Raw genomic sequence first — 72,089 nt, 5'->3', positions numbered from 1 at the left:
GAATATTTAGGATAGAAACAACATTTGGTTTTGGTGCTTAAAAAGAATTCACATCATCTTGAATGCATTAAGGGATAATGAACATGTATGCCTAGGCTAGATCACATTTGGAATTGGTGCTTAAAATGGACATGTATGCCTAGGCTAAATCACATTTGGAATTAGTACTTAAAATGGACATGTATACCTAGGCTAGATCACATTTGGATTTGGTGCTTAAAATGAAGTCATACACTCTTGAATGCCCTAAAATAAATTGAATTTATTTTTTGCATTTTGCTTTCATGTACTCGCTTTACTTTCTTGTTGACGAATTCACATTTTTATTTATGTTGGCGCTATTTCAAGTTGGAAAAAACCTTGCATGTTTTAATCACGAGTGTCTTCAAGTAGATAGAAAACTTAAAGCTTCATTGGGAAAGAATAAGTGTCTTTTGAATCTCAAAACCACTTACGTATTCTCTCCTCTCGCGCCTTCGGGTGATCTTGGGTGCACAAGAAATAAGTCATTTTGTTTTTCTTTTTTTGAGGAGGCCTACTTAGGGATTTCATCACCCTTTGGGATGACCTCAACTCCAATGTTTTGACGGAGTATAAAAATCAGGAGGTGAAACGAAAGACACTTCTCTTGGAAGTGGAATATTGTCACTCTTGGCTAAGCCCCAAAGAAATTTATACCTTTGAAAAGTGAAGGAGGAGATTTGGGTTACCGTTTCCCCCCGGCTGTTTGGTAGTATTTCCTTTCATCTACAGATTTGGGCCTCACATACCTTGTGTATATCGAAGATGCCCTTTAGATAAGCCTTGTTCATTCTAGTGATAGCCTTATTAGGGTTGTTGACATGTTTAACATGCTTGTTCAAATATTCAAAACCAAAGCCAAAACATCAAACAAGTTCTAAAACAAGTGAAATTGTGAGGTAACCTTTTATTGAGTGAGATAGGTTAAGTGAGGTCTTCTTGACTCACAGTTACTTTTGGTAGTTTGCATTGAAATTGGTTGAGTCCAGTCACATCTTATTGCAAAGTTTTTGGTGCTTGAAACTTGGGTCTTGTTTTGTTCCTTCCATGACCAATAAAGTCAATCAAGTCAAGCATAAGAAAGTGAAATTATCTAAACCACCCGTCTACAAGGAAAGGAAGAACCTAACACATGGTGACAAACAATTTCGATACGCTATCAAAGACATCCAAAAGGAAGAAGCTAGACAAGATTGCTATGATAGAATTGAATACAATGAAAAACTTTGAAACTAGTCTGCTTTCCTAGGAGTGAACTCAAGGTTTTTGTTTCCAGTGAATGAGGATTGAGTTACCCGCATAAGTGACCACAACACTTTCATCTTTTCATATCCACCTCCACTCTCCAAATTCTTAGTCTTCCATTTTCAATTTTTTTCTAGAGAGCTTAAACCTTAAAACATCTTTTGGCATTGCAACATTAGACCTTTCATCCATAAGCTAACATTTATCCTAATCACACTTACTTATTTGGGATCACAAGTCCATCTCAAGATAGTGAGCAATCAACTTGGTGTCCTATCTTGCCTAAATATCACTTGACTATCTTTGGTAGGAGAAAGATACTATTATCCTCTAATCACACTTTGTTTGCCAAACCAAGGTCTTTTTGTTTGCACTTGAGTAATTGACCCTTTAATCACATAAAGTTAATAGCTCTCATCTTCATTTTCCTTTTCTTCCATAATCTTCCACCCATCGGTTGGTCACTATTGCATGGTACACACATGATTAGGAAGGTTCACATTTAGTCCCATGTCACATTTGTGGGAATCATTGAGGCAATAAGAGATGGAGAATCCATTTCCTCCACTCACAACTTCATTAGGGAGCACAATTCCCTCTAGTTCAAACCTTGGTATGCCTAATTCAACATTTGCGCAAGAACTAGAAGATCCCTTCCGTAACACAACTTTGGGGGGTAATGACGAAGAAGTATACCAAGATGAAGATCCTATTGACCCCAACGATGTACCTAGTGATGTTAGAACATTCCTTGCAGATCCCTACAATGTGGAAATGATGGAAAAATCCATTAGCGCAAAAAAAACTGAGATATTCCTAAATTTGGTCAAGGATGGTGTTAATGTTCCCCTAAGCTTTGATGAGAAAACTTTGTTTAGACAAATTACAAAAGGTGGTGCTCCTATATTGCCCACTTCAAACGCTGCTCCGACTTCTAGCAAAGGAAAAGAGACCATGGTAACAACTAGTGCTATGCCTACATCTAGCACTTCAACACAACCCACATTTCAATTGAGTGCAGAACATATTCAACAAATCATTAGTGCCATGCCCAATGTCACCACACATGCTAGTATTCCACAATCTACTTTGACAACCTCAACTGTGGGATGCTTAGGCATTGGACAAGTGCCTACTCAACCAATGGCAATTCTGACACAACCTATGCATTCCTCTTATTTACAAGTGCCAACCACTATGGTAAAGAGATCCGTGCCAATTCCCACAATTGCATATCAATACATTGGCCAAAGTGGAGTACTTCCACCACCTCACACTACATTTGGGACTCCCTACAATTTAGGAGGTGGATTTATGAACTCTCAACAATCACAAGTGCAACCTAATCAATATTTGGCTCAACAACTCCAAGAATTACGAAATTTGGTCCTTAACATGAACAAAAAAGGGATGAAGGATGTCTCTTTTGAGAAAATTTTTCCTTTTCCATTTGATAAATCCATCAATATGGTACCATTCCCACCCGATTTCAAAATTCCTAAATTTGACAAGTATACGAGAGAGACATGCCCCATCTCCCATCTCAAGGAATTTTCTATTTTGTGCCAAGAAGTAGATTACAGTGATGACTATCTTAAGAGGCTCTTTGCACAAAGTCTCGGAGGCCCTACACTTGAGTGGTTAATGAATTTACCTAAGGGCTCTTTTACTTCTTTCAATGATTTGACAAGCAAGTTTATAGCACAATACTCTTACAACATTGAACATCATGCCTCATTGAGTGACTTATGCAACACAAAACAATGAAATGGAGAAACTTTTGCAAACTTCCTACAAAGGTGGAGACATCTTGCTAATCGTATGCCATATAAAATTGAAGATTCCCACCTCATGGATATATTCATTAAGAACTTAATACCCGAAATGTCTTTCCACATGAAAATGGCTAGCCCCAAAGACTTTGCCACTTTAGTCAAGAAGGGAAAGAATATTGAAAATGGACTTTTGGAAACAGGTACCATTAAACATTATAGTTCGTCATCCTTGCACAATGAGTCAAACAACAATAGAAAACCCAAATTCTGGTCCAAGAATAAGGGTGTTACACATGATGGTGTTACTGATGTCAAAAATCTTCAAAGAGGGAACAACAACAACTACCACAATCAAAACAACAACCATTCAAATCATGACAATCAAGGCAATCAACAATCCCATAATCAAACATAATTTTTTCCACGCAACAATTACAACCGTGACTATGATCGCAATAGAAAGTTCACTAACTTTCGTGAACCTTTGGAGGCCATCTTTCAAAAATTAGTGGATCACAACTTGATGGTATTTCCTAACACACGTCCTTTTGATGAAAATCAACCAAAGTCAAAGTGGTATAGGGAAAATGAATATTGTAAATACCACCGTATCAAAGGACATGACACCAAAAAATTTATCAAGCTCAAAGTTTTTATCCAAAATCTTGTTGATGATGGGGAAATTGAATTAGAAGGAGGTCCAACCTCTAAAAATGCTAAGTTGAAGATATTCCAAAAACCATTTCCTGATCACAACAATGATAACAACAATACCGACAATGCGAATCAAGCTTCCACATCAAATGCATTACCTTATGATTATTCTACTAACCACATATCAGGATTTGACTCCTTGTGTGGTAAGATAGAAACCATAGATATATGTGGATTTGACTCCTTGTGTGGTTACATTGAAGAGGTAGACACTCATGTGAATACCGTTGTCTTACAATCAGCTAATAGTGATGCAACCACTTGACGGGGAAGACTCACTTTGCAAGCTGCCACTCCCAATAATACTAATCCATCAATGCCACATGCACCTGCTATGCCATACACCTCACAAAGGCCCACTTCTCGCTACGATGCATTGTCCCAACTAGGTAAGACTCCTACACAAATATCCATTCTTGATCTTCTTACCACATCACCCATCCATAAAGAGATCTTGGAAAAGGATCTCCTAGAGTCTCGTGTTCCTGAAAATATTAATGCATCCCAATTCACCGCTATGATTGGAAACCTTGCCACCCAACAACACCTTGTCTTCACAGACAAAGATTTCCAAGGCCCTAATCCACACCATAATATGTCGCTCCACATTGAAGTCTTCATACAATGACATAAAATAAAAAGAGTCCTTATAGACAATGGATCTAGTTTCAACCTTTGTACATTAAAAATAATTTGTTTCTTGGGACTTCCAGAAGACCTCCTAGATGTCAATAAAAGGATCACAATAGAAGCATATGATGAAAGGGAAAGAGAATCAAAAGGAGTCATCATTCTACCTCTCAAGGTTGGACCAGTTGTCAGAAATACCGAATGCCATGTCCTAGATTTGGATTTGCCATATAACATCTTGCTTGGTAGACCATGGATACACACACTCAAAGTGGCACCATCCACATATCATCAATGCTTAAAATTTCCTCACCAAGGAAGAGAGGTCACAATCCCAGGGGATCCCACTCCTTTTGCATTTTGTAAAAGATTGGAAGGTGCACTAGTAAATTTTGGTCCAATCAGTGAGTTTGAGAAAGTTATACCTAAGTCTTTCACCATAATGGAATCATCTTCCACAACAGTGTCAAAATTAGCTATTGATGATTCCAATTCATGCAAAGGAAAAGAGAAGGTGGGAGATACTAAGATCAATACTACAGGGAAGAAGGTTACTTTTATTGATTTAGGAATGAGAGAGTATAAGTTTGAAAATGCCTTGTGTGTTGGACAACTACCACTCTCCCCTCATTCCTTTGGAAAACCTTCACAATTGCCACCTCATGCCAACAAAGAGATTGTGCATATTAACAAGACAACATTTGAGCATTGGGGTTCACTTAGTGGTGAGCACATGGAAGATAATATTCTATATTGGCTATATTATGATGGAAAAGATGAACTTGTGGAGTTCCCCAAAGATAAGTATGTTAAGGCCCCTCCTATTATAAAAAACATGGGATATCATGGTACCATCCTTGGACCTAAAGAAGATGGAATGAGACAACTCTTAGAAGGTAATAGCTATCCTAAAGGATGTGGATTGGGCTCCATTAAACCTAAGGTACCCTTTGCTGACAACTATTGTACGGTTGAACCTGATTTTGAGACTAAAGAGGAGGAATTCTTCGAAGTGCCTTTCTAATACATTGAGGATGACCTAGATAACTATGTCCACACCATTACCGTAGATGACCTTTCATCCATTAACCTACCTCTCACTAAACTCGACATGATAGAATGGGACCTTCAAGATACACCACAAGCTCTCGATATCTGTAAGTCTGATGAAGCAATGATGGCAATTTTTGGCCTTAAGAATCTTTGAGATTACGAACATGAGATCTAGTACAATAAAGAAGCCTACTTTGGTAGCCAAGTCAACTCTCTTAGTCACAAAAGTGAAAAAGAAAGTAAAAATGGAAAAATAAAAGAAACATCCTCTAGTGAAAACTCTTCTAGGGAAATTTTGGATGAAGGAAAATATAAAATAAGGGATGCATCTTCTGGTGAAAACCTCTTAGAGCTGCCAAAAGAGGGAGAGCTTGACTTGCCATTTAGATCCTTGCCACTAGAAAAGTCACCTATTTTGAATGAGGACACAATTCCAGTCAATTTGGGAATAAAGGATAATGCAAAAATTACCTACATTGTTGCTACCTTAAGTCTTGAGGAACAAAAAGCCATGACTGAATTCTTGAAAAAGGGAAAAATCAATTTTGCATGGACATACAAAGACATGCCTGGCTTAGACATACACTTGGTTGTGCATCATTTGACAGTTGATCCCAAGATTAATCCAGTGAAGCAAAAGTTGTGCAAAATGCACCCAAAGGTAGCACTCCTAGTCAAAGTAGAGTTGCAGAAAATGTTAGAGGAAAAGTTCATCCATCCTATTGACTATCTTGAGTGGGTCTCCAACATTGTTCCTGTAGGGAAAGCATCTGGGGGCATCCGTGTTTGTTCAGATTTTCAAGGTTTAAATCTCGAATGTCCTAAGGATGATTTTCCACTTCCTAACATAGACATCATAGTGGATTTGACTACTGGACATGAGATGTTATCTTTGATGGATGGATTTTTCAATTATAACCAAATTAGAATTGCAGAAGAAGATCAACATAAGATGGCATTTACCACCCCATGGGGAACCTTTTGTTATCAAGTCATGCCTTTTGGCTTGAAAAATATCGGCGCCACTTATCAACGCGCAATGACTACCATATTTCATGATCTTCTACACATCATAATGGAGGACTATGTTGATGATATCCTAGGAAAATCCAAGATAAGAAAATCCCACATTAAAGTCCTTACCACTATTTTTGATAGGTTGGAGAAATACAAAGTGTGCCTTAATCCTAAGTGCATATTTGGGGTCAAATCAGGCAAATTGTTAGGCTACATTGTGTCAAGAAGAGGTATCGAGGTAGATCCAACAAAAGTGAAATCCATCATGGATATGCCTCCACCTACCACATTGAAACAACTCTCTAGTTTTCAAGGAAAGTTAAAATCTATTAGGAGATTTGTGTCACAACTAGCAGATAAAGTCCATCCACTTTAGCATTTGCTTCGCAAGGGAAACAAGTTTTAATGGGATTGTTTATGCCAAAAAGAATTTGAACAAATTAAGACATATTTGGCTAATCCTGCATTTTTAGTACCTAGTTGTAGGACGACCATTGATTCTATACATTTCAACTACTTTAGTTGCCCTAGGAGCACTTTTGGCACAATTAGATGACAATGGGAATGAGCAAGCCATATATTACCTCAGTTGAACACTAGTTGGCTATGAGTTAAACTACACTGCTATTAAGAGAGGATGTTTGGCTGTAGTCTTTTGTATGCAGAAGCTACATCATTATATGCTTAATCATACTACATACCTCATTGTCAAGATAGATCCACTCAAATATTTTTTTATCAAAAGTCACCCTCATTGGTCGAGCAACAAAATGGGTCTTAATTTTAAGTGAATTTGACATTGTTTATAAGGATCGTAAGGCCATTAAAGGACAAGTAATTACAGATCAGCTTGAAGAAGATCCTCTTCAAGGTGACCATCCCATTGTAGTCGATTTTTCAGATGACACAATTATGATGCTAGCACCTACTACACCATGGAAATTATTTTTTGATGGATCATTTACACAAAAGGGATCGAGGGTAGGAATTTTGTTTGTGACACCACAAGGGGATCTCATTCCTAAGTCTTATAAAATCTCATTTGCTTGCACAAACAATATAGCTGAGTATGAAGGTTTAGTTATAGGACTACATCAAGCTATCAAATGGAATATCAAAAATCTTCTTGTCTTTAGAGACTCACAATTGGTCATTAAACAAGTCACAGATGAATACCACACCAAGGATGAGAAATTGTTGCCCTACTATAGAATAGTTGAGGATCTTAAGCAGCATTTTACAGAGATTGTTTTTAGCAGATTCCAAGGGCTAATAATAAAGCAATAGATGCCATGGCTACTATTGCCTCTATGATTGCCATGCCAGAATATAGTCCTAAATGTGAGTTTCTTGTTGAGAATCTTTTTACTACTGCTTATGAGTAAACTGATTCAAAGTTGGTGTGTGAGATTGTCGGTCCTGAGTCTCCATGGTACACCAACATCTTTACCTATTTACGTCACAAAACCATTCCCATAACCCTCACCCCAAACCAAAGCAAAACCCTCATTCGCCGAACTTCTCAATATACCATCTTAAGTGACACACTTTTTTGAAAATACTTTGATGGAACCCTCCTCCGATGTCTCAATTCAAATGAAGCTAGAACGGCATTAGAAAAGGTTCACCAAGGGATTTGTGGTACTCACTCTAGTGGCCTTACGTTAGCGAAAAAGCTTCTTAGGACAGGTTACTATTGGCCCACTATGGAAGTAGATGCATATCATTTTGTGAAGAGATGTATTCTTTGTTAGCAGCACGGTGATTTGATACACACTCCTACCCAAGACCTTTAGCCCACCATCACCCCATGGCCCTTTTCCCATTGGGGATTTGATCTTTTTTGTCAAGTATACCCAAATTCCTCAAATGGTCACAAGTAAATTATTGTTGCCACTGAGTATTTCACATAGTGGGTCAAAGCCATCCCCTTAACCTACATAACCGGCAAATAGATTTCCAAGTTCATCTTGAACTACATTATTTGTCATTTTAGTATACCTCAAGATATTATTATTGATAATGGAACCCCCTTCAAAAATCAAGAGGTTGCCACACTATGTAGGAAATTTGGAATCACCCAGCATTTTTCCACTAGATACTACCCCCAAGGCAATGGCCAAGCTGAAGCTACCAATAAAACCATTTTTAAAATCCTAAAGAAAACCATTGATGCAGCTGGCCATGATTGGCACATCCAAATTGCTCCCACCCTTTGGGCCTATCGCACCTCCATCCGTACCCCCATAGGGGCCACCCCATTTTCCCTTGTTTATGGTTCTAAAGCCATCTTACCCATCAAAATTGAGCTCCCTTCCCTCAGAGTCTCTCTCAAGAATTTGATATCCGAAGAAGAATACCAAGTTTCTCGCTTGCAAGAGCTAGCACTCCTCGATGAGAGATGACTCAATGCCCTAAACCACCTTCATGTGTATCAAAATTGCCTTCAGCTTCAATATCACAAGAAAGTCAAGCCATAGGAGTTTGAAGTGGGTGACTTAGTTTTGCAGCATAATTTGAGGAACCTCCAGAACCATGAAAAGAAAGAAAAATTTGAGGCAAATTGGCTAGGTCCATTTATTATTACAACCAAGTATGGTTCTGGGGCATATCAGATTGCTTCTCCAGAGGGAGATGTGCTCCCTTAGCTTGTAAATATTCAGCATCTCAAGCGGTTCTATTCTTGAGCCTTTGTAGATTCTTGTACAGTGTTTATAGTACCACAAAAATCCAAAAAAATCATAAAATCCAAAAATCCAAAAAATTCATAAAATGTTCCTAAAAAAAAGCCCTAAAAAGAAGAAATATGTTCCTGAAAAAGTATGGTTTGATCCATTATCTATAAGGCTCATTTTGCTTCACTCCATTCCACCATTCTATTTCGCTTGTGCAAAGTCTTATTTGGCTTTATGCGTTTCATACATCCAATACAAGACCTCTTGTCTGCGAGGCTTCACTTCACCTCCATCTTTTGCAAGACCTTTGGTCCACGAGGCATTTTTTTTCTGTCAAGTGATTGTCATTCCCATTACAATGAGCTTTTTCACAATAGTGACCACACTTGGACTTACACAAAATCACCATTCAAGACTTAATGATTCAAGAAACTTGTTCGCTTCACAACCCTTGCCGAAAATGTATGATTTTATGATCATTGACATTTTGACTTGACACGCTTTTATAGGATGAATCCTTCCTATAGGCGACATTGCAACATTCACTTCTAGACCTAAGGTTCTTGGCAGGAACTGTGGATTGAATGACTACTTGGTCATGAGGTCTCTTTTTGGTTGATTTTTTTTTTTTGTGTTAGTGAAAGCCTTTTATGGTGCACCTTGATCTTCCATATTTTGGTCATACCTGAATGGCTCTCACTGACTACAAGTGTTTTTGTGGTATGATTTGTTTTTCAGACTTTATTTCATATGTTTTAGTTTCAGGTTATGTTAATGCATTGCGTAATGGGGGCAACGGGTTAGCACACGTACCACCAAAGATCCCTAAAAGACTTTGGGTGTGCCCAGACCTCTCCATGGCGTATATGACATTTGATCCATCATGACTATGAAAACTACACCTATTGTCCTAAAGTCTCTATGGTTTTGTGCATCTAGTCCATGCAAAAGAGTCATGTCATTTGTGCTTCTATAGCATATAATGCATAAACTCATTTTCAAAATCAACTTAAGGTGTACTCTCCATATGAACACAATGGAATCTCTTAATATCATGTAGTTAGGATGCATGTAGTATAGGGTTTCATTCAAGTCATGCTTGAGACAAGGTTCTATTTATTCCCCCCCTCCTATGCTATGCTATTGGGTTTTTATGAGTGACAGTTTTGATAGATATTCATTCATTAGTTCATTTCCATTAGGTTGCATTAACTTCTCATTATTGCATTCATTCATTTTTCGTCACATTAGTGTTCATTTGATTCATCTCATGTAGTGTTCATTAGAAAATTTTAGTTCATTTTATTAGATTGCATTAGATCATTCCATTAGTTACATACATTCATTTTAGTCATCACATCTAGGGGCATATATATCATAATCACATCTCACATATATATATAGTACATCCATGTACAATAAAACAATGCATACATCTCATAATCCCCCACTAATCTGCATCACACACATGTTAGGCATCATGTACATATGCATACATCATAGGACACATCACATAGCTTCACATCCTGCATCACAAGCATCGGTATCCACATCATAAACATCATAGGCATCACATAAATCCATACGTATGCATCACATACATCCATAGACACATAGAGTCATTGAATCATGTCATGTATATATCTCAAAAAATAGTGTCTGTACAGTCCATATACAAATCATATAGAATCATGTAGTATAGATGCATCATCAAAAACTTGCTGCATCTACACATATCCGTCAAAATATGATCACTCTACAAAATTTGGAAGCCATGCTATGAGGACCCTGCCCCCCTTGTATCCCCCCCTCAAGGAGGTCTCTGCTGTCCTACGAACTGCTCTTATCTAGCTCTGCCGCCTGAGACCCATGAGCTGGCTCTCCTCTCAAAATTTGGCTATCACTGATTAGTAGGCACAACCTCAATATAAAGTGACCTATAATAGGTTGCCTCTCATATGTCCCATGCCTCTGCTTGGCTAGCTGTGATGGCCTCTTGCATCACTAAGACGGCTACCCTAGGCTGTACCATCTATCTGGCTATGTCCCTCTGGTTGCAATATCCATCTAGCTACACCTCATGGGTGGCTCGCTCAGCATGTAATGTGGCTACCTCCCCTCAAAGTCTCTCTAGCTCTGCCTGCTCCTCCGCCCCTGTATGGATGCCCATCCCTAAAAACTCCCCGCCATCCACCCATGTCTGTAGGGCTGCTAAGGCCTCCTGTGCACTATCTCCCCTGGCCCTCTACACTTGTAGCTCTGCCTGTATAGCCCCTATGGCCTACTCTAAGTTGTCTGCTCATGCTTATTTCACTTGTGCTATCCCCTATAGCTAGGCTACCTCTGCATAGATGCTATCTTGCTCTGCCCTCACCATATTCGGGTCCTCTACTGACCCCTATCTCTGTCTCCCTATTGGCACCTGTACTTGTACCTGTGGCTATGGTGGTGCCTGTACCTTTGCTTGGGGCCCTATCTATGGTGGTCCTTGTATGGGTGCTAGCCTTGGACCCCTCCTCGCACTAGCTTTGCACCCACTAGGTCCCTACTGTGCACCTTGTGCTAGAGGAAGCATCATGGCTCCCTATCCCCCATCCCCTGCACTGTCTCCATCACCCCGTGCCGGCTTTGCTGGTGGAGGTGTCCCTAGCACTATAAGCCTAACTCGTTGGTGGGTTGCCCACGACTGTGCATGTTGGAAATGATTGCAAAGATCATAAGGAAAGTTGTTGGAATGATATATGAAACTGGTAAAGAATCTTCTCAATCATTGTTTTGTCATTGATGTCAAACTTTCTACTCACAGGAATGACAATTTTTTTAGTGATCCAAATACTATCAATTAGTTGATTGTCAAGGAGGAGGAAATCAATAAGATGTAACTAGAACACCTAGAGAAAGGTTGAAGTTATGATGTTATAATGAAGTACAAGGATCAGCTAAACCATTGATGAAAAAGTGTGTTGATGACATACTATAAGACACAAAAAATGGGCACATTGAAACATATCAGAGATATAAGGTTTTAGCTAAGACATCTGTAAAGCCTAACTAAAAGTTCACTAGAGAGAAGGAGTCGAGCAAGCTAGTAAGTGCCGAACAGATTCCTAGTTGAAGCCGAGTAAACTTCAGATGGCGAGTGACATCAAGTGCTGAGTAAACTTTAGATGCCGAGTGATATCAAGTGTCGAGTAAACTTTAGATGCCGAGCAAGTTCATATGTCGAGCAAGTTCAGATGTCGAGTGATATCAAGTGCCGAGCAGATATAGGTACCGAGTAACACAGAGGTGCCGAGTGTCAGTAAATCAATAATGCCGAGTTGCTGCATTATTTTGAAAATCGAAGATTTGCCAGATCTAAGCTGACAAGGTTGTTACTTAGAAGTTTGTGAATTAAATGGAAGATAAGAATGATGAGCTGGTGGCACAGAACACCATGTAGAACGTTTTTAATGATACAACTAACGAAGTTTCTAGATGAAGAACAAGATATGAGGTAGATACATTGTATCCTACCTAATCCATTCGAAATCTTAAAATTGGAGAGGGAGAATTGAGCAGAAAAGGGAAATCAGGTTTCTATTTAAGGTGTCATAAGTTAATGAAGAAAGAGAGAGAGAGGCGGTCAAACATGAAAGCATAAAATGCTAAAGGAGGTGCTAAGGAGAAAAAAGAGCATAGTTATTTTGTTTCAATAAGAAGACCCCAAATATGGATGCATTGGTATGATGAGTAAGAAGACTCAAGGAGACGAAGCTTGAGAAGAAGTCAATAAATCAGAGTTGAAGTGATTGAAGCCAAGCATTAGGATTGAACTGAAAGTGTGATTTGAAATCTGCAAAGTATGTTGTAAGTTATATCAGATCAAAAGGCCATTATCGTTACTTTCTAGCAATTGTAACAGTTAGTTTAAATCCTATGGACTTAGGTTGGTTTTACAGCCATGAGATAAATGCTTGAACAGGGTGACATTCCAAATGAATGTTCTAAAGTCCTTTAACTAGGCCCATTCCTAACAGTTTGGTGAAATCCTTTAACAAGGTCACATTTAACAGTGTGTTGTAAGTCTTTAATAGGGTAGGCTTTTAACAGGGCATCACTTCAGAACAGTGAGAATCAAGTAGCATGTTGTTGGTGGTTTTTTCCAAATTGGGTTTCCACGTAAATCATTGTGTCATGTGTTGATCTTGCATGTTTTATCTTTGCATGTTGATTTACTATAATATGGTTGATTTAAGTTTGAATGGATGAAAAGTGTATGGATTCATTAAAAGTAGTGAAAAAGTATTATTAGGGTGTTTGGATCTTGGATAACTGATTCACCCCCCCCCCCTCTCAGTTATTCTAAAGAATTCTAACAATTGGTATCAAAGCCAGACTATTGATTTAGTTTAAAGGGACTATAAACAGAAAAGATCAAAATGCCTAAAAGAGAAATCCCCAAGCTCAACAAAGACAACTTTGTTGCATGGCAAAGCTTGATGAAGCTACATCTTGGATCCATAGGATATTATGCCCAAAATTCAATTGTTACTGAACATGTTGATCCAATAGGTACTCTTACTGCAGAAGAAATGAAAAACAAGCAGGAACACAATCAGATAATGCTGGAAATTGCCTCTGCACTCAACTATGCTGAATTTGATGATATCGAAGGTTGTGACACTGCATTCAAAATGTGGAAAGCCCTATCAGACATCTATGGAGGAGATCAAAATGTACAAAGAGCAAAAAGAGAAAGTCTTAGAGGAAAGTTCGATGATATGAAAATGGAGGAAAATGAGAATGCTTCTCAGTATGGTGCAAGAATAAAGGAAGTGGTAAGTGCAATAAGATGCTTGAGTGGTCAATTGGATGAAGATACTGTTAATAGTAATTTTCTAAGAACCTTGCTCCCTATCTATGCTATTCGAGTATCCACAATACAAGAGCTAAGATGTATAGTAGGAAACAATCTAAGTTTTGAAGGTATAATAGGTAGACTCACTGCATTTGAGTTATCTAATTTTGACAACTACAGACCTAAGAATGTTGAATCTACCTTTAAGGCCAAGTTATCACTGAAAGATGTTGAATAGGTGAAATCAAAGAAAGGAAGAAAAATGAAGTATGTATCCAGTGACAGTAGCACTGATGAGAAAGATGTGGAACAATTGGAAGCATTGCTTGCTAGAAGATTTCATAGAGGTAAAGGAAAATTCAAAGGTAAGATGCCTATCATTTGTTTCAATTGCAATGAAGTAGGTCATATTGCTGCCAGGTGTACACAGAAAAAGGATTACAAAGAAAGCAACAAAAACAAATTCAGAAGAGATGATGACAAGAGAGATTACAAAGAAAAAGGTAAGAAGTGTTACATTGTTGAAGAAAATTTTGATGACAATGATGATGAAGTTGTTTATGTAGCCATGAAAGATCAATCTGATGAAGAAGAGCCCACAACACTGGTAACATGTATGAACAAGAATGATAGGTGGATCATAGATAGTGGATGCTCACATCACATGACATGAGACAAAAGTAAGTTTGTTAACTTTACTCAGTATGATGGAAATAGTGTTAGATTTGGTAATGATGCTCCATGTCAAATCAAAGGAAAAGGTTCCATTAAGCTCAGAGAACAAATTTCATGTGATAATGCATACTATGTTGAAGGATTAAACTACAATTTGCTCGGTGTCTCACAGTTGGGCAATATAGGATGCAAAGTAGAATTTGGAAACAAAACTATAAAAATCTATGATACTGATGGTGAACTGATAGGAAAAGGAGATCAAACAAGGAGTAATTTGTTTTACGTTGATATGGATGATGTTTCTTGTTTTATTGCAAAATTTGATGATGAATGGTTTTGGAATAGAAGATTATGTCATGTCAACTTTGACAATCTGGTCAACATCAGTAAAACGAAGAAAGTCAGAGCTTTACCAAAATTGAAGAAGCCTAATAATATCATGTGCAAACAATGTCAGCTAGGAAAGGTGACAAATTCAAGCTTCAAAAGAAAAAACTATACATCTAAAGAAGTACTTGAGTTGGTTCACACTGACTTATGTGGTCCAATGGAAGTACAAAGCTATAGAGGAGATAAATACATAATGTTGTTTGTTGATGACTATTCCAGGATGATGACTGTTATGTTTTTAAAACAAAAATTTGATGCTTTTCAAATGTTTAAGTGGTATGTGGCTAGAGTTGAAAAGGAAATAGAAAAATGCCTGAAATGCCTAAGATCAGATAGAGGTGGTGAATTCACATCAAATGAATTTGAGATATTTTGTAATGATAAAGGAATCAAAAGACAAACGTCAACTCCTAGAACTCCCCCACAAAATGGAATTGTTGAAGGAAGAAATAAATCTGTGATTGACTGTGCCAGAACATTAATGTTGGAAAAGACCGTTGCTCTAAAATACTGGAGAGAAGCTATAAGTGTAGCTATTCATACATTGTATCCTACCTAATCCATTCAAAACCCTAAAATTGGAGAGGGAGAATTGAGCGGCAAAGGAAAATCATATTTCTATTTAAGGAGTCATAAGTTAATGAAGAAAGAGAGAGAGAGGCGGTCAAGCATGAAAGCATAAAATGTTGAAGGAGGTGCTAAAGAGGAAAGAGAGCATAGTTACTCTGTTTCAATAAGAAGACCTCAGATATGGATGCATTAGTATGATGAGTAAGAAGACTCAAGGAGACGAAGCTTGAGAAGAAGTCAAGCAGTTAGAGTTGAAGTGATTGAAGCCAAGCATTAGGATTGAACTGAAAGTGTGATCTGAAATCTGCAAAGTATGTTGTAGGTTATATCAGATCAAAAGGCTATTGTCGTTACTTTCTAACAATTGTAATAGTTAGTTTAAATCCTATGGACTTAGGTTGGTTTGACAGCCATGAGATAAATCCTTTAACAAGGTGACATTCCAAGTGAATGTTCTAAAGTCCTTTAACTAGGCCCATTCCTAACAGTTTGGTGAAATCCTCTAACAAGGTCACATTTAACAGTGTGTTGTAAGCCTTTAACAAGGCAGGCTTTTAACAGGGCATCACTTCAGAAGAGTGAGAATCAAGTAGAATGTTACTGGTTATTTTTTCCAAATTGGGTTTCCACGTAAATCATTGTGTCATGTGTTGATCTTGCATGTTTTATCTTTGCATGTTGATTTACTGTAATATGGTTGATTTAAGTTTGAATGGATGAAAAGTGCATGGATTCATTAAAAGTAGTGAAAAAGTATTATTAGGGCATTTGGACCTTGGATAACTAATTCAACCCCCCCCCCCCCCTCTTAGTTATTCTAAAGAATTCTAACAGTGCATATGTCAGTGTGACACCACCATCTCCTGCATCCTATCCGTGCACCCATGGTACTGCTACTATGGATACCCATGATATGTTGGTCAACCAAAGGTTGCTCCCGTGCCACCATAGCCGACCATACTCCTGAGAGACAACGAGGTATAAGAATTTGTCTGATACTACATCATGTGTCCTCCCAAACTATTGTTGCACCCGAGAAGGCATGTAGCGCATGATCATGTGCATAGATCGATTAATGATCCAACAGTTAGTCTGTGTGTATGGAAGGTATATCTGATCCTCCGTGTCATCCTCGCCACTTGCTTCCAGTGTCTGTCCCCACCTCTCTACCCCATCATATGGAGTCCACTCAAACATGATAATCTCATCAATACAGTGGTGCCAAAACCCCATTGACTCTATCGATGTATACTGGATGGGAGGCTGATATATATAGGTGAATGGCTCCCCAGGCTACCTGGTCTCTCATCGAGTGATAGGCTATGTGACCTCAATGTGCTCCCATGACCAAACCATCAGTAGCATCATTCCTAGTCCTATAGTGTGCTGGGTCCGATATGCACACATGTGCAAATCATGATATAACTCGGCTAGGATCATCTATCCCTACTAGTAGACCTCTCCCTCCTCCTATAGCAGGGTGCTTAGTACCCGCGCCCAACCAATCATCCACCCATGTCCTACATGATCTGGTAGCATCTGCTATATTAGTGAGGCTAGGTATATTGCCAGCCTCGGTAGCCTCTACTCTAGAGCTCCTCTCCATGACAATCACAATCATTGGATGGGTAACTAATGTCGCCGTCTGCCAAAACACTCCCTTAAGAACAGATCAGAGCCCTCTAGTACATACTCTATATATGCACCTTTGATCGACACTCACAAAATTTGCCACACATCTAGGAGTTTGACTGTAGCCTCCCCTATTGGTAGATGGAAGCTCCCTATCGGTGTGTGCCATCGCTCTATGAGTGCTAATAGCTGTGCTGAGTGGGCCCTCAGGTTCAACCACTCATAAACATGCTCTAAGCCACATAGTCACATGTGTCCCCAATCCACATCTATCAATCTCTCCTGGATCAAAATGGTCGAAGGGTAGTGCTCCCTCGACTTAAACACCACCGTATCCTCCTATAGCATAGACATGTAGAGAGTGAATCTTTCTAGCCTATGATGTTCCTAGAATGGGGCATCTTAATTGGCTTCCTATGATTTGTCCCAAGCCGCACAACTGCTAAATGGCGCAGACATTGATATGTATAGACACTGATCAGTAGACACATTGATTTGTATAGACGCTTATTAGTAGGCACACTGATTCGTGTAGATGATGATTGGCACAAACGTCGATCAGTGTAGATGATAACATTTTGTCATCTACAAAGATGATGGCCATTCTCCATTGTCTCCACTAGCTTTTTTACTTCTACAAAGATGACAAGATGATACCTGTCATCTTCGCATCATCTTTCACCCTTTTGGCATCTTCACAGATGATAGGATGGATCCTGTCATCTCCGTGAATGATGAGCTCTCCGCTTTTTCATCTGCATAGATGATAGGGTGGAGACTATTGTCTCCGCTCGGACCCAATTTTTGATGCATGTATGACATATTAAATGCACCTAATTTAACCTAGTCTACCAAAATATGAAGAGGATCAAATGACTTACTAGTGGGCCCATCTCAGTTTTTCACTGGTACTCCAAATGTGCTCACCAAGCTGCAATCGATCAATGGGGTCCATGTTTTCTCTGGATGCTCTACTCATGGTGTGACAATGACCTTCTTTGGGCCCCTCAAAGGCTTATATAAGCCCCCTGCGGACCCCGTCTGAGCCCATGTCTTCCTTGAGCCGTGTCCATCCCTTGTTTACCGGCAAGTCATGAAAATGTTGTCATTTATTCTCATTTTTCTTCTTTCTTAAGACCTTTTTGCAAAAATTGCTCAAAATTTATTTTTTGCACAATTTTTGCGAGTGGGCACCCTCCTCTATCATCACCATAGGACTCCCACCTTCTCTGGAGCAACCTATATTTTCTTTTCTTTGATACGACATCACATTAAAGAGGGAAAAAATGAAGATGGCTAAAATCGTCCCTAAACACTATATTAATTTATTTAATATTGCCCGTGACATTGTAGTTAATTAATTATATTACTCACATTCTTCTACTTATTTGATTAAATTATTTTTAATTAAATGAGTTCATTCTCCTAAGTATTTAAATTTAATTTAAATATTCCTAGCCTTAATGTGTTAAATTAATTTAACACATGATCCTCCATCATCCCTTTTTTTTAAATAAATTTTTATTTATTTAAATTCTCACATCTTATTAATTCCTCTAAACTCATGATTAAATTAAATCATATTTAATTTAGTCTTAAACCTATCCTAAAACTTAGTCTACACCCATCACTTTCATCCTTCTAAGCCTACCCACACTTAATCCCACTTATTTATCTTGAACACCTTTTAGCCCCTAAGTATTTTCTCACACGTGTGAGAAGCTCTTGATCTAATAAATCTTCAACTTCATTTATGCTTCTTACATCTCTTACACATTTTTCCCCCACTCCTTCCCCCAAGGTTGCTCACACATGTGTGAGCACACGTTGAGCCTCTCAACCATTAAAGATTTTTTTGACTTTTGCATGGCTTGTCCTATAGCCTATGTGTCTCCCTTGTGGCACCTATGTGGATGCCACATGGATGCCACCTCACCAAGCCCTCTCTCAAGCTTATAAATAGAGGCATTGTCTCAAGCATTTGCATCTCTCATTATTGCATTCTTATCATGTCATTTTGAGTTTCGAGTTTTCATGTTAGAGCTTTTATTGTAGTTTGAGTTTTTATAGAGATTTCTAAGTGCATACTAACTATTTAGTAGCTGGTTTAACTTTCATTTTTGCATTTTTAGTCTAGCTATTCATGCATTTGCATCTCCATTCATTTACATTTCTAGTGTAGCTTGCATATCTAGTTAGTTTCTTTGTTGTATTTTATATTTTCACCATTGAATGCTTTCAAGTATGGCTTTCTCCATAGCCATTTCTTTAAATGTTCTTCATCTCATGTAGCTTAGGATCATATTGCATCCTCACTCACATTTGCACATTCACTCAAGAGATTCATCATTTTGTTGTGTTTGGGAGAGCACACCAAACATACCCTCCATCTTAACACACCAACAAGGCCTCTCATGGGTGCCCTTGTTGAGTTATAGAGGTGGCTAGAGGATTTGGTTTGTTGTCTGCTTAGAGTTGCAAAACTCAAGCAAGCATTAGTTAGTTAATGGTCTTTCATTTTGTTGAATCTTTGATGAATATTTGAGATTTTTTAACTAATGTTTGTTTGTTGATTCATGCTCCAAACAGGTCACATTTTCTAGCACACAAGAGTAGCTTGGTCGTAGTGATGAACGTCTGACTTTGCCTTATAAATGACTAAGTGGTTGACACTAATAGACAATAATGGTTAGAGATACCAACAATCTCCCCCTTTGACATTGGTGAAAAAAAAACACTTTGTCATATATACATCTTTACAATACAATCTAATAAATGAGCTTTCCCCCTAAGTCTTATGAATTATGCCAATGAATAATAAATAAATAATATAAAAATGAATAACAAATTCATTTCTCGCTTATTCAAATTTATTTCCCCCTTGTGTCATTTAAAAAAAAATCCAATTTCCCCATTGGTTTTTATCATGTATGTCACTATTGTTGGGGTGTAATAGGTGGAAGTAATCCATATTTACCAATGAATTCCTTGTGAACACTAGTAATCATGGATAGTGCATGATCCCATGTGGTTCTTGCTACTTCCAAAACATGATTTTGCAACTGTAATCTTGCATCAAAATCAATTAAACTATCAGCCATTGAAAGATTATGATATTCTATGATAATATCTTGAATTTTTTTTAGTGCTCTTTGCATGACCTCCAAATGAGGTATCCGTTGGAATTACAAGTGGGAAGAGTAAAATTTTGAAGGGGGATGGGGAGGTGAATCAATAGTTTAAACTTGGATCCATAAAATTTTTACCATACATCCATCATATGCATTCAATATGTAAACTGAAATAACATGTAAAGAATATGCATCCAAATCATGTAAATATGTAATCAATCACACAACACAAAATATGATCACCCAAAAACCCTCCAAGTGAGAAGGTAAAACTTGGGTGGGGATGACACCCACAAATCTTCACTACTACAACAATAAAGTGTATCCAATTAAGGTTACAATGATTTGACCATGAATCATGGTCTACCCTATGAAAGACCTACTCTGTTAAAGGCTTACAAAGACTGTTAGGTTTCACCTTGTTAAAAGATTTCAACACCCTGTTAGAAGTGTGCCTGGGTAAAGGACTTCAACTTACAATTAAGTAAGCATCTTGTTAAAGGATTTCATATAGCTTGTTAGAACTACTCTATTAAGAGATTTAACTAAAATCACTTGTTAAAATATCTCAGCATAGATCCTATGATTGGCACTTGCTTCCCGGATAACAAATCACCTCTACACAATGTCTAATTAAACCTTCACGATCAAATGTGTCAATATTGCATCATTTTCTCTATCCTCTGTTCTTCTCTAACTGATTCTGCAATTCACTCTTACTTCTAAGTCACCTTGAATGCTCTACAAACTATCTTGTTCACTCCTCCAATTCGATCATTCACCCCTTGTTGCATCATAAAGAGTTTAGGGCTTTGTCCTTCTTAAGAAGACTTAGGTGGCTTAGGGTTAGGTGTGAATCTACGAATGAGTTTCATCTACTTTTCTACTTAAACCTTACCATTTTTTGATTGGCTGCATGTGATTACATAGGGAATCTAAATATAGATTTGTCCTTATCTTCAAAAGATCTTAATCCATCCTTAAGTTGGCTTTAAAATAGTTTACATAGTTGTTTGTTCCATTACAAACAAATATGTCAAAACTATGTCACTCAGCATATGAAGTCACTGATGCTTGACATGTACTATATTTCTATTCTGACTTAGCACTTGCATTACTTGGCATCCATTGTTTACTTGGCTCGTGATTCACTTAGCATGGTCTATCTTCTTGGCACTTGAGTGACTTAGAACTCATTGCAACTCAGCATTGTCTAATATTTACATGTTGTGTTTGGCATGTATTACTAGTTCGACATGAACTAAGTAAATGGCTTAAGTGTGTTGACACTCACTTGTCAAAACCAATATGAGATCAACAATCTCCCCCTTTGACATGAGTGCCAAAAACACTTAAATATAAAATATTATCCTTAACTTCTCAAGCATAACATATCCATGACTTGGCTTATATACAAAACTTCAAAATTTTAAAAATTTTGCAATAACCTATATACCTCAAAATTGATAACTCCCCCTAAGTTAATATGTCTATTTTGTATCCAAAATCTATGCTCCCTTCTGACTTCAATGCACTATATCTGATACTCTTTCATCTGATATGCTCTATCATAGTTGATATCTGTATTTGTTTACTCTGCATTCCTCAAAAAATGAATCTTCAAAAAAAAATGTATATCACCCCAATGATATAACTTTGCTATTATGCTCCCCCTTTTTTCATACTCCTCCAAATATCTCTTCCTTTCTTATATTCCCCCCTGTCTTATATCTCTCCCATGGTATTATCCCTTTGTATTATATCTCCCTCTTTTTGACACTTATGTCAAATGGGCTATAGACATATAGTGTGTTTTTCTAAAAAGGATTTATGGACTTCCATTATGATCTTGAGAGTTGCATCCCAATTGTCACATGCAACATCCAATGACTTGATTTGGATGGCAAGGTTGATAGCAAGGTGCACTAGGCCATCTAAAGTAGAAATATTGGGGTCTTTCTTTAGTAGGGTCTTAGCATAACCTAGTTCCTTGTGTAGTATCTCCATGTGTGGGGTAAGGGATGCCTATATACATGTCAATTTGGCTCTTATGCTAGCCTCATCTATTGTCAGCAGAGCTAATTGACTTTGTGTCTGAAGAAATGTTCTAAAATGCTTCTCAATTTGAGTTGGGTTCTAAGGTAGCTTAGTACCTCATATGTTGAGATTTATCTCTAGACTCAAAATATGACTCCTAGTCTCTTGAGTAAAGAGTGTGGGATCACATAGCTTTGTGTACAATGAGAATATATTCTCAAGTACCTTCTTTAACTCTTCAACCTTAGTTGCCAAAGTAACTTGAGTCAATGCTATTTCACTAGATATCTTCTTATTCACCTTTCCTTGAAACTTTTTCTCAAACCATTATAAAATTTTTGCAGTAGTATCAAAGTCTTCATTACTGACCTTTTCCACTATATCTGTCAATTGTTCTATCAGAGGCTTGGTCTCTTCAAGAGTTGGTAGGTTGAATTCATCTAAAAAGGTGTCTTTAATGTCTTGGAGTGCTTGTTTCTACCTATGTTCTCTCCTAAGCATTTCTTGATGCTTTTTCTTCTTTAAGGCTTGTTGCAATATGCCTATTTTCTCTAATGTCATGGTGTCATAGTCAAACTTTAGAATCACAATTTCTTCATCAAGGCTCGTATCATCATAGTGAATAAACCCTTTGATGAGCTAGGGCTTGACACTGAGATTTGCAATGGAAGGGCGTCTATGCTCGGCTTCTGAAGAGCTTGTGTAGGTGGAGTGCTAGATGTTGGTATAGTTACTAGTGCTTGGATGGCTTCTTGTTCCTTCACCTTAGGTGTTTTCTCATGCTCTTCAAGCTTGTCCTGATTTAACACTATGACTTGAATTGCACCTTGTTCTTATGTTTTAGGTATAGATGAGTCTATCTATCCTATTTTCTATTGTTGATCTATAGTATCTTTTTCTTCTACTTGCTTCTTCTGAATAATATCAACTTTAACACTTGTATCAACCTTAGTAGATGTATCTACTGATGTTTCAACCAAAGGTTGTACACTTGTAACTAAAGGGATGAGAGAAGGTGGTTCTTGTGTATTCACCTTCTCCCTTGTGACCTCAATTACTACCTTTTTCAATTCTTCTACACTGACCAAAACTAGATTTTCACAGAGTTTTGCTTGGAGTGTAGATTGGTCTAGAATTTTCTTTAGGTCTTCTAATGTAAGTGGATTGATTTCCTGAGATGAAGCATTAGAAACATCCTTAATAGTTATGGTCTCAGTTGTTACACCTATGTCATGAGGGGGATTGACACTTGACATTTGTGTGTCATGCACACTCTGTTCATCTTGTTGTTTCTTACTTGTTGCCTTAACATCATCTTTCTTGTCATCATCATCATTTTCATCATCTTGTTTATCATCATCCTTGTCATCAAGTTTACCCTCAAAAGGGTCAACTTCTCCTTGTTTCACAGTGGTCAACCCATAGATAAGTTTCCATATTTGGGTTGATTTCTTGACCACATCTTCAATATTGTTTTGAAGAATGTTGAAGGCTCTATATTTAGGTGTAAACATAACTACATATCTCTTAATAGCCTTAGTAATATGTCCCTTTGTTAGCTCTGGCATCACTTGAGCTAATGTGGTTTCCTTGATCTAATTCTCCAAATTTAAACAATAATGCCATTTTTGCTCAACAATATCATATAAACCTTTTGGTATTGTGTTGGAAAATTCTAGTGGAGTTTTCTTAAACTTAGACATCATGGCATATAATGCCTCTTCCACTTGGCTTTTTCTCTACTTTCCCAAGTTTATCAAAATCAATGTGTTTCAAACAAGATAAATCTACATTTGTTTTGATGTTTTCACATAAATTTTCAAGATTAGATAGGGGATTATGACTTACCACTTTAAATTGGTTATTTTCATCTAATTCTATCTTTTCTTCATCTAAATCTGGGTGTGCAGCATACTTTCTTCTTTGTCTTTTCTTCTCTTGGCCGCCTTGCTTTGTTTTCTTTGTCTTTTCCTTGGCATTATAAGTTGTGGCATGTGTACTTACTTTAGTGGTAGGAGCTGTGGGCTTGGCTAGGCTAGGTTTGATAGTTTTCTTTTCCTTTGCCACTAGCTACGTATTAGCCTTCCTCTTCATTGGCTTAGTAGGAGTAGGTGCTTCCTCGACTTCTTCTCCCTCAGCACCTTCAATTTTCTCATCTTCCTTATCCTCTCCCATTTCTTGAGTCAATGTAAGAGGTTCTTGTGCTTGTTCTTGTTCTTCCTCTTCATCCTCTTCTTGTTCTTCCTCCTCTGCTCCTCTAAATTTTGCTTTTAGCTTCTTGACTAACTTATTTTTTCTTCTTGAGTGTGGAGGAAATTTTCAACTCCATGGTAATCTTTGATTTTACCATTTCATAGGTGCTAAATATCTTTGAACTTTTATCGATTTCCTCTACTACGAGTGTTGTGATTGATGCTTCATCAACATTAATCTCATACCCAAGTGGTCTTACCCATCTTACCCTTGGTGTGGCAACTTGTACAAAAGTGTAATCAACATCAACTAAAAATCATATGTCATTATGGTGTTGTTCAACCAGAGAAACTGGTATCCTCATTCTTTCCTTCATTGATTTCTTAAAATATTCAAAATAACTTGTCATCAAGGTCTCAAAGTTTTCTCCCATCTATTCAATGAACTCATTTATTTGCACTACAATTGACCTATTTTTATTCCACCCTATAGTATAAGAAGAGGGAAATGTATTATGCACATAAAATAATATGCAAACTAGTATTGAACTAAATTTTCATTGAGCACTCTTGGTCTTCCTGATTGCTCCAAGATTCTCCATTAGTTATTGTAATTGAAGCTCAGCCAGATCATATGTATGATCATTCTTCACAATCTTGTAGCTAACATCTAAAACTATGCAAGGTACACTATTCAATCTACTAGATTGGTATAATTTATGAGAGATTACCCTTATAGCAAATTTTAGTAGTGGATCAGTGATGGTATCTATAGTCATACCTCTTTTATTCCAAACTGCTTCAGTGTTTTTCTCAATTACTTCCTTGGAGTCACTTCTGAGTGTCTTTCGCTAATCTAGGGTTGGGTAGCCAGTTACCCTATGGATTATTCATTTGGTGATCATAATAGGTCATCCTTCTAGCCATAAAGAACCATCATGAATTCTGCTTAGAACTATTCTTATCCACTCAGTTTTAAACACATTTGGAAAATCTAGGGCTTGTGTTAAACCTTTTTTCTCAATGGCTTTTTATTCCCCCTATAGAACACCATTCTCACACAATCTATTGTATGCACCTCTCGTTTCCATATCTCCTATACCGCCTATTTTTCAAATGTAACACTTTCTCACATCTTACACCATAATCACATTTGGCAGGATCATTAACAATGCACCAGAAGGATCTTGTTTATAGGCAATTTCAAGAATAGATTTAAATATGGTTTGTTTGACTTCATTACTAACAAGATGAACATTCAAAACTTCCTTCCCTTCTACATTCTTTGAACTAGATGCCATTCTTTCAACCTAGGGTTTGTGCTAAAGCAAACTGTGTAGCTTAGCTTATGATAAATACCTAGTGAAATATGTATATTAATGTGAGATCATCGCTAATTTCTTTGCAAATTCCTTGAACAAGTTTTGAATTGCCTTCTACTCTACTTGCTCTTACTTGAATTCAAAATGAAGAATAATGAGCAAGAATTGATCATATACCCTTTGAAAATCTTGCATTTAATGCTGAGTGCTTACACAGTTGTAAGCTCAGCATCAACCATTTTTAGGATCACTCGGCAGCTACTGTGAGCTCAGCATCAACTTGCATTCCACTTATCATACATAGGAAACATTTCATGCTCAAAAACAACATGAAAATCTCAAAGATTTAAATTGAATTTTTGACATCTTACATCTTTATTCATGCTAATGTAGTATTTTTAGTACCATCTCCTTTGGAACTAATGTATGATATAACACTTGAATACCAGTCCCACATACCTCTTGATTGCCTAGTTTGATGAGGTGTGATCACCTGACCCATTGGATGAAGTGATCCCTTCTCCTTTTGATGTGTTGTAATCATCCTTATTTTTCCATGTCTTATCCATCTCATCTCTAATGTGTTCAACATCTGCCTTGCCTTTGCCTTTATCAAATTCACAACTTGATGCCTTTGACCTAGTTGGACAATGCTTATTGATATGACCAATCTTCAAATAGCTAAAACATGTGGTTTGATGCAACCACCTTTTGTAGTTACCGCTAAAGTGTGTCCTAATACAATTCCCAAGAACATGTCCATATTCTTGACAATATTGAGAGTTATATCTTGTATTATAATTCCAATTATAAAAGTTCCCATAGCTTCTTATCTTTGTTGGCTTGTTTGATGACCACATGGATATAGATCTACATTCAAAGGCTCTATATCCATACTTTTGATAGTTGTAGCAATATCTTTCAAATCTTTGTTTATGCATGGTCCTAGTTCTGCATTCATGTGCTTGATGATCTTGCTTGTTGCACTTATGACAATGAGTCATGTTTTTAGGCTTGACATTCTATTTTGTATTCTTTCTCCTACACACATTAGTAGTATGTCCTTTTTTACCACAATTATGACAAGTAGGTTTGAAGTTCTTACCTTTGATGTTCCTTTCTTCAGTGACTTTGGATGATTCTCCTTCTTCAGTGCTCGTGTAGCCCAATCCTAATGTATCATTATTGGATCTAGGGGATCTGAATAATTGTTCAAAGTATTTGATGGCTTCATTTGGCTTGTTTAGACTTTCAACAAATTCCTTATCTCTTTTCAGGTCACTCTACAATTGTTCATTCTATGATTTCAATGTTGTTATCTCAATTTCCTTGACATTCAGTTCATAGTTGGCATTCATCATTTACTTAGAGTATCCAATTATATGTTGGAAATCTTGGTTAGTTCTGTTGACTTCTCTTCCAATCTATTTGCTAAAAATTTTTTTTCTTCAATCATGGCTTTGTCTTCTATGACTTTCTTTCTTTTGTTTAGTCACCTCACATAGTAGTATAGCTTATGATTCTTGCTCTAGATTGAGATTTTTGATTTTATTAGCTATTCTTTTCCATTAGATCTACAACTACTGCATCAAATTCATTTGAGTTTCCATCTGCAAATAGCTTGGTAGTGTCTATCTCTTTTTATAGTGTGTCATTCTCTACAATAGCAATCTCTTTCCTTCTTTTCAAGGATTTCTTTAGTTCCTCCGTTGCCTCATTCAGTTTATATAGTATGAGATGTATTTCAATCTCCTAATTTTTAATTGTCTTTCCCAACTTGTAGACTTCCATTTCAATATCTTTCCTCAAAGCTAGAAATCTTCTCTTTCAGAGATTAAAGATTTGATACCAATTGTTGAAATTACAAGTGGGAAGAGTAAACTTCTGAGAGGGGGGTGAATTAGTAGTTTAAACTTGAAGCCATAAAATTTTTACCATACATTCATCATATGCATTCAATATGTAGATTGAAATAACATGTAAAGCATATGCATCTAAACCATGTAAACATGTAATCAATCACACATAACACCATATATGATCACCCAGAAACCCTCCAAGTGAGAAGGTAAAACTAAGGTGGGGATGACACACACAAATCTTCACTATTACAGCAATAAAGTGTATCCAATTAAGGTTACAATGATTTGACCATGAATCATGGTTTTCCCTGTGAAAGGCTTACCCTGTTAAAGGCTTACAAAGACTATTAGGTCTCACCTTGTTAGAGGATTTCAACACCCTATTAGAAGTGTGCCTAGTTAGAGGACTTCAACTTACAATTAAGTAAGCACCTTGTTAAAGGATTCCATACAGCCTATTAGAACTACTTTGTTAAGAGATTTAACTAAAATCATCTGTTAAAATGTCTTAGCATAGATCCTACAATTGGCACTTGCTTGCCTGATAACAGATCACCTCTACACAATGTCTAATTAAACTTTCATGATCAAATGTGTCAATATTTTATCCTTTTCTCTATCCTCTGTTCTTCTCTAACTGATTATGCAATTCACTCTTGCTTCTAAGTCACCTTGAATTCTTTGGAAACTATCTTGTTCACTCCTCTAATTTGATCATTCACCCCTTCTTGCATCATAAAGAGTTTAGGGCTTTGTCCTCCTTAAGAAGACTTAGGTGACTCAGGGTTAGGTATGAATCTGTGGTTGAGATTCATCCATTTTGCCACTTAAACCTTCCCATTTTCTTATTGGATCTATGTGATTGCATAAGGAATCCAAATATAGATTCGTTCTTATCTTCAGAAAATCATAATCTATCCTTAAGTTGGCTTTAAAATGGTTTACATAGTTGTTTGTGCCATTACAAATAAATATGTCAAAATTGTGTCACTTGGCATATGAAGTCATTGATGCTCAGCATGTACTATATTTGTGATCTAACTTGACACCTACATTACTTGACATCCATTATTTACTAGGCTCCTAAATCACTCAGCATGGTCTATCTACTCAACACTTGAGTGACTCGACACTCATTGCAACTCGACATGGTCTAATATTCACATGCTGTGCTCAACATGTATTACTAGTTTGGCATGAACTAAGTAAATGGCTTAAGTATGTTGACACTCACTTGTCAAAACCAATCTAAGATCAACAATATCATCATTGATTGAATAGAGATCAATTTGGATCTCATATTGTTGTTAGTTGCCTGAACCTTGGCCAATGTGCCTTGAACATTTAGTAGATTACTGTAATGATTAATACTTGGTCGTACTGACTCAGAAATAATATTGTTGAATCTCTTCATCTTAGCTTGAATTTGATTTATTTATGCTTGGATGTTGTTGGTGAACCTTGGTACATCTGACAGAACGTTGTAAAAATCTTTTACCTTCTATATTAGCTCTATCATAACTTATGTTCTGTCTTGTAATTGTACTTTCTACTCGGCGATGGTTATGGAAACTTTTTCCATTCAAATCAGAAAGTAGACCAATCCATTAGTTTCTCATTTGACTCCATATTACCAACATTCACTTGATCAACTATATTTACAAGTTGGTTGATGACTGACGCATGTTCATTAAAATTTTGAATTTCAAAAGCATCAACAACAATTTTTTTCACATAATATAATACCTTCTTTTTCTTCAATTCTCTCTTCAGCTCTTCTTATCTTTTCTTCTTTGCCAAAACTTCTTGTAGAAAAATCATTTTCTCAAAGGTGAGATTTGCCAAATCCAATTGTGGCATCTCAATTATTTCATCCAGACTCACTTCAATATTTGTTGAAATATCTTTTATTGTTCTTTTCTTGCTTGGTGAATTAGTGATGTTGCTTAACACTACTTTAGGATTTGGTAAAGGGGTTTCACCACTTGGTCATGCTTGTACATTTTTGCTCGAGACAACAATAATCACACTTAGTTCTGATTTATTTGATTCTTTTTTTTCCTCAATATAAGGTGCTAAAACAATCTTATTATCTACACTTATTTCCTTCTCCTCACTTTCTACCTTTGTACCTATGAGGCTTGAATACTCAACCTATGGAGTGCCAGGGGTGTCGGCATGTATTGGTGACATGTCATCTTGTGGACTCAACACACCTGAACTTTGTTCACTATTGTAATCATCTTTGATGTTTACAATGTATGTCTCTACTCTCTTAGTTGATAATCCAAAAATACTTTTCCAAAGCAACTCATCTTGATGTTGTACAACTTCCTCTTGATTTTGTAGTAGAAAAGCCATTATGTACATAGGAACAAATCTTCTCCTATACTACTCCAAAAATGTTTCTTGTTGCTCTTGTGACAGATCAAGCATAACTCTAACTAATGTGTCAATTCTTATCTTTTTCTCTACTTCTTCAACTTGATGTCATCTTATCATCAATCTATCATATAGATCTTGAGGTATCTTCTTCTCTATTTCACTAGGAGCTAGTTTATAATTTACAATCATGTCCACCATAGCCTCCTCAATCTTATTTGTATCAGTATTATCTAGTGTATCATACTTTACAAACCTAAAACTAGATAATCCTAGTAATCTTCTCATATCTTCACATACCTCATCAATTGACTTAGATTTCCTCTTAGGTGGTCCTCTGACCAATCTTCTTCTTTTGGTTTTAGGGGAATTAGGCTTGGTAGACTCTTCTACTTTTTTCTTACAGAATGCTTGACACTAGCATTTGTCCTGGTCAATAGCTTGTTTGGTAGCGGAGGAGAGAGGGATGTCACTGCCATCTTCTACTTGGTTCCTTGAGCATTCTTTCTTGGTGGAGTGACAACAACTAGGGATTTTACATTTTCACCTTCTTCTTCCTCTTCCTCATCACTACTATCTTTTTCTTCATCTTCACCAAGACCTTGTGCCAATTGTAAAGATTTTTCCCCCTTGTCTAGGGTGCCTAGTTTAGCTTCTAGATCTTCAATAATTTTCTTCCTCTTCTTCTCCTTAGAATCTATCTTAATATTTTCATTTATTCTTTCTTTAGCTTCTTCATATTTACCAAAAGGTCCAGCCTCAATATCTATCTCTTCTATCAATAGTGCTTCAATGTTTGCATTAACTACATCACTATCTATTTCATAATCAAAACTTTGTAACCAAGCCTTCCTCGACTTTACTTCTTGTACAAATGTGTTGTTTGTATCCACAAGAAAATATATGTCACTATAATACCTTGTAATCAATTCTTTAGGTATCCTCATCCTCATTTTCATCCTTTGCTTAAATTCATCAAAATAAACATCAATTACATTCTCAAAATTTCCTCCCAATTGAGTAATGTACCTACTCATTAATCTACCTTGTCACTAATATTTCTTGTTCCCATACAACATTACCAACACCAAGGAAATGCTTCTGTATATAAAAGAAAATACACATAATCAAGGATCCAAACTTATGCATTGAATTATTCATTTTTCTTATAGATGATAGATTCTCTACAAGTTGTAGTCTTTGTAGCTCAACAAGATCATACTCATGATCTTTCATCACTATTTTCCATGCTTGATCCACAACCATACAAGGTACACTATTAAATCTGCTTGATTGATAGAATTTGGGAGCTATGACTCTCACTAAAATTTTTATTAGTGGATCACAAATGTTTTTACTGGACAAACCATGTCCATTTCACTTGGCTCCTATGTGTGGCTCAATTTCTTCTTAGCTCAAACATCATGTGGTTTTCTTCTTTTCTAGGGGTAGGTATCTTATAACCTTATGAATCATTTTCTTCATGATCTCCACTAGTTTTTTCTACAGCCAATACTTCATGTCATGAGTTCTACTCAAAACAACTTTAATCCATTAGACCTTGAAATTTCTTAGAAATTCTAGGGCACGAGTTAACCCTTTCCTCTCAAAAACTTTGAATTCTTCCTTTAAGATTCCTTCATTGCACAAATTCTCATAAGCTTCCCTAATACCATAGTCTCCTACTTCTCCAACTTTAAACATGTAACAATTTCTAACATCATGGATCATAATAAATTTAGGTAGTATCAAAAATAGTGCACCCATTCAATCTCCTTTCATCAAAATTTTTGGAATAGCATTAAACTTTGGTGGATGACATGCGTCACTCTTCACTAGTTAAATTTTACTAACCTATTGACTCATTCTAGTGGTAGACAAAGTTTCCATGTTCTTTGTTAGGGTTTGAAATTATTTCCTCTATGAATTGCTCAGCATGGTTTTGATCTTTACTTGTTCAAGCTTCTCATCCAAATTGCTCTTGAGATCCTTGACTCATCTCTCAAATCACCAAATCACTCTGTGCTCTTGAAAATCTATATGCGAGGTATGAGATAATATCTTTGAAATTTGATATATACTTTCCTTTTATTGATTTTGGGTCTCCATTAATGTTGTTTACTCAAGTAAGTGAAAGTCAATTGTCTCGCTCAATATTGATGCCTTTTAACTAGGTCTTTACTTTATAGCACGGTCTCTTCCATATCACTTGGTCTCTAAAATTCAATTTGATCTCTACCATTCCATTTAGTCTCTACCATTCCATTCTTGAGATGCTTGATCAACATAGACAATTTTACTGACACTTGGCAACATTTTAGAAATCCATTCTTATGCATCGTTACATATGCAAATATGAACTTTGGCACATTTTATGTAAGGAACTGATGTATAATATATCAATCAGCTATGCATTTTGATACATACCTCTCTTTATTAGTTTGAGATGACATGACCACATTCTCCATTGGATTGGGTGACCTCATTTCCATTTGCTCCACTATTTCCATCTTCTACTTTCTTCTTCCATTTTTGGTTCATTTCATTCCTAATTTTTTCAATGTCCATTTTTCCTTTGCCTTTGTCTTTTGCCTAATTTTCTAAATGAACTTTAGTCATACAATTCTTTCTTAGATTCCCAAACTTGTGACATTTGGAACATGCATTGTTAGGTGCATAATTCTTCCTCTAATTTTTCTAGTAAATTTTTTTCTATGATATGCATTCATATGCTCTATGCCCATACTTTTGACAATTATAACAATATCCTTCAAATGTAGGTGTAGTAGATGCATTTATCAGTCTTGACCTACACTCATGTATTTGATGTCCTTGTTTCTTGTAGTAAAAATAGTCAAAAGTAAACTTAGGTTTATAATTTTGCATACCATGTTTTCTTGGACAGATATTTGCAGTATGAGCAAGTTTTCCACAATGATAGCATGTTGTTTTTTCCTTTGACATTGCATTCTTTAGCTCTCAATTCCTGGATGATTCTCCTTTCTTAGTGCATGAATGTCTTGACCCATCAGAATAGCTAGATGAATTCATAAGTTCTTCAAAGTACTTCATTGCCTCTTTTGGTTTGTTGAGTCTTTCCATGTATTCTTTCTCCCCTTTCAACTCATTCTTCAATATGTCCTTCTATGATTTGAGATTCACAATTTCCACATCCTTGTGATTCAATTCCTAATTTGTAAGAATTATTTGATTCATTAGATCTAGTTGAGTGTTTATGAGCTTTTGCGCACCTAACATCCTTTCTCCAAGTTAGGTAGCCATTACCCTTTTATCTTCTTGAGTCATAGTCCTATCTTCTTTAGCTTTCTTCCTTTGTTCAGTCACTTCACATAGTCTTACTGATTGGATTTCATGTTCTCTTTTTAGTCATCTTATTTCTTCATTCAAGAGTTTGTTCTTGTCAAGTAGATCTATGGATGCTTTGACATTTGGATTGATTGATTCAAATGGTCCTTTAATTTCAACTTCTTCATAGGAAACTATTTTTATCTGGATGACAATTTCCTTTCTCCTTGTTAGGGAATCCTTCAAATTTTTTCTTTCCTTCTCAAGTTTCTGCATAATGAGTTGGATGTTAAACACCTAATTGTCAATAACCTTGTCTAGTTTGAAAGCCTTCATCTCCAAGATCTAATCTCCAAGAGATTAAGATTCTCTTGGAGAACCAATGCTTTGATACCAATTGTTGATTGATGGAGTTATAAATAGGATAAACAAGATACTAAAGGGGTTGGGGGGGGGGGGGCGGTTGGTGGGAGGGAAGGGTGAAGTAGAATCCTATACACTTTAAACTTTTCACCAATTCCTTCACATATATCAATAAACTTGTGCATGTGAAACTTTTAATGATAAATTTTGTAACATATAAACTTGATCTATCACATGCATGAAAATAAAAAATGTAACACAATATTTGTTACCCAGAAACCCTCCAAGGTGAAGGTAAAACTGGGGTGGGATGACACTCACAAATCTTCACTAATGCAATAATAAAGTCAACCTATTATGGCTATAATATTTTATCATAAGATGTTATCTTCCTTGTGAGGGATCTTCCCTATTAAAATATTAAGAGATTGCTAGGTCTTACCTTGTTAGAGGATTTAACACTTAAAAAAAAGTAAGGACTCTATTAGGAGATTCAAAAAGATCTATTAAGACCACTTTGTTAAGAGATTTACCTTGACTCAAGTTGATTAGAACTGATTCAGTACCTAACTCTCGCTATGCTCTATAAAATGATTTTGAGTCTTCTCCTTGCCAACTGATCCTTTCCTCTAATGTGATATTACTTGTCTTCCCTTTTCACTGCTTGATTAGGTCACTTTCTCTATTAAGTGATAATAGAATCCTTCATTAACTTTTGATCTGATCTCAATCCTTCACTTCACTTATTTTTATAATGCTCCATGTTTGCATACATACTCTTCTCATTTCCCTCTTTCTCTGATTCTGTCTACATGGATATGATCTAGGTTAAGATCTTTGCTATTTAAAGAGTTTTCTAGATGCTTCCATATTTTGCCCCTTTATCTAAATAATTGATCACACAACATAGAGATTTTTGATCCATGTCATTTAAATGTTTTGTAACAACCTCTGTATGTAGTAAATGTTCTATAACAACCTCTATAAACTTTAAATGTTCCTTCCAAGTTGGCTTGAAAAATGGTTTGCCTCAAATTTTTTTCCATTTCTGACTTTTATGTAAACTCTACATTGCTTGGTCTTTCCTATTTTTTGATGCTCGACATTGTTATTTTTTGGTCTGTATTTTCGCAGCATATACTATGTAACTCAACACTTGTATGCTTGAAACTTTCTTGGTCATTGTTGAGTGTGAATCATATAGAAAATAGTTAGTGACCATAAACTTACTTGGCTCCTATAGATCTTGGTACATACTTGCTTATATACATGACTTGGCTTGTATAGAGTAGTCGAGCGATAGTGATGACCGTTTCACTTTTCCTTGTAAATGACTAAGTGGTTGACACTAATAGACAACAATGGTTTGAGATACCAACCCATGTGTGGAAGTAACATGACCATCTCCTTAGGAATCAAGTCTTCCCGCAAGAAATATTTAAACATCCTAGACCATAGCTAAAGTATCGAATAAGTATTGAAAAACACTTGATGTCAAGGGAAAGTGTTTTAAAAAAAAATAGTGAGTTTCCAAAGAAGCATCAATTAAAAAAAAAGACCCAAGTGTAAGTAGTATGTGTCCCCTAGACCTAGACACAAGAGTCAGTTCCAAGCTAGGAAAGGAAAAGCAAAATGAAGTGAATAGGTTCATGAGCACAAAGCAAGATACTGATAGACATGGCTGGAAGGGTCTCAAGTAGTGCCTCTTTCTAGGTTTTGACCACCTAGTAGTATTGGCTAACTCTTAAGAAAGATCACATCATTTTGTCCCAATGTCAAGAAAGGTGTATGGTATGATGGAGTAGAAAATTGGTGGATAAGAAGATATGGATAGTAAAGGAATATGAAGCGTGTGAAAGCAATCCTCAAGGACTGACTCTTTAAGAGTACCCATGCTAGGGAAAGAGTTAAATAGCCATATGAAGAAGGTTTTGGACAAGTGACAAAAACCAAGAAAGGATATAGCATGTAGGATAAGAAGTTAAAGCCAATAAAGGGGATAACATTTAGGATAAGCAGTGGAAGCCAACAAGTAAGATAACATATAGGATAAGCAATGGAAGCCAATAAGAAAGATATCATATATGATAAGAAGTGGAAACCAATAAGTGAGATAGTAATAAATCATATAATCTAAAAGAGTAGACATGTCAAGCGGCCTATAAGAACCATGTGTTTCTTTGTTTGATCAATACCAAAAGGTCAAATGGATAGGATAGTAATAGGATAGAGTGATAAGAATGGATCTCATTTATGGAGACTATGAAATAAGTAAGGTCATGACAAGGAAGCAATAGATAAGATAGCCAATGCTCAAGGATAGCTCAACATTGTCAAGATCAAAGTAGAAAGATGGAAGAATTATGAACGATGCTTGTTTGCCAAGTTTTCAACATGGTACTTATCCAAGGGTCCACAACAAGTGGTTTTCACCATAGGATGAATTTATTTCTCTTTATTTTTGCTACCAAGGCACCTATTATTGGGTTTTCACCAACACTTTTTTTCTCTCTCTATTTTTTGATTTTTAGAAAGAATTCAAGATTTTTCAAATTGGATAGAAATTCTATTGGAAGTATAAGTCATGATAATTCAAGACCATGGAGAGGTATACTCAAATATGATGATAGGGAGATGGAAAGGGGATGGTAGTAGGAAGATTATATAGAGGATAAGAGTTCATGCCTTGGAAATCTAGAAGGAGTATGGATAGCATGTAAGTGTTGGCTTGAAAAGATTGCATAAGGGTAGGTGAAAGGGTGGGCAAGATCAACATTTACACACCTCCTAATGAAGGGATCATGAAGGAAATAGCTTGAGGTTTAGATGTATGAAGTGGTAGAGTAATCTTGGATGAAGATGGAGTGGAAGACTTTGGAAGTTTCAATGTCAACTTTAATTTATTTTCAAATCTCAAGTCTATCAAAAGAGAATTGGGAATCCATATAGCTTTAGATTTTTCTTTTCCTTAGAATTTTTTAGAAAACATATCTTCAATGATGGATATAGGAAACCATATTTTCTTGGATTTATCTCTTTGGATAGTGGACTGTAGACACTCAAAAATGGTTCACATCTACGACTTCATCACTTCTTCATACTAATTTGTACCATTTTTTCATTCTACTAACTTTGATCTTTTGGCTAGATTGACCATATTTCATCATTTGTATCTCCTTTCACATCAATTTCATATCAACTCGGAATCATATCAAATCAACTTAAAATCACCCCAAATCAACTTGGAATCATTCAAAATCAGTCCTAATCAACCCGAAACATATCAAACATCCCAAATCAATCATCATTTATCTAACTCCTAGGTATTGTTGTGGCTTTCAGTGCCTTGGAAATCTATCAACCTATTAGTCTTATCAATCTGACTTTAGTACTGTCATGGCTCTCAGTGCTAGGTCAAACTATCATTCATGTCATCCAATATTTGACATTGTTGAGGCTTTCAATGTCAAATCATGGCATCATCAACTATTTTAATAACATTGACAATGTTCGTCGATGTTATTATGATCAAACCTTATCAATCAATTTTAATTTTGTAGCATTTACGATGTTGGTTAAATGTTACATATCAACCAATTCATGTCATGTGTCCTTGGCATGTTATCAATTTCAATCTATCAATCAATTTGACCATGGCTTTGGTCTACTTTTCATCATCTTATTCCATATCTATCATTGTCACATTTTCATTAAAGGATACAGTCACATTCATTTAATCAATTTGGCCAATTACCTACTAATTTTCTCTATAGGATTAAATAACCCATAATTTAATCCTATTCTTTCTAATTATTCTTCCTAGTTATCATCCTCAATTAATTAATCTTATTAATTAATTGATTTATTATCTACAAACCATGAAAATGTACAATTTCCTAAGTTCCATTTTCCATCATTAATTCCATTTTCTACTAATTCTTATTTTGTGGAATAAGAGGATTTTTAATTTGAATATTCCATAAAATATTGTATCATCATGACACTTGGATATGACACCTCGTGGATTCTCCTTCGACACTTGGTTAAGACTTCTCATAATCAAATATTCTTATTCGCTTACGCATGTCTCTATTTGGATTCTTTGTCATAGATTCTTGGCTTTAAGTGGGTTGAGGTGTCTTATGACGCATCATAGATTCTCTTCCACATTTAGCCAAGTTTGACTTGCATGTGTCATCGAATCTCACAATTGGCATATTTTGTCATATGCGTCATGGATTCTCAAAGGAATCTCTTGCCACATCGCATATCTATGGGTGAAAAATCCAATGCTCTCATCCTCCATGTCAATTATAAATTGGACACTCTTTTTCTCATTTTTGGGTCCTTGAATCTGAATACTTAAGTTTTGAAAATCCAAATATTTGAGTCTTTGAGTCTCTACTTCTTTGCATTTTGCATTCTTGCTCTCACATTAAATTACACTTCAAGTATTCTCATGGCTTTATCCCTATCATAGGCTCTTTGCTTCAATCTTGTGTGCACTATAGGCAAATTGGAGCTACAATCATTTGGAGAAGAAAGAAGGACATGGGAGCTACAAACGGAAAAGGGAGTTTTTAATTATGTTTTCTTTCTTTTGATTAGTTTGGCTTTCATGGTAGAACTAGTGGGTACTAATATATGTTGATTGAGTTTGTCATTTTCTCATAGTATGTAATGCATTTAACCCATTTTTTGGTCCTACATTTAGTGAACCCGACGTGAACATGCATATCTAACTTGGGTTTTCTTGTTTTGTGCTTGTAGGTGCAAGGAAGGAGCTCACTTGGAAGGGTATAACGACTATCTGCTCTTCCTTTTCACACCTAGATTAATTAGGGGGTCCATTAAAACACTTATATGCTCTTGTTTCATGCATTATGTTAGCTTGCTGCCCTAGGGCACACTCTGCTCTATCAGGGCGCACTTGGGACCCCTAGGAGTAGTTTTCGGAGCCTAGAAGCCACCAAAACCTCTTTTTGTTGTTTCTAACTTACCAACTATGCCCAACTAGCCCCCAACTACATCATTGACATAGTCTACACTATTTGGGCGCACTTGGGAGTGTAGCTTTGAAAATTTCAATTTCTGGGTCTTGTCTAGGCACCATTTCCCCACACTTTGCACCTAACTTCCCAACTGTGCCCTAAAACTACCAATTGCACCCAACTAGGCCCCAACTACATCATTGATGTAGTTGGGACTGTCTGGGCACACTTGGGAGTGTTCTAAGCCATTTTGGCCTTCTGGGGTGCAATCTGCACTATCAGAGAACACCTAGGTTCACAGTAAGCACATGCATCAATCAAAATTTGCATCTAAGGTTCCTATCACTCTCTAGGACATAGATTAGGTGATTTTGTGTTACTAATGGTCTATTTTCAGCATGTGGCAATCATGGGATGAATACATGATCATAAACTACTAATGCTTTGTTTGCAGGACATTGTCGAAGACTTTGTGTGTCTTTCAAAACTATGTGTGTGGATTTCCTAGATTAGATAACATTTTGTTTGGTGCTTAAAATGAACCTTTTTCTTTTCTGCTTGGCATGTCTAAAGTGTTAAATCCCTAGGAGTTGCATTGGATGTATCCTCTCCCCTCGCCATTCGTGGATCTTGGGTGTAAGAGAAATCCATGTAACTTCTATAGGAGGCCTGCCTTGGACCAAGATACTCGATATTGGGTATGCCAGGGGACGACCTCAGAGCGGTAACGGGCCAAAGCTAGGTCAATGTTCTAGCTGCTATATAAAATTTGATTACGATGAAAGCTGTATCGACAGTATCGCTGTGTGATAGCTCTCCTCTAGTACCCTTGTGGTGCATCAAACCCCGATTCTCGGGGCTGGGAGACCTTTTGCAGAAGTTTATCATTAACTTGCCGAACGGAATGCCCTTACTAAAAACTATGTTTTAGTGGCCAAAATCTTTTCTATCCACTAGCTCAAGGGGTCACCCATGCCTGTGAAGACATCCTACATTCTTGTGATCCTTAGTAGAGGCAACAGTCCCTTGGGAAGTCGTGCCCCTTGGGAAGCGGATCTTGGCAGCCTCGAGAAGTGAGTGTGCTTCAAGGGGGAGCCTATGGTGCCAAGATCCTAGGTTTTCCACTCTAGATAAGCACGGTTGAACTTTGGTTCAAGTAGGAATTCAGTGGATACAGTCCTAAAAGCCTAGGTTGTGGTGTGTTTGTTAACTTTTAACAACAACTATTCTTGTCTTAATGTGTCTTGCGTGTGTGTAAAACATAATCAAGATAAAAGCCAAACTTTTAAATTTACACCTTGGATATCATTTGAACTTGTCAAAACATCACGCATTGCCAAAATATTTCAACCTTTATCAAACTTTGCAAACATTGGTTCAACACACTCAAACCTTGGAAAACATGGCAACTTGTGCTCTTAAATGTACTTGGCAAAACATAGATCTCACACTTGCATAGACTCATTCACCCTAGTATAGGCTTCATTCATACATCATATAGACTTCATATTGCACTTTTTAGTCCTCATTGAGTATCTATTACTTTTCATATTGCATCCGTTTAGGTTCAGTTTACTTTCCTTAGTATCTCAAAATCAACACTTTGCATTCACCACATTGCATCCTTGCATACCTATTCGTCATCTTGACCACTTTAACCCACATTCTAGGTGTCCTAACCATCATTTTGGGAATTCATACTGGTCTTAACACTGCCCCCTACTATTTTCCTCTCTGTAACATCAATCCTAAAATCATAGCTTCCAGAATTGCCTCAGTTTCAGCCAAGTTTACCAACTGTGCCCAGAAAATACCAACTGTGCCCAACTGGGCCCCAACTATGTCATTGACATAGCCTAAACTATTTGGGAGCACTTGGTGGTCCTGAGATCCAATTTTGGGTTCCAGATAACATTTTGGGGCTTCAACAGTGTCCTCAAGTACCTGGTTAGTTCCCCTTGCACTAGCTTGCCCAGATCTGCATTCTACATCACCTAGTCTTCGTCACCTTCACTTAAGAAATCATTCTGTAGGTCATAGCTTCTGTTTCACATCTCCCAACCCATCCTAACATCAACCCCATCATCTTAGCTTCTTGGCATATCAGTTTGGCAACCATACCTCGTAGAATCAGCAAACCTTCATTCTGACTTACCAACTGCACCCAGAAACTACCAACTGCACCCAAATTTGTTCCAAGTGCATCAATGAAGTAGTTGGTACTATTAGGTTGCACTTGGAACTGTTAGGGTGCACTTGGGTACCTGCATGACCATTTTGGGCCTCTGAACTGCACTTTAGGAGCCCAAAACTGCATCTAGGAGCCTCTACACCTCCCCGTTTTGCACTTGACCCAAAACCGTATCTTGCACCCAAAATCTCCTTTTGCATCATAGGAATTATCCATATCACATATCTGCTCAGCATCACCACCATTTTGAGTCCTCTAAATGTCATTTTGAACCCCCAAAACCTTTGAATTTAGTAAAAAATCTAAACAAAGTATGAGTCTTAGAGTATCTCCTAGTGTTGATAGATAATGGATCTTGACTAGTCTTTTTATCTTTTCTTATCAATTTCTTTGGTCAAAATCTATCTATGTCTTGATATATTTGACCTTTTCATCTTTTATCAATTTGATCTTTTCATCTTTTATCAGTTTTTGGTCAAGATCCAAAGTCCTTTATCACAAGGTTAAACTCCGAGGCAAAATACTTTCAAAAGGTTTTACCTAAGTTCAAAACTTTCCATATACCCTTGTCATACCATAATCATATCCCTAGCATCCCCAAACTTCATTTTGACTTACCCTAGTGGTATATCCCCTTCATGTTGCATTGATCAAAATCCTTAGCATCATTTTAACTACTAAATCCTATCAAATTGTCCATCAACCAAATTGCCTTCTTCAGCATTTACCCTCATTTTGCATGCCCCAAATGTCATTACGAACCCTATAACACCATCCTTTGCATAGTCTACCTTGCATACACCTACCTTTAGTATCCTTACCAAGTCCAAAACATAACCCTAATTGTCATTTTCATCCCCTCTAGTCAAACTTCAAAACATCACCTTGCATTTTGCATTTGAAAAACATCCCTACGACATTTTCACTTTGCACATCAAAACCATGGTTCATCTAGCATTTCCTCACATCTCATAACATTCCTAAACACTTAAAAAATCCCAAAAACACTCATATCTTGCATACCTACTGCTCTAAATCACCCAAAACACTCAAAAATTCCATTGCATTTGCACTCTTAGGTATCATGCCAGCACTTACTAGGACACAATCAGGTCAGAGACCCGAGGAACTCTATCAAACTTTATTTTTTGAGGCACAAGCACAACCAAAACCTCGTCCAAGACAAAGAAAGAGCAAGAAAATCCAACAAACCTTTGACGAAGACCAAATCGAGGCATCACAACCACTACTAGCCGACCCCTTGAACATGTATCTGCAAGATCCTCATAATCAAGCTATGGCACAACAAACTTTGAACAATGCACCTACCATGAGATTTCCTTCAAACACTTCCCCCACACATGGGATGGTTCAATGGAGTCCTGACTTTGAACCTAAATTCGTGCCAATGCCACCAGGAGGAGGAAGTGTACCAACCTCACCTGAAGATGAACAATCACATTCCTTTGAATTCAGCCAACCTAACACATCAAAGATACAACAAGGTACTATACACCTAAGTGATGACTCTGACACTGATTATGGCATCACTGATGAAGAAATGGCTAGGGCATGTCAAGACAAAAGTTTTCGCAAGAACTTCAAACGTTTGGCAGCCCAAGAAATTGTCAAATTTAACCCAAATTTGGAAGGTCCTAGGTCCAAAAATCAAACCAAAACAACAATTGAAAACATCCAACCCATGATAAATTTGGACTTAGACAAGGGAAAACAACATTTGGAGTTTTCAAACACAATAATGGCACCTATAAGGTCCCATCAAGAGTCAACTATCAAAATCCTCCAAAGTACATTTGAACACATTAATGTTAATCCCTTGTTTGATGAAATACCACCAATCCCTAAACACCTAAAAAGGACATTAAGACTTGATTTTAGTCACATGATGCAACAAAAAGATGCACCTAAAGGGACTTGTGCTCTAGGGATGCCAAACATACCTCCTTTGGAGGAAAATCAACAAAGTACACCTTTGCTCCTAACTTTACCAAGTGCTGTGACATCAAATGCTATGGAGCCTCTCATAAATACAACATGTGAAACATCAAGTGCAACCATCCCTATGGACACACAAAGGAAAAGTCTTATTCAAATTATGCCCATTCCCAACAAGGACACATCTCATAGTCAAGTCAATATGATGTCACAAACAGGAACATCTAACACACAAAGGTACCAAAACAACAATACAAACATGAAGTTCAATTCTCAAGGACTTAATCAACCCCCACAACAACAACAACCTACAATGGTACAAGGACTCAACACTTCCTAGGAACAACCAAGTCTACATCCACCTAACACACATCCCACATATCAACAACAACATCAACCGCAATGACAACAACCTCAAGTGGGACAAACATCCAACATTCCTAATATGCAGTCCCATGTGAACCCACTTGACTTGCCCACAACTTTTCAACAGCAATTTTAGTAGCAATTCCAACAACAACAAGCAATGTTTGCTAAACAACAAAAGAAACTCAAGCAACAGTTGGAATACCAAAGATGCCTTGAGCAACAAATTGCATACCAGCAACATTTGTTACAACAACAACATGTGCCACAAAAACCTCAAAAAATACCTCTACAACAACAAGCATGCATATGGTCTCACATACAATCAATAGAGGTATCCCAAGAACAACCACAACACATGGCACAACAACAACACATGGTACAACAATCGCAGTCAATCCCACAACAAGTGCCACGTCAAATACCACAACAAATTCCCCTAAAACAAGGACCTTCCTATCTTCGAGGTGCCAACATACCTCCACCACCTAGTGATACTTCATCAGATTCATCAGACACAGAAATGTCAGAACCAAGTAGACATAATTCTCGCCATAGAAAACAGTCTACTCACAGACACAAAAGACTTGAAGGAAAGACCATCATGCAAAACCCCAATGAAGAACTATTACAACAATTCAAACAATTTTCCAAGCAAGTCGAGGCATTGGGAGTCCAAAAGAAACAAGCTCTATATATAGAAAGGGACCTACGTCCTAACCCATTCGATAAAAGTCTATATATGCCTCCATTCCCAAAACACTTTGAGGCTCCAAGGTTTGAAAAATACCAAGGAAAAGGAAACCCTATTGATCACATCCAAGAATTTTGTGCTTCATGTACCGAACTCAGTGATGAGCCCACTTAACTTATGAGATTGTTCCCTCGTTCTCTAGGTGGGCCTGCACTTGAATGGTACTCCAAACTTCCTGGTAATATCAAATCTTGGTCAGAACTAGCAGACAAGTTTATCTCCCACTTTTCCTTTAACATTACAAATGAGGTGACACTTTCTAATTTATGCTCAACTAAACAAAAGGCAGGAGAGCCATTCATCACATTCTTACTCCGTTGGAGAAGCTTAGTTAGTCAATGCTCACTAGACATTCCTGAAGAACAACAAGTAAACTTGTGCATTGAAAATTTAGTCCCGGACTTAATGTATGAACTTAAAATCAAGAGTCCAAGCACCATTTCTAAACTGATGAAAAAAGGGGCTAGTATTGAAGATGCTCTTATCCATAAGGGAATCTTTAAGATAAACAAATATAACACAAATACTAACTCATCTAATGACAAGGCAAAATTTTTCTCCAAAAACAAGAACGTGACTAATGATGGCATTGTGGATGCTCGAACAATTAGCACAACACAACCTCAATCGAATTTGAAAGGCATGAACCCCACAAATTCATAAACTCCTAATCAAACAACACCTTAACAATAGAAAATTGAGACTTCCACACAAGACAAAAGACATCCTAGAACCAAAGACAGGAAATTCACACCATTGGGAATACCACTTGAGACTGCATTACAATAGTTACTGAGTAATAACTTCCTACAGCTACCCCCAATCAAAGAGGAACCATTAACTAAAGCAGATTGGTGGGATGACAAAAAGTATTGTGATTACCATCGCACCAAAGGACACAAGACTTCATCATGCTTCCAATTGAAACATGCAATACAAGACCTTATTGATGATGGTGTAATCATAGTTGATCCATTACTGTTAGCATCCAACTCTGATCATACTATTTTCAAAGATCCTTTGGGTAATCATGACAAAGAGAAACCCTCAAGTTCAAACTCAAACTCACAAGGTAATGTGAATTACACACGCACTGGCTATGACTACACCATCAATTTCTTTAATGAGTCTGACTTTCGCATATCCACATTCACATTGAAGGTTGAAGATCCTCGTTGTGCTGTCACTACATGCCATAGCAAGATCACCCTACCTGGAACCCCATCTAGACCTACTGCTTCTACTAGACCTGCACCCCCGAGTAGACCTACTGCTACTACTTCATCTGATTATAGCCTTGTTGAACAACTTGGAAAAACCCCTGCACAAATATCCATTTTGGACCTACTGCGTGCATCTCCCCAACACCAGAAGATCTTGGAGCAAGCCCTTAAAGAGTCATTAGTCCCAGATAACATTGATGTTGCCCAGTTCCAAGCCATGGTTGGAAACCTATCCACGTCACAGCATATCACCTTTTCCCCTCAAGATATTCCTAAGGACAACCCTAACCATAATGATTCCCTTTATCTCAAAGTTTTCATCCATAACACCAAAGTCAGACGTGTCTTAATAGATGGAGGAGCAGGACTGAATATTTGTACTCTTAAGGACTGAAAGCCCTAGAACTATCATCATGTGTATGTTGAAATTTTCCCATGAGTCTAGCACATTCAAGAACATATCAAGCAAGATCAACCTAAAGGTCATAGTTCATTACTCAACATCTTGGCCCGCGCTTGATTCCCTCTCACCTCACACAGAGTGGTTTCCCAAAATAGATTTTGGATTTTTCATGGGAGTTCTATGAACACAACCCACTGGACACAAATGGTGAGTGTAAATTCTTGGGGTGATCTTGGTAATCCACTAGGATAGATCCGTGCACCAAGATGTTGAGTGGATAATAAAGGTATATTCTAAATCCTAAAGTGTCTAGAAAGAGTCACATTCACAAAACCCCTCTTGTAAGTGATAATAGGACACCTTATCTTGCAATAAGTAGTAGACATCATGGCCACAAGAGTACCTTAAGAATTCTCAAGTAGTGATTTCCTTATGGTCCCAATCTCACAAGTACTCTCCCTAGGTGAAGACAAGTGTTACACCCCCCAAGGCTTTGGCCTTTTTCAAGGGGTTTATGACTATAGTGGATCAGGTTAGTTGGGTTTTTCTCATTTGCACATTAGGTCATTCCTATTGATATCTTTTTGCCAATAGTGGGCCCTCTATAGGTAGAATCTCACTAGGAGATTGAAACAAAATGAATCCACACCAAAGAGGTCAAGATTTCTAATTCACCTTAGAAGGTGAAGAGAATACTCTCCTATTCCTTATTGCTTCCCCCAAACACACCAAGAAGATCAATTAAAACTACTAAAAAGTAGAGTATCCCACTCACTTTCAAGATCTGATGCAGGATCAATAATTCTAATTCACCTATAAGGTGAATAACATGCTCTCCTACCAAAAATGAACCCTACTCACAAGTTTTATGTGCCTAATAAAATGAAACAACTAGTATCATGGTGCACTTGAAAATGAAATCAAATACACAAAAAATCGTTTGTTTTCTTTTCTTGGGCAACCCTACAAACACGTTAGTGGCCCTTTTGTCTTTGACAAGCATTCTTTTTTTGTTTTTGTATGAAAGTAATTAGAAATCCCTATAAAAAACCGACTTAGGGAAATAAATAATGTTAGCAAATCTAAAATAAACCCTACAAACCCACTGATTAGACTATCAAGAAACTAGAAAACTTGATATAAGAAGTCTTAAAGCAAAAAAAAAATACAAACTAGAACTTGAATTGGCTAATAAAAACTAATTGGGTGATGCTTCTAGCTATAGAAGTATCATACAACACTTCACTATAAATTCAAGCATTATTTTCTACTTGTGCAATACTTTGTGTTAATGCATACAACAAAATATAGAAGGACGTGTGATAGACTGTATATAGATGTGTGATACTTTAACTAGTAAAGCATCACACAACAGTAGCAGAAAAGATTATATGATACTAGAAAAGTATCGCAAATCAGTAGAAGAAACCATCGCACAAAATCAAAAAAGTATCGCACAAATTTTCTGCCTACAAAAATAGAAACCTAAAACAATTGAAATAGCAAGTAATAAAAAGGTTAGAAATGCAAGAATGAAGACAAAACAAGGTTGTTCTGCCCCACTGTGGGTGCCAAAAATGTGCACACACAAGAGTGCACTTCTCTAATTCCTTCTATCCAAGGGATATCATGGATTGAGAAGTTTGAATGGTGACCTTGAGCTCCCTAGCCATGATGTGCAAAGGGTGAAAATGAAGTGTTGTGGCTCTCAAATGATCCTAGATATATAGCCCTTTACAAGGTGTACCATGAAATTGGAGATTCAAGAACAAGAGAAAGATTCCAAATGTCCAATAATCAAAGATTTTATGTAATGAAAATGCAACTAAACTAAGAGAATGAGAAATGCAACATTAAACAAGCAAGCATTAAGTGTTACAACCCTGCTATTTGAGCTAGATGTACTATTCTAATGCATGATAAGAGAATATACACTAATGAAAAATATCTTACTATGATACCATCCTATGCAAGAGATGAGGTGATGCAACAAGTATTCAAAAGCTCCAAAGAGTACCTAAGATTCATGTAGCATAACGTTAGTACAAAAATGAGTGATATGAGATGAGGATAGAGCTCTCCCTTTTAAATAATAATTGATGGTGGATATCATGAGGCAATAGGGATATAATAAAGGGTGGAGGATGAAAGTGGAGTTATCTGTGTGTACAAGCATTTCCACCAATTGTAATCAAGAGTTGACTTTTATGCCCATGTCAGAAAAAAAAAGGCTTTTCTTTCATTTTTAAAGTGGGAATAATACTTTGTGTGTGCATAACTTAGGATAAGTGGGGAGTAGGGTATTTTATTTAATCAAAAGGGGACATGTTCCTTTTAAGTAAATAATGACTTAGGATATAGTGACCAAAGTATAGGTTAAAATCAAATAAATTTATTTTTGAAGATTTGATCAAAATAAGTGATTTAATAAATTTAGTAAAATTGCTAGAAAGGGGGCTAATAGTCTAGGTGACCATTTTTGGGTGATTACAATTGTGATTTTTTGTGCATGTGTATTTGAATGGTGTGGAATCTTGTTTATTTTAATCATGTTCCTTGGAATCTTGTTAATTAGAATCTCATTCATTGGAATCTTTTTTATTAGAATCTTTTTCATGGTTTATGAAATCTTATTCATTTTAATCTTATTGCACTAATTTGCTTAGGAATACTCCAAGTTTTGGCATCAAGCGAGAATTCTATACCAAATTGAAACCAATTGGAATCTTGAAAAAATGAGATAATCTATCACCACATGGTCTTATATCATTTGACAATTTTCCAATACCCATCATTAGCTCTGAGTTATGCCCCTTTGAAGATTTCTTTTCAAACATGCTTAGTGCACCTTGGAGATGCTTCAATTTGTGGTGGTCATGAACATTCTAGAAACTCTCTAGTTGAACCAAGGATATCAATAGGATTCACCATCGCATCTAGAGCTAACAACATTGATAAATTAATGCCACAATGAATAGTTCAAAAGTTATGTAGTGATGCACCAATTCACTGAGAAACACTGCAAGTTTTGGCATCAAGTGAGATTATTTTGCCAATGTCAAGAGAAATCAAATCTCCCATAAGTGAGAGAGGTTATTGTAGACATTGATATCATAGTCTTTTAGCATCTACCAGTTTGCCAATATCCCTCACATGCTTAGAGTTATGACCCTCAGAAGATTATTTCTCAAAGTTGTTTAGTGTACCTTGGAGATGCTTTGATGCATGGTGGTCATGAATGTTCTATAAAATCTATGGTCAAAATAGGGGTTTCACTAGGGTTCACTCGCCTATTTGGAGCTAACACCATTGACAAATTGTTTCCACAACAAACAATTTGAAAGTTTCATAGTGGTGCACCAATTCACTGAGGAAACCTACAAGTTTTGGCATCAAGCGAGATTGATGTGCCAATTTCAAATAAATTTGAATCTCCCAAAAGTGAGAGGTGTTTATAGAAATAAATATCATGGTCCTATATCATTTGACAATTTTCCAATCCCCTCATGAGCTTTGAGTTATAACCCCCAGAAGATCGTTGCTCAAATGTGTTTAGTGCACCTTAGGAACACTTCAATGTGTGGTTGCCACAAATGTTCAGTGACTATGTGGTAGAAATAGGGGTTTCACTAGGGTCCACACACCCATCCATATATAATGGAACTGACAAGTTGATGCCATAAGAGGAGTTCAAAAGTTACATAGAAATGCACCAATTCATAGAGGAATACTGCAATTTTTGGAATCAAGCAAGATCATTGTGAAAATTTAAAATGAAATTGAATCTCCAAGAAGTGAGAGAGGTTATTGTATACATCGATATCATATTCCTATAGCATCTAAAAATTTTCCAATACCCCTCATGAGAGTTACAACCCTCAAAAGATCACTACTCAAATGTACTTAGTGCACCTTGGGGATGCTTCAGTGCATGGTGGTCGCAAATGTTCTAGCAACTCCATGGTCAACAAATGGGTGTGACTAGGGTTAACCTACCCATCCCAATCTAATGACATCAATTAAATGATGCCATAAAAAATGGTTCAAAAGCTATGCAATGGTGCACTAATTCGATGAGGAATGTTGCAAGTTTTGGCATCAAGACAGATCATTGTGTAAAATTAAAACAAAATTGAATCTCCTAGAAGTGAGGGACAATTTATTGTAGACATCAATATCATAGTCCTATAGAATCTAAAAATATATATAATATCACCCATGAGATCTAAGTTATGACCCTTGAAAGATTGTTTCTCAAATGTGTGTAGTGTACCTTGGGGATGCTTCATGTGTGTGGTGGTCATGAACATTCTAGTGACTCCATTGTCAAAAAAGGCATTTCAGTAGGGTTTACTCATCCATCTAAAATTAATGGTGTTGATGAATCGATGCCACGAAAAACAATTCAAAATTTATGTAATGCTGCACCAATTCACTAAGGAACACACAAATTTTTGGCATCAAGAAAGATCATTGTGATAATTTCAAACAAAATTGAACCTCCTAAAAGTAAGAGATTTTTTCAGACATTGATATCATGGTCCTGAAGCATATGATAGTTTGTCAATACCCCTCATGAGCTCTGAGTTACAACCCTCAGAAGAGAACTACTCAAAAGTACTTAATGCATTGAGGATGCTTTGGTGCATGGTGGTCATGAATGTTATAGTGACTCTATGATCAAAACAAAGGTATTACTAGGTTTACCTACCCATTGGGAGCTAACAGTGATGACGAATCAATGCTACAATGAATAGTTTGAATGTTACGCAACAGTGCACCAATTCTCTAAGGAACACTACAAGTTTTGGCATCACGTAATATTATTGTGGCAATTTTAAAGAAAAGTGAATCTCCCAGAATTGAGATACTTTATTGTAGATAACAATATAATGGTCATGTAGGATCTAACAATTATCTGATACTCCTCACAATCCCCAAGTTACAACTCTCAGAAGATCGTTACTCGAACATGTTTAGTGCATCTTGGGGACGCTTTCATGCATGGTGGTCACAAATGTTCTAGGAACTTCATGGTCAAAATAGTGGTGTCACTAGGGTTTACCTACCTATTCAAAGCTAACAAAGGTGACAAAGAGATGCCACTATGAATGATTTTTAAGTTATGTAGTGGTCCACTGATGAACTGAGGAACACTGCGAGTTTTGACATCAAGCGATATCATTCTTCCAAATTTGAAAAAAAAATGAATCTCCTAGAATGGAGATAGGTTATTGTAGATATTAGTATCAACATCATGTAGCATTTTATTGCTAACCAATACCCTTCATGGGATTTGGTTTATGATTGCCAGAAGATCATTATTTATATCATATTTAGTGCACCTTGGGGACATTTGGTGTATGATGATTATGAATGTTCTAGATATTCTATAGTCAAAATAGAGGTGTCACTAGGGTTCACCCACCCATCTAGAGCTAATAGCACTAACAAATTGATGCCACGATGAATAGTTTAGGGTCAATTGATATATTTTTACAAGAATTATAATTTTTGAGACTATTACATCAATGACACTTTGAACTTGGTAAACATGACCAATATTAATTAGATGAACTAAAAAAATCATGTTATTCTCCTTTCATGTTATTTAATGACTTTGATTGTTTGACCATTATGACCTACCTTTGACCAATAGGGACTAAAAGGTGAAATGGTTACATGGATGACCATAAGAAATTAGAATTGAAATCTATTATATGAAAACACATTAGAGAACCGTATGAAAAAATATTTTAAATCAACAAGTTCATATTTGCAATATTTCAAATGTTTCATCACAATTGCAGTTGAATGATAAAAATCTGAATACATCTTTGCCATTCAAATTAAAATGTGGATGGAACAAAATGTACAAAATATACATAGTTGTGCATACTTAAGTCCTTTCATTAAAATATAGTGTATATCATTGATACAAGCATATTATGTATAGATACACCAATACTAAAAATAACCCTAAATACACAACTACCAAAAAGCCTAGAGTCAAAACTATCATAAAATTGTCTTTGTTCCGCTCCTTAAAATGTTTATATCTTCATGCATTGCTACTCTTGATGAAACCTACATTATAATATTATAAAAAATGTTAGTACTATAGGAATAATAATAAGTATATATTGATACAAAAAAATAAGATATACTCCAAACTAGGGTATAGGAATCTCATACATATGTTATTTGCAATCATTGCATTTGGAATACACATGATATTTATAACAAACTCATGAAAGTGATATCAATCATAGCTCATATAAAAGTGGCACTCTATGATCATCTTCTAATTATCTTCTACACTATCAAGGGCATGTCTATATGTTATGTGGACAAAAATAGCAATATGAATGGAGTTGTAATAGTGAGATTATGTCTCATTATGGGGTTGTAATGTGTAGTTTTATGCAAAGTGAACAACTAATATAATAGTGGCAATGGGGAAAGTTTCCTTACACATTCTAAATTATTTATCCTACCACTAAGACCTATGAAAATGCCTTGCATACTTGTAAAAACAAAATTTCTTGAAATATGAAACAAAATCAACCACACCCAATTTCTTTGGGAACCAATTCATATCTAGAGCCTTCACCTCTACTCTTTAATGTGTGTTTCACTGGTTCTTATACCTTTCTTGAAACTATTATCATTCCAAGATCTTCTTCGCATCCCTCATGGAAACATGTCAAATTTTTTGATAAACCACCACATTGTGAGCACTTCTCATTTAAGAAATCATTTCTATTAAAGAAACAACCATCATCTCTAAGACCTTAGAATTCCTCTAGTAATGATCTTGATGATTTTGGAAGATCAATAGCACTACAAATTTCCAACATTTCATTAGTATGCAAAGTGTAATGGATGAAGAGTAATAGTTAATGGTGCATACAAAACTCCACGTGATATTTGTAACAACATGTATTTTGAATCTTAAGTGGCACACAATAAAATGACATCATTGCTTCAAAGCCCTTTTTAATATATGCAATTTTGGATTAGTCTCAAAAATTTTTTTTAACACAATTGTCTGTCATACCTCCAAATAATGTTTTGGATGTGTGGTATGGTCTTTATTGCCAATTATCAACTTAAAAATGTCCTTTCCATTCGATGACACTCTTGAGATAGAGTGCCAAAATTATGGAATTTTTTCCTTTACATTATCAATCATCTTCTTATCAAAATGTGGAAGTCTCCCACCATAAGCTCATGTATCAATTTGAAGAGGATCATCAAGTCTCTCTCCTCTTCCAAGTGCTCTACTCAAGTTTGTATGATTTATGTTAAATTCAACACAAGTTTGTCTAATAAATATAGCTTTTTTCAAATGATGACTTATCAAGGAAGTTGTAATAATCCTCTGATCTATTGTCTTGTCCTTCTCCCTACTATTTCTTCCAATTCTATTGAGAGAATTGAAACTATTCTTCACAATAGTGTCATTTCTCTCCTCTCTTTTTTGACACAAATCTTCAATTTGGATAGCATAGGTCTTATCTTTTGCATCTTTAACAATTGCACAAAAATTTGACATTTCTCCAACAATATCATATTGCCAAAACATTGTTCATGTAGTTCTGAAGCCCACAACCAAACAATTCTATGTAGTTTATTCCCTTCTAGTGTGCTCAAATGGTTTCATCAATTTCAATTAAGAATTTGGGTGTTCTACAAGGTATTTCATTATACATTTGTCCATCTTCATTGCAAGGGACCTCAATTTTATTATAATAAGGAGACATGTAAGGTTCAATTGCAACATTATCACTGTCATTCTCAATTGCTACATTTTCATTTTCAAGCTCTACATTTTCCTCTTCAATGAATACATTGTCATTACCAACATTAACTTGATTCACATTTTCAAATTCAACATCCTCTTCACTGGAAACTATTGTTATAGGCTCAAATTCATTCATATTCAATATACCCTATCTCTTTTCACAGTGGTTTTTCCTAGCTTTTTCCCTATATACTTCAATTTCTTCATTTGTCACCTTTCTCTTTTGTTGAGACTTTTTATGACTACTTCTCCCCATAGTGTCAACAATTCGAGGACCCCTAAGCAACTAATTCTACCACTTTTTGAAAGTCTAGGTCCCAATTTTTTTCTTTATTCTAAAAAATCCTCAAAATACATGAAAATATTGCTTATGAAATTCCTAAATCTCAAGTTTGGGGACCCACATTAAATTTGTAAAAATTTCACTATTAAAATATCAAATACTTGATCCCTTAGAGCCCAAATTAGGAGAGAAATGCAATAGAAATTGGAGGGCTTGGATTTAATTAAATGAAATGAGACGTTAATATTTTGTCCTCCTTGATCCATGTGATTACAATTTCATTTGTCAGATATGTGCCTTTTAGGATTGTTATAGAAGGAAATAAATCAACTATAGCATATAGTTTTTTAATTCCCTTTTTAATTATGAATTGTTGTATATATTTAATATATATAGTTTATAAGGTGTATTATATTACATAGAATTGTATTATATTATATATTATATAGTATTAAGGATATATTATTGTACATAGTCTATATATCATAACATATAGTAATTATATAATATAAATTTAATATATAATATAGTAATATTGTCTATATTAAATTATAGCATATATTTAATGTCCCTGGGGGTACTAGGACCCCTACGGACACATGTTATCATGGAATGGGTTGAAAGGGGTCATAGTATACCCTATGACCGATTTTCACCCATTATAACAAATTTAATGTCTGTGGGAACCCTAGGACCCCTAGGGAAATATGTTATTATAGAATGGGTTGAAAGTGGTCATAAGATACCCTATGACCCCTTTTGACCCATTCAAAAAAAATTAATATGTCCCTAAGGGTCCTAGGATCTGTGGGGACATATGTTGCCATGGAATTGGCCAAAAGGGGTCATTGGATACCCTATGACCCTTTTCAACCCATTAGAACAAATTCAATATGTCCCTATGGGTCCTAGGAACCCTACAGACATATGTTGTCACAAAATGGGTTGAAAAGGGTCATAAGATACCCTATGACCCATTTTGACCCATTTATACAAATGTAGTATGTCCCTAAGGGTCCTAGGATCTGTAGGCACATATATTGTCATGGAATGAGTCCAAATGGTCATAGGGTATGTTATGACCCCTTCCAACTCATTAGAACAAATTTAATATGTCCCTAGGGGTCCTAGGACCCTTAGGGGCATATGTTGTCTTGGAATGGGTTGAAAGGGGTCATAAGATACCCTATGGCCCCTCTCCACCCATTCAAACAAATTTAATATGCCCCTGAGGGTCTCAGGACCCGTAGGGACATATGATATTTCTTTGAATGAGTCAAAATGGTCCATAGGATATCCTATGACCCCTTTCAACCCATTCAAACAAATTTCATATGTCCCTAGAGATCCTATAACCCATAGGGACATGTTATCTTGGAATGGATTGAAAGGGAACATAGGATACCCACGTAGGTGCACCAAGTTGTGGTGCCAAAAGGGGGTATAAGTGGCCACCTTTTTTCTGATATCAATAATTTCTAAGCTTCAACAAGAATTTGAAGATAGTTACGCTAAAAATTTTAAGATATGAAAAAAACAAAAGTACTAGTCCTTTGAATCCAGTTTCTAAACTATTTTTTTTTTTCAAAATGGTTTAGTTTTAGGTCCTAAAAGAAGGGGGCCACAAAAAATGGTACTTTTTTTTAGAAAAACCACAACATAGTGCAAAGTGTGGCCCCCCTAAAGTTTGAACATTTTTTTTGAAATTCTTTAAACGGTCTGGTCAAAAGTTACCTAACATCATGTAGTTTATCTCAAAAAATTTAGGTAACTTTATAATGTGTATTGTTTTTATGAATTTTGTAATTGGACACATCTCAAAAATGTGAAATATTTGTGTGCTCCCTTAGAAATGATTGAAAACTAATCTAAAATCAACACTTCTTTTTTTCAAAGTGTGTAGAATGGAGTCTAGTTTCTAAAAAACTAAGTTGTGAAATTCAGTGAATGAGCTAAAATCTACACCTGAATTAGTACATGCTGGTTTTTGACAAAAAATTGACATACATTCAAAATAAATTATAGTTTAAAGGCTTGAAATGGTTCAAATTCAAAATAAATTATATGGTTATATAGCTAACATAGAGATCTACAATGTCATGTAACCTAAATTTATCGATGCTCAACCATGAGGAAACTTCAAGGAGAGCACACAAGAAAAATTAATTATTTTTGTATGTTTGTTGCAAAACATGTCTCATACTAGTTTAGAGACTCTAAACCTTTGGGTTGGATCCCCAAAGAAAATCCAAGCCTTAGACTTGGTAGATCCAAATCTTTAAATCCAAAAAGAGAGAGGGCGAGAGAGAGTAGGGGGGATAAGGGAGAGAGAGAAAGAGAGAGAGAGAGAGAGAGAGAGAGAGAGAGAGAGAGTAGAGTGGGAGAGAGAGGGGGGATGGGGATGGGAGAGGGTGGGATGCAGGGTGGGGAGAGAGAGAGAGAGAGAGAGTAGGGGATGGGTGAGGGTAGAATAGGGAGAGATATTTTTCAAGTAGTATGTACATACTATAGTGCGTATGCGCTTAATAGGACGTGCATGCTATAGTGCATATACACTATATGAAAACACCAAAAAATGGTTATAATGAAACTTTGGTTCCCTACTGACCCATATTCTCTTTTTTCTTTATTGTCTATTCTGTTGTTCCGATAGAAAACATGGGTTTCATGCGATTAGAAGTTAGCATACACCAAATTCAATCATTGGATACACTATTTGAAGGCTTTTTGAACCTTCTTTCATGCTATTGGAAGCTAGAAAACACCAAATTCAATCATTGGATATACTATTTGAAGACTTTTTGAACATTCTTTCTATAGAAAAGGTTAGTGCAATCTTTTTTAAATATTCTTTGTTACTATAGAGATAAATTTTATTATAATTTTATAAGTTGATTAATATATAGTGAATTCATTGAAATTTATATGTTTGAATAAAATATTATTTGGAAATGGTTAGAAATTTGACAAGTTGTTTAATATATATTGTGTATTCATTGAAATAATTTTAATTTGTATATGTATTTGAATGATTTGTAATTTATAAATTGTAACTAATTCAGATGTCTTAATAATTTGACAGATAGAAATCATCATCATGCCAAGGACGAAACCAAAAATTCAAACAATGGAAGAGAGGGAGAGAGATTTGGCAATTAAAAGAGATAAAGTGAAACTACTACATAAACAAAGAAAATTTCAATGAAATAATGAAGAGTTGTCTTTCGAAGAGGAACACGAACCACCAATACAAAGAAAAAAAGAGGCAGAACTAGAAAATAAAGAGACCAAATGAGACTCTTTTGCTCAAGAAGACAATTGAGTTGTGAAGCTACACCATCTTCCAATGTTGGAGTATTATCATCATCTCATGTTGAAGAGACACTAATGTCTACATCTGACAATGTACACACTTCATCATGTCATGTTGAAGGCACAAAATCAATATATCAAGTAGGTGATATTCCATCTTTTGCATCTTATTGCCAAGGCATATCATCTTTGATTCAAGGTATGCAAAATACTAAGCCTTATGTTTATGTTCAAAATGTTTAGGAAATGGAAGAGATTATAACACCTTCTAGAATCTATTTTAGAAGACCAAAATATTTGATTGATAATGATACTAACATTTTGAAATCATAGTCTGATAAGATTAGCAAGTGTACTTGTCAAAGAAAAGTTAATCATATGCAGAGATTATCCTTTGAATAATCAAATATTACAGGTCAATGCCAATTTTTTTTTGAAATAATGATGAATTTGAAATTTAGGCCCATCATGAAGATTCTTGGGCTAAAACCGATAGATGATTCAAATGAAAAAAGTATTGTAAAGAATCTAATGAGTGCTATAACAAAGTGGGTTCTCAGTCATGCACCAAAGATAGTAATATCACAAGATGCATACTTACATTAACAATAGTAAGTGCCAAAATGAAGAAAGCTCAACTCATGAGAAAGACAAGTAAAATATTAAAAATCGGTAGAGGTACTCTAAGGAGAGCCATTGTAAGGCATGAGAGAGTGGAAGATCCAACAAAGAATGAGTTATGGACATTTAGTAGTAGACTACCATGAAAGGATAAAAAATTATTGATTGAAGATTTTTCGACAAATAACAGACATGTTTCTCCTAATCAAAGAGATGTTGTAAGAAGGAGGATTGGTAGTGGAAATCATGATCCACATGGGAAACACTTTTTGGATTCAACCCAGAAATTTTTTTTTACAAAATTTATCGGTATGTATCCTCAAATTTGAATAAGTCAAATATTTTTTGAGATGGGTAAACTTTTTTATGTGAAAATAAATCACACATTCACAACTTCTTGTTGTAGGATACATATTAATTTTTTCTAACCATTTTGATGTTTTTAGGCATATATGTGTGTTTTTGCATTCTAAGTTTGTTTTGCAGGATTGTGACATGAATGAGCCACCTAGGTCTTCAAGAGAATTCATATCCAATATTTTATGTGAAATAAGGTATAGTCAACAATTTTACAAGACATTATGCTTGGATGGTACATGCTTATTTTGTGGTTCTTTGTAGCTTTTATCAACTTGTGAACATATGGATAGTACAAATGCAATATTGAATGAAGTAGTAGATTACAGAAAATATAAGAGAGTGATATATGTGCTAAATCTTGGAAAATAGGGTAAATGATGTGATTCAATCATTGAAAATATTTCAGTGTATGAGTTCATGAAGATTTTTTGTGAAAAAATTATTTGAGTATGTGAGGTATACACATAGAGTTCGATGGTTGGATTTGTAATTCAAGTTGTGCAAGGATACATTTCCACTAGATACCATTGTTTTGGTTCTAGACTTCATAGAGAACTACACACTACAATCACAAAATGAGGTTCAAGCAAAGTAGTATACTTCTCAATAGGTTTCCATATTTTTTTAAATAACATTTATGCATTCACCTACAAGTATAGAGGATGACAAGAAGATATTGAGAGAGTACCATTTTTACATTAGTGATGATCTATCACATTCTATGGAGTTTGTACATGGTTGTTTTCAACTATTTTATAGAGATTTGGCTAACAAGGGCATACCATATTGCCAGCACATTATTTGGTTGGACAATGCGCATCTCAATTCAAAAATATATAGATGTTCTATTGGTTGAGCAAGATGCACAGGTTGTCTAGAATTCAATATATGTGAAATTTTACAGAGGCTGGTCATAGAAAGGGAGAGCATGATGGTGCAGGTGCATGCATCAAAAGAGCCTTATCTCATGAAGAATTAAAGTACAATTGACAACTATCGTCCCTCACAAACACTGAAAATGGTAAAGATGGATTCATCCATTGACTTTGACTACTTGTCTAATCTAGTCCAACCTGGTAATATATTTATATATATATATATATATATATGTAACTTTATAACTTTTACCTACGTATTTGCTAAATTAATGATCACATTTTGTCATTTATCACTGTAGGCCATTTTTTTTTGTTATTACACCTGAAGACAATGAAGGAGGGATAGATTATTATTTGTGTCATTGTGCCCAGGACAAAAAAAATTAGATCACTTGGTTATAGATGGTGAATGTTTAGAGTACCATATAGGTTTGATGGTTATAACAAGCACACGGCTTACACGATATTCTATGAAAAACCTTAACTTGTGGTTATTCGAGGATTGGCAAATAAAGAAGAAGATTCTTCATTATTCAAACCTTGTTGTCACCTCAAATGTCCACTTGATAAAATATGGTGAAAAACCACATACTAAGACCCTTTGGAAGGTTCACAAGTCAAAACACAAGGTAATACTTGAGACATTAAAATGTAAAGAAGATCCAGTTGGTTCATTAGATTGAATATAATTACAAAAACATGGACCTCTCTCGCTCAATAGGTAAAAATGTTGTTAGGGTTGGGAAACTAAGGTATTTGGTTACCTAATAGGTCTTAGGAATCCTAACTAGAGTCTTAGAATGGTCTTAGATGGACCCATTTGATTAAAAGATGTAAAGAGCAAAAATTGCTCAAAAGTTGCAAAGTTGCTTGAGCAACTTTTGCAATTTTTGCAAAAAGTTGAAAATAGAGGTTTGGGAAGTTGGAACTACCCATGCTTGGGTATATGAGCATGGAAAACATATTTTGTAAGGTTAAAAGGTTTCTAGTTAGATTTCACACTCCTTTCCAATCAAGTTGCATTTTTGAGCAACTTTTACAATTTTGCACAAAAAGTGCAACTTTTGTAAAGTTCACTAGATTTCACATCTAGGACTTGGAAAAGGTTTTAAATGATTAAAAAACAACTAAAAACACCTAATCCTAGGCTATCTTGACCAAAAACTCAAAAAGACCCAATTTTGCCTAATTAGCAACTTTTTCTCATATCTTGCACAAAGTGGCCTAGGCATACATATCTTGCTCATATATCTCTCACCATTTGTCATGAGATCAAATTGTCTGCTTGCTTAGCTCTGAGTGACTAGGTAAATCCTAGTCCCAAGTTTTTCCCATCTCGTTGATCACTCAAACACTCTCGGGCATGCCAAACAAAATTAACCCTAAGAGTCACTAAATGCCATAGGATAGTGATCTTTGACAAGGCATATTTGAAAGCTCATGTGATGTATGGATGCAATTCCAAGTGCTACTAGATTGTGTTGCTGACACATACAATAACCTCTCTCTCTATCTAGAGATTGGATTATATTTTGATTTTGGGGCCCCATCTCATGTGATGCTATAACTTGTAGTGTTGGTCGGTACAAAGTTGCCAACTGGTGAATCTCTCTAAGCAGTTGTCATGAGATCAAACTATCTATTCCATTAGCTCCAGGTGGTCAATTAAACTCTAGTTCTAAGATTTTCACTTCCCATTGACCACTTGAACATTCTTGGGCACATTGAACAAAATTGATCCTAAGAGTCACTAAATGCCATAGGGCAGTGATCTTTGACATGGCATATCTCGGAGCTCATGCAAGGTATAGATTCCATTATAGGTGCTACATGATCATTTTTTTGACACCTACATTAAGTTCTCTCTCTTTTTGGAGAATTGATTCCATTTTGATTTTGCGGCCCCATCTTAGGTGATGCTAAAACTTGTATTATTGGCTAGTACAAAGTTTCCAACTAGTGAATCTCTCTAACCATTCACCGTGGGATCAAACTACCTATTCCATTAGCTCTAAGTGGTTGGGTAAACCATAGTCCCAAGATCTTCCCATCCTATTGACCACTTGAATGTTCTTGGACACAATGAATAGAATTGACCCTAAGAGTCACTAAATGCCAAAGGGCAGTGATCTTTGACAGGGCATATCTCAAAGCTCGTACAAGGTATGGATGAAATTTTGGATGCTACAGCATTGTATTTTTGAAACCTACATTAATCTCTCTCACTTTTTGGATATTTGATTTGGTTTTTATTTTTTGGCCCCATCTTAGGTGATGCTAAAACTTGTACTATGTACCAGTACAAAGTCATCAACTGGTGAATCTCTCTAACCATTCGTCATGGGATCAAACTGCCTATTCTATTAGTTCTAAATGGTTGAGTAAACCCTAGTCCCAAGCTTATCTCATCTTGTTGACTGCTTGAATGTTCTTGGACACGTCGAATAGAATTGACCCTAAGATTCACTAAATGCCATAGGGAAGCAATCTTGACAGGGCATATCTTAGAACTAGTGCAAGGTATGGATGCAATTCTAGGTGCTACAAGATCATGTTTTCGAAACTTACAATAACCTCTTTCACTTTTTGGAGATTAGATTCCATTTTGATTTTGTGGCCCCATCTCGAGTGATGTTAAAACTTGTAGTGTTGGCTAGTACAAAGTCACCAACTCGTGAATCTCTCTAACCATTTATTGTGGGATTGAACTATTTATTTCATTAGCTTTAGGTGGCTGGGTAAATCCTAGTCCTAAGATCATACTATCCTATTGACTTCTCGAACATTCTTGGGCACGCTGAACAAAATTGACCCTAAGAGTCACTAAATGCCATAGGGAAATGATCTTTGATGGGGCATATCTCAGAGCTTGTGCAAAGTATGGATGCAATTTTAGGTACTATAGGATCATGTTTCTGACACCTACAATATCCTTTCTCACTTTTTGGAGATTGGATTCTATTTTGATTTTGTGGCCCCATCTCGAGTGATGTTGAAACTTGTAGTGTTGGCTAGTGCAAAGTCTCCAACTAGTGAATCTCTCTAACTATTTACTATGGGATCAAACTATCTATTCTGTTAGCTCTGGGTGGCTCGTCAAACCCTAAGCCCAAGCTCATCTCATCCTATTGAACCCTTGAATGTTTTCGAGCATGCCGAATAGAATTGACATTGAGACTCACTAAATGTCATAGAGCAATGATCTTTGATGGGGCATATCTTGGGGCTTGTGCAAGGTATGGATGCAATTCTAAGTGCTACATGGTTGTTGTTTTGACACCTACATTAACCTCTCTCACTTTTGGAGAATGGATTCTATTTTGATTTTGTGGTCCCATGTCAAGTGATGCTAAAACTTGTATTGTTGGCCAATACAAAGTTTCTAACTAGTGAATCTATCTAACCATTCATCATGGGATCGAACTATCTGTTCTGTTAACTCCAAGTGGCCACTTGGAAACATTTTTTCCTACCATGACTTTCAAAATCAGATTTCTCATTCTATCATTGCCCTTAAAAAGATATATTTTGAGGAATATTGGAGGCACAACAATTGTAGAAAGCCATGACTACCAATTTGAATCCATGTGTGCAAGAATTTATTCCTCTTACAGCAAAATGCATGACTCTCCCTCCACGCCCTTCCACTTTCCCAATTTCCCCTCCAATAGTGAATGCAACCGCACTGATATCATACAATATTGTTCCAACTCCATTCCAACTGTAGATAAATTATGTTCCAAACATCATGAATTATATTCCAAAAATCTCTCCACCGAGTTTCTCTATCATTAGTTGCTTGATTCGTTTTCCTCCTATAAATACTCCATTTCCTAGTGGAAGAATAGTGGAATTATCTAATTTTCTGCCCAATTTTTTGATTTTCCTACCTTATGAGCAACAAGTTTTGAAGGGTCCTATTGTCACAAAAGTTTTCACCCTTTCCTAAAGTTTTTACCTAAAAGAAACCTTTTGAAAAATGGAAACAATCTCCAAGTTGTGAGACTTGAACAATGAGATTGAATCTCTAGAGAAGGTCATCTTCCTTACCATCATGGTGCACCTAACTACTCTTGGGAGGAAAAGGGAGAAAGAGATGCATGAAAATTAAACTACCTAATATAATCTAAAGGAGGTGATACACCAAAATAGTTTGTTTAGCCTTATCTCTTCCTAACAATTCACTATTCATCAATAAAATCTCAAAATAGACTGATTCAACCTTTTCTTTAATTCAACAATCACATGCAAATTAGGAGCTAAATGAGATGTTACAAGGAAGGAACTTCACTCTATATCATTCAAGGCCAAGTAGATACTATCATGTAGATTAAAGAATGGAAGTAATACACTAACAAAAGAAAAAATGTTTTACACTTATATTAATGGAAGAATGAGGTAAAACATAAACATATATTCATTCATAGAAAAAAGGAAATTAAAGTAGTAGAGCACATGATACAACTGTTATAAAGTCAAATAAAAAAGACTGACCTTTGGAAGGGTTACAAAACTTTCTTTTATAATTCAAGCATAACTAAGAAAACTTCTACAGGAAGCCAAAGCCAACTACTACCATTAATATTTTGTAGATAACAATCATTACTAATCCAAAGAAGATTTGATCAAGTGCATGTTCATATGTAGAAAATCTGATCCTACACACAAATTTAAGCCTTGAAGAGACAAAATCAACGGCCATAACTGTATGGTTGAGTGAATGGATGACTCAAGTCAATAGAATGTCCTTTGCATCAAACAAGCATGGAGATCATCAAAAAGTAGTTACAGAAGATCAAGGAATTAGTTCACCATTAAAGGAGTTTCTTGATAGTGTTTCAATATGCCAAATCAACTATGTCATCAGGTCAACTGAATTCAACTCCTGCTCTATATCTTTCTTGCAATTTCATTGGTTGAAGACCCCTTGTTGTTTCTAGCTTAGACAAGCAAAAATTCTTTTTACGTCAACTTAAGATCCTACGATCTTACAATCACCTTTGAAGTCAAAACCCTCTGTATCATCATCAACATGGAAAATGGCTTTTACAATCTTGTAATCATTATTTTATCACATGGTCAAGGGTTCCCTTTTAAACTTTCTTGGATCTTACAACAACAGCTTGTCATAGCATTGCTAGTGAGCATTTTAGCTCCTACAATCTTACGATCATAGCTTATCATGACATAGGGCCTTCCTTCCTCCTGCCTTATAATCTTACGATCATAGCCAACTAACCTTTTTGTGACATCTACGGCTTTCCTTTAATTGTTACTTTTGACTCTCGATCATATGCCGACAAGTTCCTTCATTGTCATAGCCTTGGAAGCCTTAACCACTTACCCTTATGATCATATGATAGGCAATTTGTTGTATCATCAAAACACTTCATTGCTCGCCCCTATGCTTCGCTCACCATGACACGCATCAAAATCTCATATTCCCACAATGGATAAACATCAAGCATTTTCAAAATGTGGGGATATGCTAGGTGTTGATCTATTGAGATCTAATGATAGCTGTAAAAATAGAAAACCCTTGGCATAGTTAGCATCCTCAACCAATTAGGCATCACCAATCTTTCACTGCTCTAACTCATCCTCCATTGTGTATCCCACATACTAAATCTAGTTCCACCATTTCCATGTTTTGTTACGTTTCTTTCTCACTTTAGCTAAACTTCATGCATTTCCATAAAGGGGGCAAGCGAAAACCATTGATTTGCTTTTGATCTAATGACCACAACAAAAAATAAATGCCTCTAAGCATTGTCAACACCTCTGATCAATTAGAACATGCCACCTTGTCAACCCTTCTGACACATTTCTCAATTTATGATCTTATGATCGCTTCCCCCTCATGGCTTTGAAAGTCTCTTTCATCTGACCCTATGATCTTACGATCACTAACTATTGTAATTTTGGAAGCCCCAGAAATCACCTCCATAATCATGTGATACTCCTTCTATTGTAAGATCGTACCTCTTTTATAATCTCAATACTTTTATGTCCTTACGACCCTACAACCTCATGTTTCCATGAGAACACTTGCCTTTTTGTATGGTCGTAGAACCTCCCTTGAGCCTTCATAATCTTGTGATAGATAGCATGTCGTAATATCACATCACCATCTTGCCATTTTCCATGAAGCCCCTTATGATGTCACAATAATAGGGATATCATGAGATCACAAACCTTGAAATTTCCACCCGCGATGCTATAACTGTGATTATATTGTAATATCGGGACCACTTGTCATCTACACCTATGATGACATGATCAACTAGATTTTGTAAGATCAGGAGACTTATCATTTATCTTTATGACCCCCCACCAACCTTACTTCATATCATTGGGAGAGAAAACAATGAAGACTTATGAATGTATGATGAAACTCTTGATTGTAAGATCATGACTCATGATAAAAATATGAAAATTAACATACAATCAAAATATGCTGCAAAAAGCTAGGGTTTAGCAAATTTTGATTGTTTGAGAAATCTTGATGCCATTAAAGGTATCTCTGATCAAATTTTGATGGTGGCATCAAGAAAATGAAGGGAGGGAGGTGGCAAAATTTGCTAATAGGTCCTCCTACACATTATCATTCTACGGACTTTGACCCATTTTGACCAACTAGTGTCCCTCCTAGTGTTTATTAGCTTGTACATACCTAAACAAGGCTTAGTCAAACCAATTTGATCTAAGCACACCAACACACCACCCCGACTTGGCTAGAGTCACAACAAACCTCAAAGCAACAACACAAACAAAGCCAAAACAAGAGTTGTTAGGTGCCCTGCACCAGGATAATGATAGACAAAAGATATCCAAGAAAAAATGCAACAACTATAGCTATTAAAATCATAAGAAGAGCATATATAATGTGTTTCCATGAATGAAGCTCTTCAAGGAATAGATAAGAAAGCAATACTGATATCAAATTCCATGAATAAATTAAAAATTATATTTCAATTCTTCTCATGTTCTGAAGATAAAGCATATAATATAAGATCTTCAATTTTTTATGATGACAATAAGATTCAAGCTTAGACATTTACATAATGCAGCCAACTCAAGACTCAAACTTCAATGTTAATTGTATAACAGTAATAAGAATTCAAGTTACATTGTTCTCATCCCAACAAAAACTCCAAATAAGTTACTCATAACTTGTACAATTTAAATAAAAATCAATATCATAGCCTTATTCACATGTCAAAAGATACTATCAATGCTTATTATAATGATTCCTACTCTTATTTTGGATGCAAATGACATTAAAATAAAATACATGAAATACTTAAAACGTAAACAAGAAAAACAAGATATATATTATGATAACCAATAATGTCATACATGAACAAACCAATGCATCAAATTTGTAAGTCTAATAATGCCATGCATCAAATATATGTCATACATCAAATATTAAAGATCATATATACATTAAATGTATGTGAAATATGCCCACTAACATAAAATCCAAGATATATGTCCACTAATGCTGATACATGTGTGTCCATACCTATAACTTCTCCTTCCCATGAGGGGAAGGAAACAAATCCCTAAAGGTCTTTAGTCATTGCATGGAGGGAGATGATGGGGATGATGGGGTTTCCTCACACACTCGCTCGTCCTCTTGTTTAGGCTCCTCTCTAACTAGAGCTGATACAAACAAAGTATATATGAATCAATAATTATTATACATTGAAATTAGGCAAAAGCCTACAACACAATGGTAACTTGCTAGCCTCTTATGTGGGAGGTCTTGCATTTGAGTCTACCTTTGCTTAACATATAATAATAATTAATTCCAATAAATAATAATAATTAATCTAGGCTTTGACTATTTAAAGATTTAAAATATATATATATACTATTATAAATTGAAATCAAATATATGTACACACAACATTAATTATTTTCTTACTGCAATCAAATAGTCACTATGTACATCCACCTCAAAGGCTTGCAGATGATTGAGAGTAACAAGGACCTACAATAATTCAAACAATATAATCACTCTATCATACTTAAATACTATTTGAAATTTCAATACTAATTATTATAAATAACAACTAAAACTATGAAAACTCTTTCATACCTTAGTCAATGGCTCTGAACTAGCCATCACAGCAACAACTCCATGATTGATGGATTGGTGAAGATGAGGAGTAGTCTCAGACGTCAACAACTACAAATCATATAATACAATTTACATATTTTTTATAGAATATAATATAATCAAATGAATTAAATTAACATGAAACAAATGTACCTCTACGAAGCTCATATAATGCCAAGGCTCAGAGTCCCTTGTGAATGTCGATGGTCCAGTAGAGAACTAACGCACATGGATAAAAAAAATTTCCAATCCTTCATATGATTAATTAATAAATATATGTATTAATTTAAATGATTAAATCAATACATACCTCTCAACTTGTCGATAGGACATAAAATGGGGCCTAAAAATCTATACTAGGGCCATTAATATTCTTATCCTAGATTTTGAACAATGTCAAGACATGCTAAATAATTAGTCATTCAATGTATGTACAAAATGTGATCAAATTAGTTTATTATAATTGTAATTTACCTATGTGTCAATGCCAAATTTGTCACTCAAGAACTCATCAATGACTAGCCCATCATCCATAGTGTCTCCAACATGATTGAAAAACGTGAATAAGGATCCACATTACATGCACATGTGATCATGATGCAAAGAAGGTTCCTCCTCAACTAATGGTTAGGAAAAATGAATAAGGGTCTGTGTTAAAGCATTGATAGTCCCTAGAGTAATGGTCTCTACATGTTTCTTCACAACTGAAGGAATAATGACATGCTCACCCTACAGCTTAATAACAAGAACCCTAACTACATTTGGGTCATGACATGCCCCCAACTGCTGAAATGACAACCCCCCACCTCTACACTGAGAATCTAATATGTCAAAATAAATGGGGATCTCCCCGAGGAAAAATTCACAATACAATTTCTTTAAGAAATATAGTGGAATGTCATGATTATTGTAGGGAGGGGCATCAAAGACCATCCACCATCAATCCCAAAAGTTATTTCTAATATCATCATGTATGTACCAATGGATGGGAAAATTTTTAATTGTCTATTTAATAGTGTCATGTTCTCCAGGATTTTTAAATAATGCACATATACTACCTTTCACTATGTGCTTTTTTCTTACATCTTTATACGATAATTTGTTTGCATAATATCTTCTTTGTTCTTCTCTCTTAATACACAAAATATCTAAATGACTACTAAAAGAAGCTACATGGCTCATAATAAACTCAAGGCAGGATGTCAATTGTGCTCTCATAGGATTAGTATTCCTGCAAGCTTTTAACCTACCAATGATTGCTTCTAATTCATTTTTCCTTCTTTCTATTTCATTCATTATATTGTCTTGGGTGCCAAGAGGAGTTCTTTCAATCGATGGAGGTTGCAGAAGTTCTTGCTCTTCTTGTGGAGGGTTTTGATTTTGATCTTCTAGGGGGTTTTCATTTTGATTTTGTTGATCAAGCTAGGGATTTGGTAGTTGATTATTCACATTTCCTGATTAGAAACCAATTACATTTTAAATAAATAAAAAAATTTGAAGAAAAACTAAAAAGACATATAGAATAATGCAAAAATATACAAAACAATGCAAAAACAAGACTAGAAAATATACTTGATGATCTTGATCTTGATCTTCGGTAATAAGCAGGCATTTTGAGGAGATTGAGCAAATTCTTCAACTTCTACAAACTACATGTGCATTGTTGAGGGGAAAGAAGATAGCAACAAAAAGAAAGAAGAGAAAATGGAATGGGTCACAGGTTTGCAGCCCATATATAAAAAATTTAAAAAGTGCATACGCACTTAGTTTTGTGGAGACCAAGCCTAAGTGCGTTCACACTATAGCATGTGTGCACTTTTAGAATTTTGAAAAATTGAGTTGTGTGTCATTTTTTTTTGGCACAACTTAGTGCATTTGCACACCCTATGACCCCTTTTAACCCATTTGAACAAATATAATATGTCCCTAGGGGTCTTCAAACCCTACATATATATTTTTTCAAGAGATGGGTCAAAAGGGGTCATATGATACCCTATGACCCATTTCAACCTATTTGAAAAAAATTAATATGTCCCTAAGGGTCCTAGGACCTAGGATTTCTACAAATATGTGTTATCATAGAATGGGTCGAAAGGGGTCATAGGATACCATATGACCCATTTTTTTCAATTCGAAAAGTTTAATATGTTCCTAGGGATCCTAGGACCTGTAGGGACATATGTTGGATTGGAATAGGTCAAAAGGATTCACAAGATACCTTATGACCCATTTCAACCCATTCAAACAAATTTAATGTCTCTAGAGGTCCTAGGATCCTAAGGGTCATATGTTGTCATGGAATGGGTTGAAAGGGATCATAGGATATTGTATAGCTCCTTTCAACCCATTCAAACAAATTTACTATGTTTGTAGAGGTCATAGGTTGCCTGCGAACATATTTTGTCATGGAATGGATCCAAAGGGGTCATAGAATATCATATGACCCCTTTCAACCCATTCAAACAAATTTAATATGTCCCCTAGGTTTCCTAGGGACATATGTTTTCTTGGAATGGGTCGAAAGGGGTCATAAGGTATCCTATGACCCCTTTCAACCCATTTGAAAAAATTTAATGTGTGCCTAGGGATCCAAAGATCCCTAGGGACATATGTTGCCATGGAATGGGTTGCAAGGTGTCATAGGATACCCCATGATCCCTTTAGATCAATCTGAATAAATTTTATATGTCCCTAGGGATCTTAGGATCCCTATGGACATGTGTTGTTGTGGAATGGGTCAAAAGGGCTCATAAGATACCCTATTACTTGTTATGACCCATTCAAAAAAAATTAGTATGTCCCTAGGGGTCCTAGAACCCTTATGGACTTATGTTGTCATTGAATGGGTCAAAAGGGGTCATAGGATACCCTATGACCTTTTTGGACCTAAGGGTCGTAGGACTCGTAGAGACATATGTTTTCATGGAATATGTCAAAAGGAGTCATAGGATAATGTATGACCCCTTTTGATCTATTAGACCAAATTTAATATGTTCGTAGGGGTCCTAGGACCTCTAGGGATATATGTTGTCATGGAATGAGTCGAAAGGGGTCATAGGATATTGTATGACCCCTTTTGACCCATTCCATGACAACATATGTCCTGGGGGTACTAGGACCCCTAGGGACCTATGTTTTCATGGAATGGGTCGAAATGGGTCATAGGATACCCTATGGCCCCTTTCGACTCATTAGAACAAATTTAATATGTCCCTAGGGGTAGGACCCCTAGGGACATTCTTGTCTTGGGAATGGATCAAAAGGGGTCACAGGATACTCTATGACCCATTTTGACCCATTTGAATAAATTGAATATATCCCTTGGGGTCCTAGAAAGCTTAGAAACATAAGTTATCTTCGAATGGGTCAAAATGAGTCATAGGATACCCTATGACTACTTTTCAACCCATTGGAGCAAATTTAATATGTCCCTAGGGGTCCTAGGACCCTTAGCGGCATATGATGTCATTAAATGGGTCAAAATGGGGCATATGACCCCTTTGGACCCATTATAACAAATTTAATATGTCCCTAGGGGTCCTAGGACCCCTAGGGTCATATGTTGCCATGAAATGGGTTGAAAGCCTGGTCATATAATACCTAATGACCCCTTTTGACCCATTAGAAAAAATCTAATATATCCCTAGGGGTCCTAGGACCCCTAGTGACACATGTCATCATAAAATGAGTCGAAAAGAATCATAGGATACTCTATGACCCCTTTCAACCCATTAGAACAAACTTAATATGTCCCCTTGACCCTTTAATAAAAATATATTAAATAATCAATAATAAATATTAAGTATGTTAAATAATCACTATATTATATACTATAACACAATATATACTATAATTAAATATATATTAGAATAATAATTTACTATATAAGCAAGAGCCTACAACATAGCGATAAATTGTAAGCCTCTCATTTGGGAGGTTTTGGATTTGAATCGATGTGAGCTTAATACATAATAATAATTAATCTCAAAAAATAATAATAAAATAATTAACAATCTAGGCTTCGACCCATTACCTATCAAAAAATTAATAATAATAATTTAACATATATTATAATAATATAATATATATTCTATACAACAATTTAATATTTACTGTGATAATTATATAATATGTATTATATAACTAACTCACACATTTTAGGTAAAATAGTTCTTATGAGGAATCGTATCAAGTACGTGATGTTTCGAGTATCGGATATATCAGATACCGAGCATAATTGGATGTCAATATCTGATTAGCCTTGACAATCACCAAGACTATATGGTGAACTCTAAAAATTTGATTTCACAATGTTTAGGTGACTTCCAAACTTTGAGGAGGTACCTAAGAACTTTTAATTTTTCTAAATTTAGTGAAATGAAAATGGTTTCTCAAGGACATTCTCAACTTTGTAGTGATATAATTGTTGTCAAAATATTAGTTTGATAAGTATTTATTACTTATTTTTAAACAAAGATACCTATTAGGTGATGATTTCCATACTAATTAAAAAATAGCTATAACTTTCATAATGTAAAACATTTTTGAAATTGGAAAGATGAGTCACATTGTATGATTTGCCTACTACAATAAAAAAAATTATATTGTTTTGAATTAGTTAAGGTGGTCAGACATGAGCATTTTTGTTCTAAAAATGTTGTAGGTAAAATTCATAATTAATTATTTTCTTGGAATTAAAATACCATAAAATATGCATCACATCTAGGAATTAGTCTACTTCTTATATCTAAAATCTTATTAAAAATATTCTAATTTGATTGTGTTTAAGGTTGTTAGACATACGCCTACTTATTTTTGTCCTAAATTTTTTTTGCTACTGCATTAAAATATGAATTTTTGACTGGTCCAATTAAATTACTTTCATATAAGACCTAGTAGTTTAGAAATTACATTTTAGTTTCTATTCTTACAACATTTTAATATAAACTTCATAACTAGTTTAAAATTGCACATCAAGTTGACA

This window comes from Cupressus sempervirens, chromosome 4 (assembly GCF_028749045.1).
Source record: "Cupressus sempervirens isolate cs-2001-9-10 chromosome 4, ASM2874904v1, whole genome shotgun sequence".
NCBI classification, from domain to species: Eukaryota; Viridiplantae; Streptophyta; class Pinopsida; order Cupressales; family Cupressaceae; genus Cupressus; species Cupressus sempervirens.
Note: the sequence above shows the minus strand (reverse complement) of the source record.